This window comes from Lactuca virosa, chromosome 7, assembly GCF_052849685.1.
Source record: "Lactuca virosa cultivar CGN04683 chromosome 7, Lactuca_virosa_CGN04683_v6, whole genome shotgun sequence".
Taxonomy (NCBI): Eukaryota; Viridiplantae; Streptophyta; class Magnoliopsida; order Asterales; family Asteraceae; genus Lactuca; species Lactuca virosa.
The window spans coordinates 34,058,283-34,130,371 of record NC_136432.1 but is presented as its reverse complement, the minus strand read 5'-3'; the positions used below and the strand labels follow the sequence as shown (position 1 = coordinate 34,130,371).

General features: G+C 39.0%; 4 protein-coding genes across 4 annotated transcripts; 2 read left to right on the top strand and 2 right to left on the bottom strand.

Moving 5' to 3' along the window:
• Positions 1-31,388: 31,388 nt before the first annotated feature.
• HSA32 (Aldolase-type TIM barrel family protein) lies at positions 31,389-34,238 on the bottom strand. Its single transcript, XM_079062339.1, has 5 exons — positions 33,966-34,238; positions 32,893-33,084; positions 32,587-32,797; positions 31,900-32,123; positions 31,389-31,633 (listed from the first exon to the last, which is right to left on the bottom strand). Exons 1-5 carry the CDS (start codon positions 34,089-34,091, stop codon positions 31,523-31,525), a joined length of 864 nt encoding a protein of 287 aa, XP_078918465.1. The 5' UTR covers positions 34,092-34,238; the 3' UTR covers positions 31,389-31,522.
• Positions 34,239-49,778: 15,540 nt separating this feature from the next.
• Positions 49,779-50,822, top strand: LOC145126536 (uncharacterized). The gene is made up of 2 exons (XM_079061887.1): positions 49,779-50,343; positions 50,440-50,822. Exons 1-2 carry the CDS (start codon positions 49,779-49,781, stop codon positions 50,820-50,822), a joined length of 948 nt encoding a protein of 315 aa, XP_078918013.1.
• Positions 50,823-59,094: 8,272 nt separating this feature from the next.
• On the top strand, positions 59,095-60,511 carry LOC145124576 (protein DESIGUAL 2-like). Its single transcript, XM_079059980.1, has 3 exons — positions 59,095-59,255; positions 59,764-59,969; positions 60,049-60,511. The coding sequence occupies exons 1-3, from the start codon at positions 59,133-59,135 to the stop codon at positions 60,326-60,328; spliced, it is 609 nt and encodes a 202-aa protein (XP_078916106.1). The 5' UTR covers positions 59,095-59,132; the 3' UTR covers positions 60,329-60,511.
• Positions 60,512-62,033, bottom strand: LOC145124575 (GLABROUS1 enhancer-binding protein-like). Its single transcript, XM_079059979.1, has one exon. It carries the CDS (start codon positions 61,852-61,854, stop codon positions 60,739-60,741), a length of 1,116 nt encoding a protein of 371 aa, XP_078916105.1. The 5' UTR covers positions 61,855-62,033; the 3' UTR covers positions 60,512-60,738.
• Between the last annotated feature and the right edge of the window lie 10,056 nt (positions 62,034-72,089).

The following is a 72,089-nucleotide window of genomic DNA, read 5'->3' as shown; positions in this document are numbered from 1 at the left end:
TCGTGTTTTTCAGACGTCATATAGCAGGCTTTGGGGGAGGGAACCAAGTAGAGTCCCAGTCGGTATTTGAGTTCAGTTGGGAGGATAGACCGTGTTGGCGCTCATCGTTGAGATGTGTTCGGATCGATAGATGAGCGATAGGGCTATGGTCAATGATCATGACAGTGTGGAAAGCGTTGTAAGACTACGGGGGAGTCGTAGCATTCACTATCGGTCAGATAGTGTGGGAGGTGTTGTAAGACTTCGGGGGTTCCGTAGCGTTCGCGGATTCTTTCAGGTGATTTGGACTAGGGCAGAATAGTTCGCTGGGTTGTGGGGGAGCCACAGCTTAGTTAGGATCAGGACCGGAGGTGTTTGACCAATCAGTTATCTGGGAGCGAGCCCGGATGGTTATGGGAATCTAGGATGGAACCGCTAGAGACTGCTGAGCTGTGGGTTGGACTTCGTGATACAGGATCTTGTGGTCAAGTAGTGGATTTTTCTGTAGGGCTATGGCTGGGTAGCCCTGTTATTGGATCTCATAAGAACCTGGTGGTTGGACCGGGAACAATACTGGAAGTCTGAAGGAATCGGCTAAGGGTATTTATTAGGCGGACGAGTGAAGCATGACGGGAAGTCATGGGGCATTATGCAAATGACGATTTGAGGATCTCTGGATAGGAATGGAGTAACAATTCGGATTTGGATAGGAACCCTAATCAGAATTCGTGTCGGATTATGTTTCAGTGAGATGGGATGTGGGGCACCTATATGCCAAGGGCATCGAGGGCAGAATTCTAGAGTGGTGAACGGGTTGGTTTGATGGCAATTTAAGCCATTACGAAGTGTCTCGGGTGGCTCTATCTGTAATAAATTCACGACATGTCCGAATCAGGAAACGGTGGGTCAGAGGAGGCCGAGAATGATGTAAGACTACAGCTATTCTGGTAGTATACACCTTTTTGCGTTGGATCCAGTAGTGACATGCTGTCAGCCTATCACGATCGGATGAATCAATCGAATGGAAGGAGATATCGTAGTTATGGTTAGACGAGGTATCCTTCGGAGGTCACAGGGGACTGCTGAGTGTGGTTTGGCTCAGCAATAGGATAGGTGTTCGGGGTCCCGAACAGTTGGTAGATAGGTTGGGGCCAGGGACGTCCCCGGTTGTTCTTCTGGAAAACAGCCATGTGGCAGCAAGAGGGGTAGGAGCGACCTCAGGAATTTGCGGTCTGTGTGTGGAATTGCTTGTTATTCAGTAGTCGCAGTTGATTGGTGATTTCATTGTTATGAAGCCTCAGGGCATTGCAAGTGGGAAGTATTCTATTTAGACTGGTTTTCTGGTGGGACTAGTTCGTTGATAATTCAATGTGGGCAGTCTGTCAGGGAGACAGACCACCCTGAGGCTTCAACTATTAGATGAAGCAGATATGATCAGGTTGCAAGTAAGTCGTTCATTCTTGGATATCGTGTTGCTCAAGGCGTCTCCCTGGAAAGGGATTATTAGGTTTCGGAAGAGAGGCAAGATGGGGCCTCGGTATACAGGCCGTTCAGGATCTCGTCTCGGATGGGCAAGGTGGCGTATCGCTTGGGAGCCGGAAGAGGTGATGCGAAAGCATCACCCGGATGTGTTCAGGTCAGCAGACTTCGAGGACGAAGTCTAGTTCAAGTGGGGGAGACTTGTAACATCTGATTAAGATATTATTGGATTTGGTTGAATTTTAGGGTTGTGGTGCATGGACTCGGCGAGTGGGGAGTCCAACTCGTCGAGTGGAGGCATTTAATCGCGATCACGGATCGAGACTGACTCGGCGAGTCGGAGGGCCTGACTCGGCGAGTCAGTGCTGTAGGGAGAAAACCCTAATTTTGGGATTTTCCCCCTATATAAACATCATTAGCTGCCTCATAGCCTTCCTTTTACACCTTAGAAGTTGTTCACGACCGCAAACCTCTTGTGTGGGAAGAGAGAGCATTTGGGATCTTATCTTTGGGATTTTGGGGAGGATTTCAAGCTTGAAGAGGAAGTATCAAGGGAGGAGCACTAGATTGAGTATCTATTTCGTGTTGGGTACCTTATTGAGGTATTAATCTGTTACCTTAAAGCTTAAGTCCTTAGATTTCTTTTGGAAGATTATGGCCATCCTTGAGTAAATGGAACCAAGTTTGGATCTGGACCTATCACAAGGATATGGTTCCAGATCTGGAACTTCTTAGGTCCCAAATGTCATAAAGTTGTCTCCTTGGTGCACCCTAATTCTTATTCATGCATTAGAGACTTGTAAGAAGCTTGTTGATGTGGTTTTGGCATTATGAGACTTTGTATGAACGTAAAGTTGGCAACTTTACGTGGTATTATCACTAGGAGAATATGGATCTGAAGTTTGAAACCTTAAATCCCTCTGGAAAGGACCGAATACGTGGGAACTTGACGAGTCGCTCTTGTGACTCGGCAAGTTGGGAGGGTTTTCTCATTCGCGGCCAAGGGTTCACGGCCAAGGGATCACGGTCAAGGGTGTTCGGTTGGGAGTTTACGGTCGTGAACATCAAGGAACTCGACGAGTCTCTCTGGTGACTCGGCGAGTTGACGAGTTAAGAAAGGAACCCGTCGAGTGGCTAATTTTACTCGACAAGTCAAGGTCAATATGGACTGTTGATGTCACACCCCCAAACCAGAATGGCGGAAACATTCGGGGGTGGGTGACTTCACGTAGTATCATAACATTTGAATATTTGTAAAGAAAGTAAACACAACCATCATAAATATAATTTAAAAGTTTACATTGTTGAATGTGATATATGTCTCAAAAGAATATTACAAATATGATGATTGAATAAGTTTTGAAAACTGACGCCTTAACGTCCCTTCTCCAAAAGCTGATGTTTTACCTGTATTACTGATTCCCTGAGAAATACAAGTAGTTTTGAAAAAATGTCAACAATTAAGTTGGTGAGTTCATAAGCATTTTTGTACTAAAAATTGTATGTCTATTGGTAAGAATAACTAAGTGGGATTCCATAAAATCCAATATTTTCCATGTATGTGTGGTAGTTTGAAAAGTTTCAAAGTCTGGAATGCATAAGTATGTTTCATACTAAAAATGGTGTAAGTGAATTTATACATATATAATGTAATTGCTGAATGCATTTAATAGTCTCGTAAATCAAAAATATTTCGATACTCCATGTGAGTTTTATAACCATGCTATTAACCCAGACTGCCTGTAACAACGTTCTTCAGGCGTTACCGTGTTATGACGTTTGTCACCCGAGACCAGCCGGTCTAACTGTAGCTAACAGTTTAGGTGCGGGATTGTCAATCCCGTATAGATCAATACACAAGTATCACGCTATCCCTACAAGAGATTATGGTTTATAAGACAGGACTTAAAATGCGTACTTGAGAGTACGTTGAAGCCGATTGTCTCACAAAACTTGGCACCAATAGATTTACGAAATGAAAAGTCTACATTTCTTGTAAATGAAAGTATTTCCCTTTTTACAGTGTTTATGTAAAGATGTCATGAATAACTGTTAAACTATACCCATTATAGTTTTTCAAAAGTGTGTTCCATTTGATGATAAAAACTCGGTGTAATACCAACTTTGCATGTAAAGTGTAATGTTGGTAGTAATGTTGTTTAACATTTATGAACAAAGTGTAGGTAAAGTCTTTGAGACCATATGCAAAGATGCGTATTTTAAACATAAGTTTTTCTCGTGTTTCACTTGTATTTCCCCCCCCCCCCCTAAAACATGAAAAAGACGTGAAAATAAAGGGGTATGAACTCACCGGGAAAGTGTGGTGATTTGAAGAAAACGCCATTTTCTCGGGCAGCACTTCGGCCGGAAAGTGGTGAATTTTTCGGGAAGCTCGGAGCTTCGGACCTTCGTCGGGACTTGGATATGAAACCGGGGTGTCGGGGTAGTCTCGGGATAGTAGAAGTATGAAATTAGGGAGAGAAATTTGTGAATGAGCAAGTAAATCCTGGAAGCCTCGCATGCTATTTATAGGAGGGCTGCCAGGCATCGTACGCTGGGCGTACTCCGAAGTACGCGGGGCGTACCCTCGTACGCGGGGCGTACGTCAGCGATGACGTCATTGGCCGCCGGTCTTCGGATGGGACGGGAGTAGAGGCATAGGGGCGACGTGGTCGATCCGAGGCCCTTCATTCGCGTACACTGGGTGTACCCTCGTACGCGGGGCGTACTCCTTCGGATAAGCCTCGAAGTGTGTGCCCAAATCTTTGAAAATCTGTAACTTTTGCATACGAGCTCCATTTTTGACGTTCTTTATATTCACACGTATGTGAGATTATGATCTACAACTTTCGTTTAGACTCCGTCGGCTAATTTTGACTTCATTTTTAATTATATATTTTTTTCTTAGGCCGGGACAGGATAAATTCGTTAAAAATTCATAACTTCTTCAGTCGATGTCCGTTTTCGTCTGTCTTTTTACCGTTGTACTACTATTGTCGAGATCTTCAATTCTCGTTTAGGTTGCGTTGGCTAAAAATCACTCGATCTTTATTTCGAGTTTTTAGTTGTCTACTGCTGTTCTGAAACTTAGAAAAATCATAACTTCCACATATGAAGTCAGATTTGGACGTTATTTTTATGTACGCTCACGGTTTGTTATTATCTACGACTTTCGTTTAGATACTTAAGGCTAAAAAATATTCTATTGAAACTTCACTTTTTACGCTTAACAGTGTTTTACCGGTTTTGTCGTGAATATTTGATTAGTCATAACTTCTTCGTTATAACTCGGATTTGAGTGTTCTTTGTATTTTTGAAAACCTTGACACTATATCTAACATTTTATGCAACCCAATTAAGACTTTTGAACAATTCGTTTTTGACGCTATTCTTATTGATTACAAAAATATTACATTGACTCAGAATATCGGGTTATCACATCATCCCCCCGTTAGAGGGAATTTCGTCCCGAAATTTAATCTAAGATAGTGTTTATGGACCATGAAAAAGATGCGGGTACTTTTGTTTCATCTGATCCTCGCGCTCCCAGGTGTATTCAGGTCCTCGCTTGGCATTCCAATGGACCTTCACAATGGGTATGCGACTTTGTTTAGTTCTTTTAATTTCCCGATCCATGATTTCTACTGGCTCTTCTACGAAGTGGAGACTCTCGTTGATTTCAATTTCGTCCAGAGCGATGACGAGGGTCTCATCGGACAAGCACTTCTTTAGGTTTGACACTTGAAAGGTAGGGTGTACGTTATTGAGTTCCTGTGGTAATCGAAGTTTGTATGCTACTGGGCCAATCCTGGCAAGGATCTCGAAGGGTCCGATATACCTTGGGTTTAGTTTCCCACGTTTTCCAAAATGTATTAATCCCTTCCAGGGGAGACTTTCAATAGTACCCGGTCCCCAACCTGGAATTCCAAGGGTTTCCGTCTTTTGTCCGCATAACTCTTTTGTCTGTCTCTTGAAGCTTTTAATCGTTCTCGGATTTGGACAATCTTCTCAGTAGTTTCCCTTATGATTTCTGGGCCAGTGAGTGCGCTGTTAGGGACTTGCCCTCTTGCTAGTTGCGTATCACCCATCTCAGCCCAGCATAGGGGTGATCTGTACTTACGGCCATAGAGGGCTTCGAACGGAGCAACTTTGATGCTAGTGTGATAACTATTATTGTAGGAAAACTCAATGAGAGGTAAATGAGTATCCCAAGCTTTACCAAAGTCTATCACACAAGCTCTTAGCATGTCCTCTAACGTTTGAATGGTTCTTTCACTCTGCCCGTCTGTTTGTGGGTGGTAGGATGTACTCATGTCCAGCCTAGTTCCCATAGCTTTATGCAGTGACTGCCATAATCGTGACGTGAATCGGCTATCTCTATCGGAGATAATGGATATTGGTACTCCATGAAGGCGCACTATCTCTTTAATGTAGATCCTTGTCAGCTTCTCCAGTTTGTCTGTTTCTTTTATTGGTAGGAAGTGTGCGGATTTGGTTAATCTGTCAACGATTACCCAAATGGTGTCGAATCCACCTATAGTCTTAGGTAACTTGGTTATGAAATCCATGGTTATCTGCTCCCACTTCCACTCGGGTATCTCTGGCTATTGAAGTAGTCCCGTGGGATTTTGATATTCTACATTAACCTTGGCGCAAGTCAGGCACTTGCCCACAAAGGTAGCTATTTCGGCTTTCATGTTCGGCCACCAATACAACCTCTTGAGGTCTAAGTACATCTTGTCTGAGCCGGGATGTACGGAGTAGCGAATTTTATGAGCTTCGTTCATGACAACGTTCATGAATCCACCAAATTTTGGTGTCCAGATCCGGTTCATGAGACAACAAACTCCATCATCCCTGACTTCAAGATTTTTGTCCATTCCTCTCAATGCTTCACCTGCCACGTTCTCTGGCCTCAAGGCTTCTTCCTGTGCTTCTTTGATTTGTGCAGACATGTGTGAGTGGATGGTCATGGTTAATGCCTTTACTCGGCGGCCCGAGTACTCCTTTCAGCTCAAAGCGTCTGCAACCACGTTGGCTTTTCCGGGGTGATAACGAATCTCACATTCGTAATCATTTAGTAATCCACCCACTGTCTTTGTCGCATGTTGAGTTCTTTCTGATTGAGGATATGTTGGAGGCTTTTGTAATCGGTGAAGATGGTGCACTTGGTGTCGTAAAGGTAATGCCTCCAGATTTTTAGGGCGAACACTACTGCTCCCAATTCGAGGTCGTGCGTCGTGTAGTTAACCTCGTGCGTCTTCAGTTGTCTTGAGGCGTAGGCGATGACATTCCCTCGCTGCATTAGGACACATCCAAGTCCCTGCTTTGACGCATCACAGTAGACCACAAAGTCTTATGTTCCTTCTGGCAAGGATAATATCGGTGCGCTGCACAGAGCTCGCTTCAGTGTCTGGAACGCAGTGTCTTGTTTTTCTCCCCAATTGAAGGTTACACCCTTCTGATTCAGGGTGGTAAGTGGTTTAGCAATCTTCGAAAAGTTTTGTATGAACCTTCGGGAATACCCAGCAAGGCCCAAGAATTGCCGGATTTCCATTGGAGTCCTTGGAGTTGACCAGTTCTCGATTGCCTTGATTTTGGAAGGGTCCACATGAATCCCTTCCTTGCTGACCACGTGACCTAGGAAATCTACTCTCTGAATCCAGAATTCGCACTTTGAGAATTTTGCGTATAGCTTCTCTGTCCGTAAGGTTTCCAAGACCTGTCGGAGGTGTTGGCTATGTTCCTCTTTACTCCTTGAATAGATGAGTATATCGTCTATGAACACGATCACAAATTTATCCAGGAAGGGACGACATAGTTGGTTCATCAAGTCCATGAATACCGCAGGTGCATTTGTCAATCCGAAGGGCATTACTACAAACTCGTAGTGACCATAGCGAGTTCGGAATTCCGTCTTGGGAATGTCTCCTTCCAGAACTCACAGCTGATGATACCCAGATCTTCAATCGATCTTTGAGAAGTAGCTCGCTCCTTGTAGTTAGTCATGTTGGATTAGTGTCTAAGTCCATAACTATTTTGGTATGTACTTGACCCGATTATGAGCATGGTCCTTTTGGGTTGCCTTCACCATAGCAATATGTAGGATGAATTAAGGAGAGAAAGGTTTAATTATGATTTATTAATATATTATAAGAATAATATATTAAAGGAGAAATCATATAGTTTAATTAATATTAGTCAAGAATTAATTAAGAATTAATTTTGTGGCTAAAAGAGATTAATTAAACTTAGGGGACTGGATTTGTAATTATAAGATAATTACGATTGGGCTATGGATCACCTAATAATATATAGGTTGGACGAATTCTATGGGAAGCCCATTAGAAATCGTCCAAGGGATATGTTAAAGGAGTCCATGGGCTGCTTAGGGTCTAAGCAGCCAGATTAGGGTTTCCTAGTTGTAAACCCTAATAGCCTACATGTATATAAAGGACCCTTAAGCCCCAAAAACGTGGACAAGTAATCCTTTAGGGTTTCCAGCCGTTTTTGGTGCCTCCTCTCTCCTCCCTCTTCATCCAAGTTGCTTAGTGGTGTTTGTGACTCCATTAGAGGTGCAACACTTGAGGCACTAAGCTTTCTGAAGCCAATCAAAGCAAGGATTGATTGTTATTGCTATATAACAATCAAAGGTAATTACTAAACCCTTATGTCAGTTCTTATTTGATAGATCTAGGGTTTGTAAGTCTTGGATTCATTGCATGTACAATAGAGAAACCTAGATCCAAGCATTAGGGTTTGTATGAGCACATAAGATTGTTCTTATGCTTAAAACACATCAGTGGTATCAGAGCCTTGATTGGTTTCTGTTGTATGTGATGCAATTGTCGTTTTTCTGCTGAAAATCAATTTTTTTGCCTCTGCCCGACTCAACTCGGCGAGTCAGTATCTGGACTCGGCGAGTTGGCCCTACTCGACGAGTTTATGACCGACTCGGCCAGTCCGGGAGTCTGACAGAGTATATTTCGGGATTTACTTGCTGTTTTGTTGTAGGATTGATGCCAAAATCGTTTTTTGATAATAAAATCCAAATTTTATTGTATGTAAATGATTATCCTTACCAAAACAAAAGATAATTTCAAATTTTTTGAATAATAGTTTCTTTATATGATAAATATAGATTATTCAAATTATTTGGTAATTATCTTGTGACTAAAATTGGATTAGGTCAAATATAGATAATCACTAAATTAATTGTTTGATTTATATTGTTTGTTATTTGATCCCTAGTAAGTTTGAATAGTTTCAAATTACTCCCTTTAGGTTTTCTAGTTTAAATTTGAACTTAAAAGTTTTGTTTTTGAAATTTAAATAGTTAAACCCTAATGTTTTGAAAAGTTTCAGAACTTGCCCTCAAATTTTGGAATTTAAAATTTTGATTAAAAGTTTAATGTTGAAATATTTAAATTCTAAAATCTAATGTTTTGAAATGTTTCAAAACTTGCCCTCAAGTTTTGGAATTTAAAATTTTGATTAATAGTTTAATTATGTAATATTTAAATTCTAAAACTCTAGTATTTTGAAATTTTGAAATTACACCCTCATGGTTTTGTTAAGTTAATTAAAGTTTAATTAAAAGAGAAAGTTAATAAAACCACCTAGTATTTTAAAAGTGTAAAATACACCCTATACTATATATATGTAACATTAAAAGTCTAATATTATATATATGAGTAAAGAGTCAGTATTACCGTTAGTAGGCCTCATTCACGAAGCTAGTCTATAAGGGGTGTTTAAGGAAATTGCCTATAAAATGGCGATTGAATGGGTATCCACTCTTACCCACCGCACTCTTGACTAATGGAGGGTCGTTAGCCAAACGGGTAGGATAGGACGAAACCTTCCATTATAAGTATAATGAAGTACAAAGTAACTAAATGCTTTTACAAATTCTCAATCTTAGTTACTTTAAGGCAAAATGTGAATTTGTATGCTAATCCATGGAATTACACTTCGTACCCTTGTCAAACGTTAGTGGAGCGTGTGTCGCTAACCGGCACACTAATTTGGGATTGACATTGGTGGCGAAGGGTGGCTCGATGTTTATCATAGATCAATGGAGCGTGTGTGGCTAATCGGCACATTGATTAGGTGATAGTAGCAATTTGGTGCACCACGTGATTCGTATGGCTATTCACACCTTGTTTGTGATCCTCGGCATCCCAGTCACAAATAGAAGGGCATAATCGAGATTAAACATGCCATTGAAAAGTTCAATGAATCTCAAAAGATCTAGGAGTTTCAATTCATTTAAAACTTAAATTTCTTTTTCGTTTTTCATGGTGGGAATTGGTAAATCGTTATTTACCTACCTTCAAATATTCTGCAACTAGATTACGGCATCCCTCTTCTAGGTTGTAGAATGTTGTGTTGGATCCTAGCCTTGATGTTTCATTTGGGTGTTACATCAAGGATTCTTATCAACTAACTTGAATTTTCTCCCGTTTTGTAGATGTCTAAATCTTACAATGGTCTTCCCAAGTCCGTTGGAACAAGCTTTCCAAATGAAGATGACGTTCCACGATACGATCAAGGAAATGAGAGTCATGCTTCACTTCCTCCACCTCCTCCAATTATTCTCCCTAACCCACAAGTTCAAAGGCTTGAAAAGTTCAAGCTCACTCAAGCCCTTTTGGCAAGTAAACACGAAGATGGGAAACCTGTGTGTGCACACATCTTAGAGATGAAGTCACATATTGATAGGTTAAGGATGATGGGTGTCGATATCTCAGAAATGTTGGCTGTTGACTGTGTTCTTCAGTCACTTCCTGAATCATATAGTGAGTTCGTTAGAGAGTACTATATGATGGACCATGACGTGAACCTCATTGATTTGACCTATTTGCTTATAGCTGCTGAATCAGAAATGATTTGGCGTGCTGATTAAGCAAATTTGTCTGGCAAATCAAACTCCCAAACTTCAATGGACATTGAAAATGGTGACGTTGGAAATCCAGAAAAGGTAAATTCTGAGATAGTTCCTTGTGCCATTCCAAAAGAGTCCATCTGCTTCTACTGCTAAGAGAAGGGGCATTGGAGACGAAGCTGTCCTGTTTACCTGAGAGATCTAAGAGATGGGAGAGTCAAGACGTATAGCTCTACTTCAGGTAAAATCTATTAACTAACTCTATAAGTTCCTATTCTTTGATTTTTAATACATGATGTGATAAGATTACATTTTGATGTTTATGCAGGATCGAAGAAAAGAGAGGAAGCTTAAGGCAGAAGCGTGTTGAATCTGATCATGAAGAAATGGATTTCGATCGCATGGACTCGAGGATCAGATTTTTGAGCTGCTTCTCTAGAGTTAGGATAGATTGATAAGAAATATGTAATAGCATAGTTTTTCAGTTGAATTACATTGTAAGGACAAGTTTTTCCGCAATAAAATAAATTTTTATTTTGTCTTATTTATTTATCCTTGCAATGGTGTGTATGAAAAAAATTGATGTTTAATTGTTTCTATAATGGATTTGATTCTTAATTAGGTTATTTGTGGAAATGTCGAGAATTTGCCAAATAAGGGAAGATTCTCATCGCCCAAGTTTCAGTTGGACAGAAACTTGGAGTCATGGAACTTGGTTGTGTGATGAATGAGAAACTTTAAATTTGCAAATTAGACTAATTCTTTGACAAAGTGTTAAGAGAAGGACTAGGAGATCTAGTACACTAGGTTGTGCGTTGATCAAGTCCACCACAAGAGTGATAAAGATATTCGTCATGATTTACTAAAGTTTAGTAAATATGGTTATACTTATAAGATTAAGTATAATTTTGAGTTGATCGAAAGAGTTTCAATCAATAGCAGAACGAATAAGAAGAATCAAGTAGGCAGAAAGATAAAAGTTTATCCATTCCAAGAAGAAGGGAGAGTACCTTTTATTGTGTTTTATGATAAGTCTTAATGATTAAGAACCATATCTCAATTGATCCTCTAAGTGAGTCTTAGTGCATTTGTATGTCTAAGAAGAGGAATCGAGAATTGTGGAAATGGTTAAATCAAGAAGTCAATCATACTTCGTTCCAATATCAAGTCTTAGAGTCAAGATTGTGACTTGAGTGACAAGTCTTAAGTAGGTTTATAACACTCGTCAGATGTGGAATTTGGAAAAGTTTTCTTATTCTTGCACATTTGAAATTGGTAAGTTGTGATGTCTTGGATAAGACAAAGACCAACTAGAACCAAGTGATAGTCTTGATAAAAACTACACTAACTCTTGAATATTTGTTTTGTCAAGGAATGTCTCTTGACAATAGAATCTTATATGTCAAGGAGTCAGTGGGAGTCTTAATGGTCTTGAAAAGTTTTAAGAACAAATCAAGAGTTAAACCTAATTGATCATCACTAGTACACGACTTGAGGTCTAAAGCCTATTGTGGATGACATACTCTTTTTCTGTGCCATTCCAATTGAGTTAATTATGCATGTGAGTTCTATGAGTTCTCATTTGAATGCATAAAGACAAAGCACCTTGATCGATGGAAAGTACATTGATACGAAAGGGTGAGTTGCTTGGAAGACATGGTGGGCATTCATGTTACCATGAGGCAAGAAATCGAGATTGAGCACGTTCGGTCCATATGAGTTTGGATTTGTCGCAAACTTTGGTTTTGACAAATTCACATGGATAGGAACACATACATCATAAAATCTAAGTGTCATAAGGTTTTCCTCCTTCATGAAAATGATTGTGAGGAAATGCTTTCACTAAGAGAGATTTTAAGAAGATAGCAATTGTGAAAATTGTATTCTCAAATTCGATTATGATTACGGCATCCCTTTTCATAGTTCGAATTGTGAGATTTGGCAATTGATCTGAACATTTGGGACTTAGTAACTAAATTCTGAATTGCTTAGACACACATGTGAGCTATCTAAGGCAAAGGTGTATGAGCTTAAAAAGCTTAGATAAAGGCTTATCAAAGCATTAGGTATTAGAAATATGAACTTAAGGAATTCAATAAGCATTGTTTTCTAGAAGTTCAATTGTTTTCTGAATACATGTCAAAGCTAGTGGAAGCATAAGTGTTATGCTGGTAAGAAAATGATCAGCATGTTAGTGGGAGCATGATTATTATGGTAAGTATTACAAGTTAGCAATATTAACTATAGAAAACAAAGATTCATTTTGCAAAGTTGCAAGGGTTGAAAAGTTGTTTTGCTATAATTAAGGGAGAGAATATTATACTTCGTTTCAAAATTCTAAAGCTTAGATAGAGAAATGTTAATAAATTTAGTCAAGGATACATAGTGCATTCTCAAAATTCGATTATGATTACGGTATCCCTCTTCATAGTTTGAATTGTGGGAACAGGGCACATAAAATATTATGGTAGAAGGATGATGAAGTATCATGTCTTTATGTGAGACATTATGCATCGTGTCCAATACGCTTCGGGTATATGATCGATTGCATATGCTATAATATTTGATCATTCTAAAATTTTCCAAATGCCTAGGGCATTAAGAGGGAAAAGGGACTAGAACTGGTTTTGACTAAAATAATTAAACAACTATCAAAGGACGATCTGAGGTTCACTGAGGATTTGTCGCTTGTGAGTAGTTGGAAGTATAGTACTGGATGGACTATATTGACATTATTATGAATAGATAAGATTCTATTAAGAATGAGTTGTCATATGACAAATATGGAAATGTTTCCATAAATGGGAGTTGGAAATTAAGAATCTATGTAGATTAGAAACTTTTATGCAAAAGGATGTTCAAAGGAATGTACTTTGAGTGAGAGATATCACATCTATAAAATTGTTCTGTAACAATTTATGATAGAGAACTTAGTAATTTCATTAGCCAAGTCCTGGTGACTTTAGTGCTATATGACTTTATGAAAGGGTCGTTGCATAAAATGTTAGAATCTAACATATTCTAATAGTGGCAAGAACCTTGTATTCTTACACTAATGATAAGGATTAGGGATTGTGAAATGAGTTTCATTGGAAAAGTTTTTTCAATTGATCTATTTCACAAAATTTGGACCATAGGAAACCAAAGTGTGCATGCTTGGAGCATGGGACAATTGTGGTTATAATTCGAGTAATAAGTTGATTTTCTGAAACAGTAAGCAATGAATAATGAGTAATCAATATGGTGTTTAAATAAAAGTGTTTTTTTTATTTACGCTCAAAATGTTTTGGGACCATATAGGATTAATATTATTATTGCGTTTCACTTTGCATGTTTTGACTTCCAGAATAACTAGGTTATTCGGACCTCCACAGTCGGTCATACGTTGGAAGTAGGTATGAAGGAAGACTGTCATGAATCTGTCTGTAGATTGTCTAAAGTGTTTAGACATAGCACAAGTTTGCTGCAGAGTTCATGAGTGCTTTGATAAGATTAAAGTATTGGATTAAACCCACGCTCACTTGAATCACTTCATGGTTTTATCACGAGTGATTGGTGAGACGATAATATTGTATATTCTTGAAACCAAGATGTGTGAGTTGTTACTTGCTGATCAGTTGCACATTGATGATAAGTAAACGCACCAGTAACTTGGTGTTATAAAACTTATTGTTGTGTGTGATTCGATTAGTAGGTGCAAGCAAACATTTGAGTCAAAGTTTATCCATTCCTTTTACCCAAGGTAGGATAAAAGCGATATATGTGGGCCCCTCGATGATTTAGTGATGACAAAGGAAAGTGCTCGGCCGGGCCAGGACTGATTTGATTTGTTCAATTAGTCAGTCGTCATAAATTGGAAATCGGGAAACGACACATAGACTGAGAGAATGATTTCAATCCATGTCTCATGTCTATACGATATCTTGTAGAATGGAGGAATATATAATCCCTTATCTAAAGGACACGCGTATCTGATAAGATCAGAGTTGACAGCGGCTTTTGGAAGCTACGATTGCTGATCAGGTTCTGAAGTCATACGCAGAATAGTTATTAGACTTATCCAAGTGGGAGACTGTTGGATTAGTGTCTAAGTCCATAACTATTTTGGTATGTACTTGACCCGATTATGAGCATGGTCCTTTTGGGTTGCCTTCACCATAGCAATATGTAGGATGAATTAAGGAGAGAAAGGTTTAATTATGATTTATTAATATATTATAAGAATAATATATTAAAGGAGAAATCATATAGTTTAATTAATATTAGTCAAGAATTAATTAAGAATTAATTTTGTGGCTAAAAGAGATTAATTAAACTTAGGGGACTGGATTTGTAATTATAAGATAATTACGATTGGGCTATGGATCACCTAATAATATATAGGTTGGACGAATTCTATGGGAAGCCCATTAGAAATCGTCCAAGGGATATGTTAAAGGAGTCCATGGGCTGCTTAGGGTCTAAGCAGCCAGATTAGGGTTTCCTAGTTGTAAACCCTAATAGCCTACATGTATATAAAGGACCCTTAAGCCCCAAAAACGTGGACAAGTAATCCTTTAGGCTTTCCAGCCATTTTTGGTGCCTCCTCTCTCCTCCCTCTTCATCCAAGTTGCTTAGTGGTGTTTGTGACTCCATTAGAGGTGCAACACTTGAGGCACTAAGCTTTCTGAAGCCAATCAAAGCAAGGATTGATTGTTATTGCTATATAACAATCAAAGGTAATTACTAAACCCTTATTTCAGTTCTTATTTGATAGATCTAGGGTTTGTAAGTCTTGGATTTATTCATGTACAATAGAGAAACCTAGATCCAAGCATTAGGGTTTGTATGAGCACATAGGATTGTTCTTATGCTTAAAACCCATCAAGTCGAACAGATCGTCGATGCGTGGTAAGGGATATCGGTTCTTGATCGTGAGCTTGTTCAGTTCCCGGTAATCGATGCAAATGCGAAAAGATCTGTCCTTCTTCTTTACGAACAGAACCGATGCTCCCCAAGGTGAGAAGCTCGGCCTAATGAATCCTTTGCTGAGAAGTTTGTTCAGTTGGCTGGATAATTCCTGCATTTCTGCCGGTGCTAGACGGTACGGCGATTTTGCTACTGGGGTAGCTCCGGGAATCAAGTCGATTCTGAACTCGACTTGACGTTCTGGTGGGACTCCTGGAAGATCTTCAGGGAAAATGTCGAGGAAATTGCAGACTTCCGGAATGTGTTTAATGTCTTTCACTTCTCGTTTCTTGTCTACCACGTGGGCTAGGAAGGCATGATATTCTTTGCGCAGATATTTTTGGGCTTTGACGCAAGAGATGATTTGTAAATTGGTACCGGGTTTGTCACCATAAATAACAAGAGTTTCGCCACTTGGCAGATTTAGGCGAACAGCCCTTTCGTGACACATAATATCGGCATGGTGAAGGTTTAATCAGTCCATACCGATGATGACGTCAAAGCTTCTTATAGTGATCGGCATTAGATCGATTTGGAAAAAGTGTTCATTTAGATCTAGGGTACAGCCTACATACAAATCGTTTGTGCTTTCTGTTTTACCGTTTGCCATTTCTACTGTAAATATCTTATTGAGTGATTGGGGTTTTTGATTAAGAAAGTGTTTGAACTTATGGCTCACGAAACTTCTCTCCGCACCACAGTCAAAGAGTATGTATGCATAAATGTCGTTGAGGAGAAACGTACCCGTAACCACTGTGGGATCGGCCATTGCTTCGTTCTGCCCTATTGCCAGCACTCTTCCTACGCCGCCAACATTCTTTGCGTTAGGGCAATCCCTCTTGTAGTGCCCAGTTTCCCCACACCCATAACATGCCTGGCTCATTCCAGCACCAGGAACTTGGGTGATTAGCTGCGCCGGTGCCTTACAGAAACGGGCAGTGTGCCCTTTCCTGTCGCAGTTTTTACAGTGCATTTATCGGCAATTCCCGTGGTGATGGTAATTGATTTTTTTGCACTTTGGGAGGTTCCTAGCATATTGTTTTGCCGGCGTAGGGGTAACGGGAACAGCAGCGGGGACAGTAGTAGCATTGACTGCCACCATTTATTGTTTCTTTGAAGGTTATTGCGAAGGTTAACCTTTCCTCTTGTTCCAAAACTTCTTCTTGTTGTTGTTGTTGGCATTGTTGTTATTGTTGTTGCTTCCTTTGGTTGGTTCTGGGACGACGGTCATGACATCTTGGCAGACTCCATGATCAACGAGGGACCGTGCCAGTAGTTTAGCACTATCGAACGTCGTGAGTTTGGAAGCTAGCACACTTCCTCGAAGCTGGGGCGACAGCCCCCAGATATACCTTTCAACCTTTTTGCTTTCTGGGGCCATCATCCCTGGGCAAAGTATTGTCAAGTCACTGAACCTATTTGTATAGGTTGTGATGTCTGAGCCCACCATAGTAAGGCCCCAAAGCTCCTGTTCAAGCTTCTGAATCTTGCCCCTTGGGCAGTACTCTCGCAGTAGCATTTTCTTCAGGTTCTCCCAACCCATGGAGTTTGCCACCACCAGAGTTAGTGACTTGACGTGGCCATTCCACAATGTTAGGGCTTGTTCGGAGAAAGTACAGGCAGCAAACTTTACTTTGCTCTCTTCGGGGCATGAGCAGATCTCGAATACGGCTTCTGTTTTCTCTATCCATTGGGATAGGGCCATTACTCCCCCAGTTCCATTGAAGGGGATGGGTTTGCTGTTGGTGAAGTCATTGCAAGTACATTCCCCGGAACGACCCTGGCTTTGGCCATTAGTAGAGCTATTTATTCCTCCTCCTGATCCGTTGTTACTCATTTGTGCCATTACTGCGGTTACGGCAGTCGTTACAGCAGCATCCATTGTTGGAGGTGGTGGTGGAGGTGGTGTTGGTGCTCCGGTAGTAGTGAAGCGTCGAGGATTCCTTCTTGGCGGCATGATTCTGCCATAAGTTAAGAGACGAATTCTTGATAAGCCATTAGAAATGATTATGGAAAGTCTTAGTATTATATGTTTTGCGTCCCGAACATTACCGAATTTTTGTAAGTTAATAGAAACTTACAATAATAAGTGTATGATTTCCTTAGTATTTTAAGGACTTAATGGAATACTCAAGGAAATAATAAATGCGTGTCAATCTCATTGATATTAGTATTAGATACAACGATCAGGAAAATTTGACCTTACATAGGTCTAGGGTACATCAATGAAAATGGGAAAATTTGACAGCATTCCGACCCCCGAACTGTGTACTCACAATCCGTCGGGTTTACATTCATAAAGGAAAGAGTAGCACCAACACTTATTTGATAAGTATATACATAGCGTCAGAAGTACGCGCTCTACTCCGAGCGGGTGGTACGTTGCGGACCATGGTATGTGGTTGCGGAAGTCCGAGCTCGGGCTACTTGACGTTCAGCCTCAATGATGCGCCTCTCCATTGCGGCTTGGCTTCTATGGAACTCCCTCACTTCGGCTCTCGTAGCAGTAATATCCTTCTGAAGGGAAAAGGTGTGCTCTATAGTTCGCTCATGCTCTTCGTCCAGACGACGAAGGCGTACCGCAGTGACGGCAGTGGTGGCTCCAATGTCCACGAGTTGGCTGGCATTCACTCTTGCTTGATCGTCTTGGTTGGCGATGCGACGAACCATGACAGGGAGTGCCCTATCAGCCGCACCCCCGTTGTTGAGGTTATAAAAGTCTCGCTACATGTCGTAAGGTGGTCGTTGTCCTTGCTCCTTGCTTCATCGTTTCAGGTCCACAGCCCAGCGGGGCGCCGGGCCCTGAAAGTTCCGTCTGGGAATTGCTGCTTCTCGGGGACGATTGTAGACCTCCGGTTCCGAGTCAGTGCTCCCACCATCTCGTTCCTCTTCTGAATCTTCGTCTGGGTCTTCCTCGGGGTCCTCTTCGGAATCCTCTTTTGGCTCTTCCTCGGGAATCTCTTCGCGGTCTTATTCTGGGTCTTCCTCAATCCAACCTCCATTACCCTGGTTGGGGTAGTAGGGATCCCCGGGAATGTGAAATCCTGCCATTTCGTCTGATCGAGAATAGAGGCAAGAGAATTATATATAAAACTTGGGAGTAAGAAGGGAAATTTTTGATAAGGAAAATTTTATTTATTTGACGATTCCTATTTCTAACTAAATATCGAGGTTCGTATGATTATAACAGTTCTTTTAGTCTTACAAAATATTCATATAGTATTTCAAATTTGTAAGTTTGATTCTAGTATTTTATTTGGCAAGTTTTTGACTTGTTGCTCACTACAACCATTCCCCGACATATGTTGGTCATATCTCGGATAAATATAGATGATCAGGCTATATTCATACTCGATTTGATTACATATCCCGAAGCTTAATTGTAGTGCCCAACTTGTCTTAATACTTTTGTATAGTTTTGACTATGATACTAGACCGATGCATGCAAGCACTTATACTTTTATAATAAAAAAAATATCATTTTAATTTAAAAGTATAGTTTGTGAAAACGTTTTGTCAGAGGGTTTTAGTCCCTTTGCATTTATAGTTGTATATCTTATGTGGTTCGATATACTTAGTTCACTATAAACAATGCTCTGATACCAATCTGTCACACCCCCAAACAAGAATGGCGGAAACATTCGGGGGTGGGTGACTTCACGTAGTATCATAACAGTTGAATATTTGTAAAGAAAGTAAACACAATCATCATAAATATAATTTAAAATTTTACATTGTTGAATGTGATATATGTCTCAAAAGAATATTACAAATATGATGATTGAATAAGTTTTGAAAACTGACGCCTTAACGTCCCTTCCCCAAAAGCTGATGTTTTACCTGTACTACTGATTCCCTGAGAAATACAAGTAGTTTTGAAAAAATGTCAACAATTAAGTTGGTGAGTTCATAAGCGTTTTTGTACTAAAATTTGTATGTCTTTTGGTAAGAATAACTAAGTGGGATTCCAGAAAATCCAATATTTTCCATGTATGTGTGGTAGTTTGAAAAGTTCCAAAGTCCGGAATGCATAAGTATGTTTCATACTAAAAATGGTGTAAGTGAATTTATACATATATAATGTAATTGCTGAATGCATTTAATAATCTCGTAAATCAAAAATATTTCGATACTCCATGTGAGTTTTATAACCATGCTATTGACCCAGACTGCCTGTAACAACGTTCTTCAGGCGTTGCAGTGTTATGACGTTTGTCACCCTAGATCTGCCGGTCTAACTGTAGCTAACAGTTTAGGTGCGGGATTGTCAATCCCGTATAGATCTATACACAAGTATCACGCTCTCCCTACAAGAGATTATGGTTTGTAATACAGGACTTAAAATGCGTACTTGAGAGTACGTTGAAGCCGATTGTCTCACAAAACTTGGTACCAATAGATTTACGGAATGAAAAGTCTACATTTCTTGTAAATGAAAGTATTTCCCTTTTTACAGTGTTTATGTAAAGATGTCATGAATAACTTGTAAACTATAACCATTATAGTTTTTCAAAAGTGTGGTCCATTTGATGATAAAAACTCGGTGTAATACCAACTTTGCATGTAAAGTGTAATGTTGGTAGTAATGTTGTTTAACATTTATGAACAAAGTGTAGGTAAAGTATTTGAAACCATATGCAACGATGCGTATTTTAAACATAAGTTTTTCTCGTGTTTCACTTGTATTTCCCCCTTAAAACATGAAAAAGACGTGAAAATAAAGGGGTATGAACTCACCTGGACAGTGTGGTGATTTGAAGAAAACGCGATTTTCTCGGGCAGCACTTCGTCCGGAAAGTGGTGAATTTTTCGGGAAGATAGGAGCTTCGGACCTTCGTCGGGACTTGGATATGAAACCGGGGTGTGACAACCCGAAACTTTGTCCGTTCCCGTTACGCGAGTTTCGTTAATAAAATTTCGAATTCGTTAACTTTTCCGTCAAACTTTTGGTTTAGAAAATAATCTAGTTATATTCAATTAAATTATTTACGAGTTGGAACCAAAAAAAAATCGCGCAGAAACCCGAATATCTCGAAAAATCAAATATTTGCGGTCTAAATGAGATTACGACCGTAAACGTGTTTACGGCCGTAAACCCGTTTACGACCGTAAACCCGTTTACGGTCAGCATAAAGTGGACCCCCACAACGCCCTTATAAATACGACACCCCCATCTTCATTAGAACACTTCTGGCCAAAAACTCTCTCCTTCTCTCTCTAAGAATCTTAACCGTAAACACTCAAAAAGCCTTCAAGCTTCGGAAAACATCGAGAAACCACGTTTGGAGTCACTTGGGAACGCCTGGAAACGATTATCTCTTCGAAATCAGCAAGCGGAACCATTTTTCTTGAGTTTACGGTCCACCTTCAAGAACTGTAAACCCTGTTCTTGAGTTTACGGTCCGAACCTTCAGAAACCGTAAACTCTGTTCTTGAGTTTACGGTCCAAGCCTTCAAGAAACGTAAACTCTGTTCTTGAGTTTACGGCCGTGTGACATCCCCATTTTCACGGCCAGAAAAGACCGATTTTTTTGTTTATGCTTTATAAAAATCAGAGTACTTCTTTTAATAAAAATGTTGCGGAATTTGTTCCCAGAAAAACATGATAAATACGTTATCAAAGCATTTCCGAAGAAATGTATTTTTATTCATTTAAAACATTTGGGATGTCATCGTCAATACAGAAACATAAGCATAAATAGAACTTACATTCATTTACACTAGTGATCTACATCTCTTTTAAATCTCTCAGTGCAAAGTAGCTTCGTATCGACACCTGTGATACAAATAAGCTGGAGTGGGTCAGGTTGGGAAACCTGGTGAGTACATAGGGTTTTCAACCCACAATAATATAATAATTATATTTAAACATCAAACAATCAACCCGATTACCCATCCCCGTTATCTTCTTTAATATTCCTTAAAGAATTATCTTAAGGGTCATCTCCTATATCATATTTACCTCTCATCTTTCTACCTCACATTTCCTTATATGCTCGTTCCTAAGGCATGAATACGTAGTTACAACGTCGCCTGAACTCGTAATTCATAGTAAGGGTTAGAGTATCATCGCATGAATATACAGTCACCACATCACCTGGACTCGTAATTCATCACGTACAGGTTATAAGTCTGTTGGTGTTTCCACGGGTTGTCTAGAATATTCCGTGGTCGCCATCTATACTCTAGTAGATGACTACATCTCCAAATTGTCGGACAAGGTTATAGTATCTTTCATCCTACATCACCGATTCATCATCACCTATCCATCACCTAATTATCATCACCTTCCTATCATCACCTATCTCTCATCATTTTATTTCATCACACACCAACTATTTCATCTACCCATGTTTTATCCCAACGTATTTGTAGATATAAAATAAATATATATTTAAATCATTTAAAACATGTATAAAATCATTCATTCATCATAGACAGCAAGTATTCAGATAATATGCACACATAGCACGTAATTTATATAAAATACTTTATATCTATGTGTAAGATAAAAGGGACCATGCACTCACCTGTTAAAGTGATGATTCCAAACTCAAACAGCGCTTCGTTACTCTTAAAACCATTTCCTTCAACAAAACCTAGTATCAATACCACTAGGGTTTAGTCTAACGTTAACCGCGACTAAATAATAGTCTAGCTATTATTATTATTATTATTATTATTATTATATAAGCGTTAAACAACACTCTTATATAACTCATAATAATATCCCAAATAATTTTTTTAAGGTCCTAATAATGTTACTATAATTAATTAGAAGTTATATTAAAAATAGCGTAGGCGTAGCTCACTTACAGCGAGTTTTTATTAAAAATCGGGCTTCGCTGGAGCAGCGTTTCCGAGCCGAAAGCTTTTCTTCTCGGAGCCGTCAGGCGCTCCGGGGCTTTCCTCTCGTGCTAGGGAGGTTCCCTAGTCTTGGGAGGGGTTTAGGGAGGTTAGAGAGAGAAAGAAAGGTTTGAAGGTGTGAGGAAATTATGAAGAGTTCATCTCTTATTTATAGGAATTGTATAGTAAAGTAGTCTCCAAGCTTCGTCCGTAACTTTCGCATACGAGCTCCGTTTTTGTCTGTCTTTTTACCGTTGAGTTCCTATTAATGAGATCTTCAACTCTCATTTAGACCTCGTTAGCTAATTCTCATTCTATCTCGGATTTACAAAACTGTATCGAATTCGCCGCGCTCGAAAAGTAGAGACTAAGCTTCGTCCATAACTTCCGCATACGAGCTCCGTTTTTGTCTGTCTTTTTACCGTTGAGTTCCTATTAATGAGATCTTCAACTCTCATTTATATCGCGTAAGCCAAAAACCGCTCAAACTAAAATTCGAGTTTCGGGCTGTACACTGCTAAGCTGAAACTTCGAAAAATCATAACTTCCTCATACGAAGTCAGATTTGGGCGTTCTTCTTATGGACGTTCTCGGTTTAACGTTTTCTACGACTTTTGTTTAGATCACTAAGGCTAAAAGTCGCTCCATCGTAAATTCACTATTTACGCTTCCCGGTGCCGTGCCGGTTTTGCCGTAAAACTTCGACGGGCCATAACTTCTTCGTTATAACTTGGATTTCGGAGTTCTTTATATGTACGGAAACCTTGAGATATATTCTACAACTTGGTTAAGATTATTTATTATAAATAATATTTTGCCGAAAATTCTTTTTCAACACTCATTGCCTCTAAATTAACTAGCCCGGATCTACGGGCGTTACAGGCCGTAAACTCACCGAGCATTCAGAAACCGTAAACTACTCTTCGCCCGTAAACACCTTTTTAGTGGTGTTTTTGACTGAAAACTCACATTCTTCGATTCGATCAAGTCCCGGTAACATTCCTTAACCGATTTCAAGTGTACCTCTAACACGTTATCTAACGAAATCGCTAATTTAGATACATATACGTATTTATTTGATATTAGGATTCCGTTAAGTGTCGCGTGCAACAACTCGAGGATCTTCATTTCAGTCAACAATTTCACAACAAGAACGGTGAGTTCATACCCCTACATTTTTCCATATTTTCAATGTTTTCAGGGGGGGGGGGGGGGGGGGAATACAAGCTAAACATAAATGTTTTCAAAACTTATGCAAATCTCATACTTTAACCCTTTTGTGCTGTGTTGAGCATAAGGGACGTTTTCACAACAAATTACATAGTTTTCCGGACACGCTATTCACTATTCATGCAAACTATAATCGGTCTAGTTTGGGATCTTTATAAAAATATAACAAGTACAGAAACTTTCACTGTTAAACATATGCACTGAGACAGAAACCATTTATAGTTTACATCACCACTTTATCATGATATTCATAACTGTAATTATCATTATATACGGTATACATACGGATTTTCACTACGGTAGAACGCTACTACACTACATGTAAACTAGATTGTACGATACTGTGAGGCGCTACTTCACTACTGTACCCTTAGGTGTACAGGGATAAATCCTACCACTGTATAACCAGAGTCTCCTGGAGGGAGAGCGTGAGATTTGTGAATAGATCTATTCGGGACTGACAATCCCACATCTGGACTGCTAGCTACAGTTAGGCGGGCACGCCTGAGATGTACAAATGTCATTTAACTCGACGCCTGAAGAACGTTGGAAAGGTCTCTAGTCATATCAAGCATGGTTATACGACTCACAATATGTATAAATCACCTTTAGTTTACAACTTAACACTCTTCAACAGTTCTATTTTTACTAAATATAACTGATACATACTACGTATTCTGGCTAAAGCCAGAGTTTCTCAAACAGAACTGATTATGCAATGGGTTCACATATAAAATACTTACACTTCGTGATTAGTTTTAGCTAGTCACATGAGGTAGTATTTTTGCATATCACTGCAGTTTTCAGTAACGAACATTCATGGTTTTATACGAAATCGATAACGCTACCCTTTTTACTAAAGAAAATATCGGATTTTTTTGGAAACATACAGATATTCATGGTTTATTACAGAACTGATAACACTACATTTTCACTAAGGAAAATATCGGATTTCTTGAAACTATACAAACATTTTCCGAACTCATCAACGATTTTCACTACAAACTACTGCTTATGAACTCACCAGCGTTATGCTGATATTTTCAAACTGCTTGTATTCTCAGGAAATCAGTAGACAGGTACTTGCTGGATTTTGAGGAACTGAAGCATTAAGAGTTTTTTTTAAGTTTTAAGTTTTTACTATACAAAGCTATTGGATGTAATTCAAACAAGTTTCAGAATTGATGTAAACATTTTTACTTAAGTATTCACTGTAATGGTTGTGTTGCTATGATTGCTGTTATTCATTGGTTGTGATGCTATACATGACGTCCTGCACCCCGAAACGTTTCCGCCATCGGTTTCGGGGTGTGACACGGGGTGTCGGGGTAGTCTCGCACGCTATTTATAGGAGGGCTGCCAGGCTTCGTACGATGGGCGTACTCCGAAGTACGCGGGGCGTACGTTAGCGATGACGTCATTGGTCGCCGGTCTTCGGATGGGACGGGAGTAGAGGCATAGGGACGACGTGGTCGATACGAGGCCCTTCATTCGCGTACGCTGTGCGTAGCCTCGTACGCGGGGCGTACTCCTTCGGATAAGCCTCGAAGTGTGTGCCCAAATCTTTGAAAATCCGTAACTTTCGCATACGAGCTTTATTTTTGACGTTCTTTATATCCACGCGTAGGTGAGATTATGCTCTACAACTTTCGTTTAGACTCCGTCGGCTAATTTTGAATTTATTTTTAATTATATATATTTTTAATAAGCCGAGACAGGATAAATCCGTTAAAAATTCATAACTTCTTCATTCGATGTCCGTTTTCGTCTGTCTTTTTACCGTTGTACTACTATTGTTGAGATCTTCAATTCTCGTTTAGGTTGTGTTGGCTAAAAATCACTCGATCTTTATTTCGAGTTTTTAGCTGTCTACTGTTGTTCTGAAACTTAGAAAAATCATAACTTCCTCATATGAAGTCAGATTTGGACGTTCTTTTTATGTACGCTCACGGTTTGTTATTATCTAAGACTTTCATTTAGATACTTAAGGCTAAAAGTATTTTATTGAAACTTCACTTTTTACGCTTAACAGTGTTTTATCTGTTTTGTCGTGAATCTTTGATTAGTCATAACTTCTTCGTTATAACTCGGATTTGAGTGTTCTTTGTATTTTTGAAAACCTTGACACTATATCTAACATTTTATGCAACCCAATTGAGACTTTTGAACAATTATTTTTTGACGCTATTCTTATTGATTACAGAAATATTACATTGACTCAGAATATCGGGTTATCATAGTTGACCTTGACTACAGACATAGACTTTGACCAGGGTTGACCTGAGGGTATTTATGGGATTGTGTTAGCTAATCACCTGATGATTATGGGCAGTTGAGAAGGAGTAGTATGTGGGATATGTCTGATTTCAGCTTATCAGTTCAGCAGTCGAGAGGTGAGTCTTCTCACCATACCAATGGGTCTAAGGCACCAAGGTCGGCCCATGTTATGTTATGTGGTACACTAGTTGTAGTAAGAATATGTGGTATAATAGATAGCTTATGCTAATTGGTATGCTAGTGATTATATGCTATGTGATGTGATAGTTGTCTTTGTGATACTTACATGGAAGACCCCCGGGGGGTGGCAATTGGATGTAAGACCATGTGGGGTAGCCCATGGCTGTCCTAGGTAAAGACCATGTGGGGTAGCCCATGGCACTATGGTATAAAACCCTGGGGGGAGCCCACAGTATCCTTACATGTTTATGTTTGTATTATGTGTAGATATTTCTATGATATATGATATGTTATGTGACTATGTATGTTATTGCATGGAAGACCCGGGGGGGAGCCCATGGCAATTGGATGTAAGACCATGTGGGGTAGCCCATGACACGTTGGATGTAAGACCATGTGGGGTATCCCATGACATTCCTAGGTTTATGTATGCATGGCTTATGTGTTATATGTAGCTTCTATAACTATCAGGATATGTGGTATGTGGATTGTGTGTGTGGTATGCTCTGGGAAAACTCACTAAGCTTCGTGCTTACAGGTTTGTTTATGGTTTCAGGTATCATCGTTTTGGAAAGAAAGGGTTCGGATTGATCGCAGTGCACACACCTATGGTTTCCGCAATGAATGATTTTGGGATAAACTCTGATAAATGATTTACTTAACTATGATTTGGAATGTTAAGCTAAATGGTATTAATGTTTTAGCTATATTAATAATGAAATTTTTACCCATGATTTTTGGGTCGTTACATACTTGTAAGTTTTAGTGTATGCTTACTTTAGATTAAAAATGCCATGATAATTAATCTATGAAGTATATAGAAAACCTATCAGTGGTATCACAGCCTTGTTTATTAATATTTGCACTACATAAAATATTGAGTTTATATTTTTGTAGGTTCCCTTGATCTATGACGATTAACAATAAAAGGATTGAAAGAACACAAGATGTATCACACAGATTTTTCACTAAGAAAAGGTTCTCTCAAAGAGAACAAGCACAAAGCTCCCTAGGGTTCGATAATCAACTAGTGATACGAACCCTAGTATATAAAGAAAAGTAAATACGCGTGAATCCCAACAAGCCAGTGATATCACCTAATCTATGTTAGGGCCAAGATCCTCAACCCTATTCAGGATCCTAGATCTTCAAGAACTTTCAGGATCCCGAACATATCTCAGGATCCTGACCATTATCATTACTATTATTTCCTAAAATTTCTAACGAATATATTTCTAGTCTTTTTCTCAAATGTGCAGAATTAGTCAACATAAGATTCGCTCTCAATGAAGAAATGTTTTTATCAGGCAAAAGACTCGGGAATACCAAGTCAAACCAACCTGTTCATTTTTATTCGAGAGGATCCTAAAAATATCGGACTTATTGTTGCTTAGACTATACTATAAATACACATGTACTTCGCACACTACATACACATAGACTCACTGCAACACTTGTACTCGTTTACTTACTTTCATCTCTGTAATTCATATTTTAATCAATACAATTAAACAAGGAAAATGATCATTATCACCTCCCAAGGTTTTGTGCCAAATATTTTAGCAAGGATCAAGGGCTTTCCTTGTAAATCACTTGTGCAATCTTGTTCTAATTTCGATAATCACTTAACCAACAACACCACTGCCTATCATTCAATTTGGTTAATATTCACTCAGTTGATTTTTGACCAAAACAATTTGGCACCCGCCGTGGGGTCGTGGTGTTTATAATCCTCAAAAATCATGTCTACACAACCATCATTTTCTTCTTCTTTGTTCCCTCTATTCCTTCGAAAAATCTTCCACCTCCTCCAAGCGGACTCCTTGGTCAGAGGAAAACTCCCGATGTACCAAAGAAGAGCACTCCTCCGGATGCTCCAGGATCCCTGGGATCCTAGGATCCTCCTCCCTCGGTCTCTAATAACGAACTATTCGCCATGATGAATACATTGACACAACGGGTGGCTCAGCAACAGGAAGACAACAGAATGATGCTTAAGGAAGTGGAATGGATAACGACAGAGATCCGCAAACCTCAGGAGGCCATACCCTCAATATTACAACCAAGGATCCTGAATTTCGACAATGCAGGATCCCTGGGAAACGTTCGGAATCTACAGCTCCAACATCCGTTGCTACCCCAACAGAGAGAATAATCTCAAACATCCAAACTCCCTTAAGATCTTGATGAGACTTTCAATACTCCTAATAACATAAATATCGGTAACTTCTATAACAATAACAATATTAATATTAACTCCATGGATCTTGATGCATAAATAAGTCCAATTATGGCCAAAGAACTCTAACAACTAAGACATATGATCTCAAGCGTACCAAGGTTGGTCCAATCTATACCGGAAGCATCCCCCACCAGTCAAAGGATCTCAAGATTTATCCCCTCAATACTTGATAATGAAGTTCCTAAGCGCTTCCGAACTCCTAGCATGAAGCCTTATGATGGAACCATGGATCCTGAAGAACATATCGTGCAATATAGGGAGAGAATGGGGATCATTCCCATTCCACCACACTTAAAAGAAGCATGTTTATGTAAAGGCTTCAGATCGACTCTAACAGGATCAAACTTAAAATGGCTTCTTAATGTCCTTCCTTATTTTATTACCTCTTTTGCCCATCTAGTTAATCTTTTCAATAATCAGTTTTCTTACATCAGAATATTTGAAAGGATCACTTGTGATCTCTACCGGGTGGTCCGGGATCCGAAGGAATCCTTAATGGAATTTATAAGCAGGTTTGGTAGGGAAGATCTAAACATACCAATCATCAACATGGCCACTGTCGTCATGGCCTTTAAGATGGTTTTGTAGAATGATTATTCATTCTCCGAAGACCTCTCAGCTGCAAACCACGACGTGGCCAAGAGGCGACAACGACGTGGCGATGAAGATAATCACGATCTATGTAGATACCACGACGTGGTGGAGACTAGCCACGTCGTAGCGAATAGGCAGAACAACTAAAACGTCGTTTTTTAAAAGCAAAATCGGATTCAATTTCAATCAAGGAAAATTTATAGGCTTTTAAAACAATTTAAAACAGAAACCTACACATACAAACCCTAATATACTCAAAAGACAAAGTCTAAGTGCAATAGACTTGAGTTGACCACGCTCTGATACCACTGATGGGTTTCGAGCCTCATCAGATCAAACATAAGGCAGGGGAAACGATCAACAAATCTGATCTAAACTTGAAATCTGAAGGATCTAAACTCATTATTAATCTATGCAACTTATTAGAACTCTATAGATAGAAAACATACATTTGATTTATTAGTTGGTTTCTTCTTTTGTCGAGCCAATAAATTGGACTAGAGAACCCACAAGAGAGTTCCTCTTCTGTGATCCCACCCAAGACGCAAACAAGAAACGTATCCAACCAATCCTCGAACTTCTAGCTCAAACATAATCGAAATCTCGATTATGTTCTTAGATCATGATGTGGGGATCAAACGGCCACGACGTGGGAACGAAGATTTGGGATTCTTTAGGGTTTTGAGGATTTCAAATTTTGGTAGCTTAGATGTATATTTCTCAAGTGTCAAAACCGGATTTGGAGTCCTCTATTTATAAGGAGGTAATTTGAAACCCTAGAGATAAATACCAAATACAATAGTAATTATCTATAGTATTCAAATCATTATGGAATATTGCATAATCCATTTATTTACTATTAATAAATTAAACTATTAATTAATTAACAAAAGAAGTCTCTCATATAAATATCTTTTCAGATCTGCTTCATTTCTGTTCGTGCGTGTAACCTAAAAAAACATTGCTATTTATAGTAATATTACTGGGCTTTGTTATGGCTATGGACACTAATCTTCATCAGCATCATTAGAAACCTTACGCATATGAGAATTGATTCAGTTGAACAAGATTATTTGCTATTGTTTACCAATTCATTGCATAGTTAAAAAAGAGTTTGTCGATTATGAAAATGGGTATCGAGTTGGTTGAATAAGATTTTGACATTGTTTGATTTATGAAGTCAATAACAACAAACAATTTGAATCGACATTGATATTACAAGAATTTTATTTTTCCTAGACTTATTTTACGTTAATATTTTGTATTAAATAATGTAGTTTTATGACATTTGTCTATTTATTAACATGTTTTTACATTTTAAATATATGTCCGTCGAAAGCTTTAAAAAATAACGTTGAAAGCTTGAAACATTTAGAGACTAATTTGGTTTTAATTATAATTAAATTGGTTTAATTCAAAATTTAATTTGATATTAGAAAGTTTAGTAAAATCAAATTGTATTTTGGATTTCGGATAAAATTTTCAATATTAAATTGGTTTAATCCTATTAAAAAATCAGTTTTGGATATATATATATATATATATATATATATATATATATATATATATATATATATATATATATATGTGAGAATTTTATAGTTTTAGATGGACGTATATGCAGTTTAACACTCATAAAGACATAAAAGTTATATTTAAAGTTTTTACAAATATTAATAAAATTTTGGCGTTTTTATTTATCAGAAAGAAAGACGTCTGCAGACTTAAAAAGACGAGTCTATGTCTGCTTAAAGAAGAGGACATACAAATCTTTGTAGTTTTTCTACAAGAGAAAACGTATGTGAAATGTTATGATGCAATCAAAAAAGGTCGAAAGTTCTTGAAAATAGAAAAACCATCTAAGTTATATACGTCGGAGTTCTTTTCTCTCATAAATACTAATTCTATGAGTAAATCAATGACTACACATATAATTCACTTCTCTCATAAATACGAATTCTATGAGTAAATCATTGACTACACATATACTTCACACATAAAAATTTCAATTACTCAAATCAATCAAGTTTCTAAAAAATAGTTAGATGACACGTTAGTTCTTTTGAGTAGGAAAAAATCAAGTATCATGATCAAGTTTTAGAGAATTAATACCAAACTAATATTCCTTGATCATCGGTCAAACTCTCCACTATCACCACGTCCTATTGACAGGGCCCACAACATGTTAAATAGACAACGACTCGTGTTTGCTTTTCGACCAAGGCACTTTCAATAATACAGCCGACAGACACTTTCAGTACTCCGTTTTCATTTTCAGAATCTTGATTTAAAGCAGTTTCTGGTTCATGAAAAGTCTATTCACCATTCAAGACCCAAATCCAGACAAACCCAATTAATTGAGAGTATAAAAACAAATACTATAATTCAAATTTCATCAATGAAATGGTGTTTATGTCTTTATCATGGGCTTCAATCCCAAAATCAATGGCTAGGCCCAACTTATGGGTCCCACTAAGAACTTTCTAGAAATAATTTATTAATAAAAAAGATATATAAGAGAATACTGAATTTGTGGCAAAAAAATGAAAATATCGAATAAACGACTAAAACGGGTAAGTATTTAATACAAATCAAATCACATTAGAGCTTCAAATGTCTTATGTCCTTTTCAAATTTGATATATAAATTTTTAATATGTTAAAAAAAAAAAACTATATATCTCTTTTTAAATGACATAATTTCAACCGATTTATTTAAAAAAAAAAAAAAAAAAAAAAAAAACTTCCATTTTTAAAGAAAGATATGTTCGGTATCACACGCTACACACACAACATGCATAACAACAAATACAAGTTTCATAAGCATACACATTACATATATCACATATAGTAGACCATATTTCAACTTAGAAAAAACGAAGAATCAAGAACCGATTTGTGATTCTTTCCAAAGTTACGCCCTCGAATACACTCCAAATCCAGCACTTGAGAATGATCAACAAAAAGGTTAACCTGTCTCCCATCAATCCATATGGAAAGGAATAAAAAAAAACTGGTATTTACATGACATAACATGACACGACACGACACAAATTAGGACTGATATTTACATGACATAACAGAGTCTTGTAATGGGACAAAAAAATGTAACTTTATTGGAAAAACAATGTGGGACCATGCAAAAGACTGAAAATAGCCCTAGAAAGATTGTCCGGTCAGTCAAGTCATGTACCGTGTAACAAATACAAATGCATTATGAAGGGTGGGTAAGAACGTACATTTGGGCCGTATTGCTTAATGAACCATTCGGAGGTTTTGGGATTTGATGTTTCAAACATGGCCTTTTCGAGTCCTAGACGCCCAATCACCTTTGCTATGATGTCTGCTCTAACAGAATCGGGATATCTACAGACGTCTTCTGCATCGATTGTTATCATGTCTGCTCCTGCTTCCAAGCATCTCTCGGCTCTTCTGATCAAAAAATCCACATCCTCCACACGTTCTGTATAATTCATTATACAGACAGTTGGTATCACGCTTTTGTTACACTGGACAAGACAAAACATCATGACCTTGTACTGTAATTTTTGTCCTATTGACATCAGTCTAGTCTAGTCCTAGTCTGATCTGATGCATGCCAATTGCAGTACAAGGTCGGTCATATTGTGTCTTGTCGAAGCTGCAAAAACTACTTATTTTTTTTGCTGAAATCCTAAAGTTTAAATATAAAATGACGATTTTACCCTTGTAAATTTTTTTTACTCATTTTTTGGATTTGGTACAAAAAGGAATCTTTTTCCCCTTTTGATCCATGTTTCATTGTTTCATAATGCTTTTAGTCCCCGAATCAAACACAGTTATTGGAAGGACCCAAAAAGCATAAAAATTGACAATTTTGCCCTCACAATGCTTTTAGTCCTTCAAACGCTCATGTCGAAAAGGAAAGAAAGTGGAGTCTTAATTACCAGATGTTCGAGGTGTTGGAACAACATAAGCACCATAAGCTCTTGCACGGGTTGGAGGAATGTCAGCCTTATTGAACTTAACAGCAAACTGAGGCTTAGCTTTAAGCCCCTCACTCTTAATTAACCTTATGTATCTCAACAAAGTTTCTTCAGGAAGTTCAAGTGAACCCATATTTAGCTCAACTGTATCAAATCCCAGCTGCTTACATTCCTATGATGGTCATACAATACAACTTATTAGGGTAGAACTGGAAGTCAACAAATAAGTGAAATGTGATTTGACTTTTTGTGACACTAGTCAATTACCTCTATATACTCTTTGAAAGAAGATGAACCTTTTTGAAGCAGATATTCGGCCCAATCACCTGTACTAACATATATATCATGTTCATGGGCTAATTTTGTTGCTTCTTTAATGAAGGATTTTGGCATCAAACTTTCAGAGCCTCCTGTAAACTTCAAACCATCAACAAACTGCCCCACAGACTCCAACATATCCTGGCCCAATTAGAAAATCAGTAAACCATTATTACCAAAATGTGCAATCAAGAATTGAATTTCCACATGACCTAAATTGGTTTGCAGCTATATTGAATATCCTCAAGAATTTTGATTCTTGCTATGATGCACAGAGGATCAAGTTCTCTTATGTAAAAGCTATGTTTAGTTTAAGAAATTGCTGTAATTTGTAAGGTCATACTTTCCTGTGTTACAGATTTGATAAACCTATGTTAAAGGATATACCACTTGCTTCAAGGAACTCAACCTATTGAATATCAAAAATAATTTTGCTTCACACTACAAATTGCATAATATAAGCTGATGATGCACATAGGAATGAATTCTCCTGGGACCTGGATAGAGACTATATTTAATTGAAGGAACTGCATTTTAAGATCATGTTTTCCTGTGTACAAATTTATCAAACCCTGTTATAAAGGATATATCACTTGCTTCAAGGAACTAACCACAATCATTTTCACAACCGATTACATAATACATCTGATGATGCTCAGAGGACCAAAAGTGGAAGCTATAATTAGCTGAACCAGCAACTAATCACCAAATCAGAATTGAAATGCAATTAACCGATACGAGTACAAATTGCATAACATGAGCTTATTATCCACAGATTGGGAGAAAAAAAAATCCTATGTATGAGTTATAATTAGTTTAAGTATCAATTAATCACATAATCAACGTTAAAATGCAGATAATCGATCTTACTACAAATTGCATAATGCGATCTGATTATACAGAGGGGAATTATTCTGTCTAGGAGTTGAAATAAGCTGAAGGAACAATACTTCAGCAAAACAACATTAGAACGCAGTAAATTGATGAGAGAGAGAGAGAGAGAGAGAGAGAGAGAGAGAGACCTGAAGCAAGTTGTGAGAGAAGAGAGAGTTGTGATTTGGGCCACGAATCTCCGTTACACCGAATCTCCGAGGTTTTTCAGGGCGGTCTTGGTCCTCGACGAAGCTCTTCCACCTGTAAGTCGCCATAGTTGATTAGTTTATCAATGGCCGAGCTTCCGGAGCTGAATTTGTGTGAATTTTCCGGTGGAAGGATGGAGGAAATGGAAAAAAATAGAAGCATGTAGATAAGCTGGGAAGCGGATTCTAGAAAGTGTCGGAAGCTATGATCATGATATTGATCTTCCTCGTGTTTCTTTACGTGTCAATTGCCACGTCAAAAATACTTTTCACCATCAACCCTACGGGGAGTGGTACGCCTACCGTAGTCTCCTCATCTTATTTTTATTTTATTTTATTTTTTTATTTTTTATTGTTATTATTAATTTTTTTTGCCATTTCATCATTTACACATTCTATATTTCTATTCTCCATAAACTCTTAACAATTAAAAATGTCATTTTTTCCATTGAATAATTATTTAATGGGTCGTTGATTTTCATATCTATTCAACTTCAAAATAACATTCCATCTAGAGTTTAATTTATTAAAGACAAAACTTCAAAAATGTCCCTGTGGTTTTCGAAAATATCAAGTTTAGTCCCTAAATTCAAAAAACCTCACACATGGTCCTATGGTTTCAAAACTTTTAACATTTAGTCCTTTTCGCTAACTCCGTTAGCTTTTGGCCGTTAAGTGAAGGGCAATTCTGTCATTTCACTTCCACAGGGACCATTTATGAAGTTTTACCTTTTTTTTTTTTTAAAAAAGAAAAAATATATAATTATTTAATATTAAAGGGTCCCACCCCCCTCTCTCTCACGATTAATCATCCCCCTCGTTCGATTACCCTACTCGAATTTCTCCTTTAGTGTTTTTTGATCGATGACATTAGCCATAGGAAGGAACAGGGGAAGATGCAGGTTACTCCTGGAAGGCCACCAACAAAATTGGCTAGTGAAGAAGATGGTGGAAATCGATAACTTCCACTACATCTCACCGTACTCTAATCCCTCTTTCTCTTCTCTATTCGAGTCAAACAAACAAGGAATTCTCAATTGGGTCAAAATCGGCAATATGAGATTCCACGAACTAGGACACGAGTATTCTCGTATTTAGGGCAAATAATCCCACCGACTTCACATGCCCAAATCGGTTGTCCCTAAAATCAGCAAGGTGAGAACCATAGCTCAGATTTAGTATATCGATTGGTCTACTGATTATTGATGGTGTATATTTGGTGTTTTGTTTTGGTTAATGGTTTACTTCTCATGAAATTCTTGAACGAAGTGGAAGACATGTGTAATTCTTCAAGTTCATCATATAAGTTGTTTTATTTCGTCTTTGTTGCTGAATAGCTCGTGAGATTAAGATAAGAGAGAGGATATTCATCAAAGTGTCAAGCGAGTTTCATCTTGTGGTTTGGATGTGTATTGTTTTCGGTTACAATTTTGATTATAAGGTTCGGTTCCAAGCTTTGATTCCATGTATTATTTTGGTATGGTTTTGAGCTTTGATTTCAGGTTTGATAGCTTGATTTCATATATGGTTTTGACCAATGATTTCAGGTACGGTTATTATTTGGTGCAAGTGGTAATCGATGGTTTCCATTGGCAGAAGAACCGGAAGCAATCTTTGAAATTTGCTCCTGTCCTGAGGGTAGCAAAGTTAAATTTGATGCCTGTACTTTTTCTGATAGGGCTCTAACGTGGTGGAATGGCCACATTAAGTCACTTACTCTAGTTGTGGCTAACTCCATCAGCTGGGAGAGCCTAAAAGCCATGTTAATGCGGGAATACTGCCCGCGAGGGGAAATACAGAAACTGGAGCAAGAACTATGGGCTCTTACAATGGTTGGTTCTGATATATCAACCTATACCAATAGGTTCTGTGATCTGGCAATTCTTTGCCCGGATATGGTTCCTATCGAGAGCAAAAAGATTGAGAGATATATTTGGGGTATGTCGCCCCAAATTCAGTCAAGTGTTTTAGCTTCAAAGCCTATTACTTTTGACAGTGCCAAAGAACTGGCACAATCTCTCATCGACCACGGAGCCCGTCAAAACTCTGTGGTCTCTGCTCCAGAACAACCCAAGGAGAACAACAACAACAACAATAAGAGGGTTTGGAACAAGGGGAAGGGCAAATCTCCTCTGGAACCAACAAAGAAGCAACAAGTAGTGGCAGTCCATGCTACTACTGTACCTGCTACCATACTCGCTACCGTACCTGCTGCTGTCTCCAATAACTTTGCACCAACAAAGCCCTATGCTGGTACCCTCCCTAAATGCAACAAGTGCAATTTTCACCACAATGGAAATTGCCGAGACCTACAGTGCCGTAACTGCAACAGGAAAGGGCATACTGTCCGATTCTATAAAATGCCACCCCAACCACTTAACCAAGCACCTGCCGCTGGAGTAGGCCGAGCATGCTACCAATGCGGTGATGTGGGGCACTTCATGAAGGATTGCCCAAAAGCTAGAAATGCCGGTGGAGTTGGGAGAATACTAGCCCAGGGTCATGAAGAAGCAGTGGCAGACCCTGCTGTGGTCACGGGTACGTTCCTTCTCAATAATACTTATGCATGCATTCTATTTGATTGTGGTGCTGAGAGGAGCTTCGTGAGCCATAATTTTAAACACCTACTAAATCAAAACTCCCAACCACTCAATGAAACATTTACAGTAGAAATGGCTAACGGGAAATCTGAATCCACCAATGATATATACATAGGATGTAGCCTTACCTTGAATGACTTATCTTTTCCAATAGACCTTATGTCGGTCTCTATCAAAAGTTTTGACATCATAATAGGTATGGATTGGTTGTGCCCCAACCATGCCGACATCCTATGTTATGAAAGAGTTGTTCGTTTGAACTTACCAACTAACGAAACTCTTATTATCTATGGCGACAAACCCGGAGCAAACCTTCAGATCATTTCTTGCATCAAAGCACATAAATATCTTCGCAAGGAATACTGTGCTTTCTTAGCTCACGTGGTAGACAAAAAGCAAGAAGTGAAAGATATCGTGAGCATTCCAGAGGTCTGCAACTTTCCCGATATTTTTCCCGATGATCTTCCAGGAGTACCTCCCGAACGACAAGTCGAATTCCGAATCGACTTAATCCCTGGAGCTACCCCCGTAGCCAAATCCCCATATCGTCTTGCACCTTCTCAAATGCAAGAATTATCCAGCCAGCTTAACGAACTTCTTAACAAAGGTTTCATAAGACCAAGCTTCTCACCTTGGGAGCACCGGTGTTGTTCGTGAAGAAGAAGGATGGATCATTCCGCATGTGCATAGACTACCGCGAGCTGAATAAACTTACCATCAAGAACCGATACCCTCTACCTCGCATTGACGATCTGTTCGACCAACTTCAAGGTGCGAGCTACTTCTCGAAGATAGACTTAAGATCCGGGTATCACCAATTACGGATTTTGGAGGAAGACGTTCCCAAGACCGCATTTAGAACTCGTTATGGTCATTACGAGTTTATTGTGATGCCATTCGGGTTGACGAATGCACCTGCTGTGTTCATGGATCTAATGAACAGAGTGTGTCGTCCATTCCTGGACAAATTCGTCATAGTCTTCATCGACGACATCCTTGTCTATTCAAGAAGCAAAGAAGAACATGGCCAACATCTTCGTCAAATATTACAAACCCTTAGGACCGAAAAACTTTATGCGAAGTTTTCAAAGTGCGAGTTTTGGATTAGGAAGGTTGAACTCCTAGGTCACGTGGTCAGTTCAGAAGGAATACACGTGGACCCTTCCAAAATCAAAGCAATTAAAAACTGGCCAGCACCCACAACTCCTACAGAAATCCGACAATTCTTAGGTCTTGCTGGCTACTATCGCAGGTTTATCCAAAATTTCTCCCGAATCGCTAAACCACTTACCACCCTAACGCAAAAATGTGTAACTTTCAGTTGGGAGGAGAAGCAAGAAGCAGCATTTCAAACGCTCAAACTAGCCTTATGCAGTGCACCGATCTTGTCCCTACCCGAAGGGACAGAAGACATTGTAGTGTACTGCGATGCTTCAAATCAAGGGCTTGGGTGTGTACTTATGCAAAGAGGAAAGGTTATTTCCTATGCCTCACGACAACTTAAGACGCATGAAGTCAACTATACAACACACGACCTTGAACTAGGAGCGGTGGTGTTTGCTCTGAAGATTTGGAGACATTACCTATATGGCACGAAATGCACAATATTCACGGACCATAAAAGTCTCCAGCATATCTTCAATCAGAAAGAGCTGAACATGAGACAACGACGATGGGTGGAGCTACTGAATGACTACGAATGTGAAATTCTTTATCACCCTGGTAAAGCAAACGTAGTAGCTGATGCCCTTAGCAGAAAAGAATATTCGGGACGCCGAGTAAAGTCGTTGACCATGACAATCCATTCACATCTGTCCACACAAATCAAAGAAGTTCAACTAGAAGCCTTGAAACCCGAAAACGTGGCAGGTGAAACCCTGAGAGGAATGGATAAAAACTTCGAAGTCAGGGATAATGGAGTTTATTATTTCATGAACCGGATCTGGACACCAAAGTTCGGTGGTTACAGAGACGTGGTTATGAATGAAGCACACAAAACCCGATACTCCATTCATCCAGGTTCAGACAAGATGTATCTGGACCTTAAGAAACTATATTGGTGGACTAACATGAAGGCCGAAATCGCTACCTTTGTGGCCAAGTGTCTTACTTGTGCCAAAGTTAAGGTAGAATACCATAAACCTTCAGGTTTATTACAACAACCTGAAATCCCTGAATGGAAGTGGGAGCGGATTACAATGGATTTCATAACCAAAATACCCAAGACTTCGGGTGGTTATGATACTATTTGGGTAATCGTCGACAGATTAACCAAATCCGCACACTTCTTACCAATAAAAGAAACCGACAAGATGAAGAAACTAACCCGAACTTACCTCAGGGATATTGTTAGACTGCATGGTGTACCAATATCTATTATTTCGGACCGAGATAGTAGATTCACCTCTCGTTTCTGGCAGTCTTTACAAAACTCTTTGGGAACTAGGCTGGACATGAGTACAACCTACCATCCTCAAACCGACGGACAAAGTGAGAGGACGATTCAAACACTAGAAGACATGTTGCGAGCTTGCGTGATAGACTTTGGAAAAGCATGGGATATTCACTTACCCCTTGTTGAATTCTCTTATAACAATAGTTCTCACACTAGCATTAAAGCTGCTCCATTCGAAGCCCTCTATGGCCGCAAGTGCAGATCCCCTCTGTGTTGGGCTGAAGTGGGTGACACGCAGCTAGCTAGAGGTCAAACTCCTGACAGTGCTCTCACTGGTCCGGAAATCATTCGAGAAACCACCGAGAAAATCATACAAATTCGGGAGCGACTTAAAGCTTCCAGAGATAGACAGAAAAGCTACGCTGACAAACGAAGAAAACCCTTGGAATTCCAGGTTGGTGACCGTGTCTTGTTAAAGGTCTCACCCTGGAAGGGCATGATACGCTTTGGAAAGCGTGACAAATTGAGTCCAAGGTACATAGGACCCTTCGAAATTCTTGCTAGAATTGGTCCTGTAGCTTACAAACTTCGACTACCCTAAGAACTAAATAACATTCATCCTACCTTCCACGTTTCAAACTTGAAAAAGTGTTTATCTGATGAGACTCTTGTGATCCCACTCGAGGAAATCGAGTTAAACGAGAGCCTCAACTTTGTGGAAGAACCCGTACAGATTCTAGACAGGGAAGTTAAGAAAACCAAACAAAGCTGTATCCCGATAGTGAAGGTTCGCTGGAATGCAAAACGGGGACCTGAATTCACTTGGGAGCGGGAGGATCAAATGAAACAGAAGTATCCACATCTTTTTCCCTAGTCTACCTGAAATACTAATTTCGGGACGAAATTCTCTCTAACGGGGGGATAATGTAACAAATCGTAATTTCAAACCTATGTAATAGTTTAGGTCAATGTGTAGTTCTTTTTTATAATAATAAAGAGAAATTTTAGCATAATGTGCATATTTACATAATTGACCCTCAAAAATAAATTATTTAGCAATCTCGATTGGGATGAACCAAGTGATAGAGATTGTAACAAGGTTTCCAAAAACATAAAGAACACTAAAATCCGAGTTATAACGAAGAAGTTATGACTAATCGAAAATCCGCGACAAAACCGACAAAACACTGTTCAGTGTAAAAACTGAATTTTCGATAAAAGGCTTTTTAGCCTTAACAATCTAAATGAAAGTTGTAGTTTATGTTAAACCGAGAACTTTCATAAAAAGAACGGAAAAATCTGACTTCGTATAAGGAAGTTATGATTTTTCTAAGTTTCAGTATAGCAGTGTACAGCTAAAAACTCGAAAGAAAGATCGACCGATTTTTAGCCGACACAACCTAAACGATAATTGAAGGTCTCGTCGGTAGTAGTACAACGGTAAAAAGACAGACGAAAACGGACGTCGGATGAAGAAGTTATGAATTTTTAACGGATTCCCGTCCCGGTCTGTTTAAAATAATAATATTAAAAATAAAGTCAAAACTAGTCGACGAAGTCTAAACGAAAGTCGTAGAGTATGATTTTACCTACGCGTGCATATAAAGAACGCCAAAAACGAAGCTCGTATGCGAAAGTTATGATTTTCGCAAGTTTTGGCACAAAAATAAAGAAAAATAGCAAAACCGGGCAATTTCGCAAGTGACACGTGGCAGCCGCTGAGTGGACCGAAGCCATGCGTGGCACCTCCTGATTGGACCGCAGCCGAGGTCCACTTAGCAGCCAACAGCTTCGCATGAAGACACCCCGGAGACACCCCGGAGACACCCCGGACAGCACCTCGGACACCTCCTTCGCATACGTGTCTCCTTCCCATTGGACCGAGGGTTGGTCCAATCCGAGCCTAGCACCTTGCGAGCCTTCAGTCCGAAGTAAGCCACCTGTCCGACGCGTGTAAGCTTCGCATAGCTCCGGGTCCGAACCTTCGGACTATATATATGCATGCGAGGGCTTCCGAAATTTTACACTTTTTCACCCCAATTTTCATTCTCTTTCACATTCTCCACTCCCATAAGCTCATATACAACCCCTAAAGCCCCGGTATCAAGTCTCGAACCCTAAGCAAGCCTCGAAGCCCCGAGATTCCCGAGAAGTAACCTCTCTCCTGTCGAAACTCTGCCCAATTTGAGCCGGTTTCTCGACAAATAAACTCCTTTTCGTGAAACGAAACTCTGTCCGGTTCACCATCTATCAAGTGAATTCATACCCCCGTATTTTCATAATTTCTACTGTTTTAAGGGTGGGAATACAAGCATAACACAAGAACTTTGTGTTATAAAATCATGATTCAAATCATGATAAAATAACATTAAATTATCTAAAAATACTCAAAACATCAAACTCTTTTATAATCTTATATTTTCCCCAAAATTCATATTTGTATATATATATATATATATATATATATATATATATATATATATATATATATATATATATATATATATATAAGATTTAAAAGGCTTAGGACTGATAACTCATTTTGGGTCCTTTTCCTTGTTTGGATGTGGGCTTAAAGTACCGGTTACTTGTCCGAGTGTCGTTTAAATTTTACTTATATATAAAATTGTATATGTATATAAATATAATAGTTATTTCATCAGTTTAACTACCTTTGTAACATGTTGAGCAAGGGATTACATGCAAACATGGTTAAATACACAATCAGAGAGTACATATAAATTATAATAGGTATAATTTATACATAGAACAATAATTCATGATACAAGTATACTAGAATACACAAGAAACTAGGGTTTTGATACAGAACAAATCAAGGTTTACACTTATCAAATACATGTTTGGAAATACTAATTCAAGGACATACTGTCAATCATTATTTCAGAATGATTGGGTTTTGATTCAAAGAATATACTGTCAATCATTATTTCAGAATGATTGAGTTTTCAAACTAATATACATGTAACGTTTATATGCTTTTTATGAGACACTAGATTCAGGTTGTTTAATTCATTTTAGACAACATAGAAAAGTCCTGACATTATAACCAAAATCTCCAGCCGGGGATCGAAACAAGTGTGTGTAGATCTATATCGGGATTGACAACCCCGCACTCAGGCTGCTAGCTACAGTTAGATGAGTGGCAATTGTTATCACCAGTTTAAAAGCCCACAAAGCGTTTGTTTCAGGCCATCAATCATAGTATGGTTATAATAACTCATTAAAAAGATATTAACAATACGTTAGTGTATAAATAACTAAACGAAAGTACACCTTCAAAGTACTAGTTCACAGAATACAAAATACAAAGATTCAATACAGTTTTCAACAACAACTGGTGGAGCCAGGCACACTCTCAGTTACAAGTTTTCATAAGTAATACAAATACAAAACATTAATACACAGAGAACGGTTTTATGGGAATAAAACTACTTTTCATATACAAACAGAAAATATAGGATTTTCTGGAACAGTTTACATACACAAGATACAGAGATACTCTTTCAAACATAAACATTTATGCACTCACTCAACTTTATGTTGATACTCTCTTTTCAAATTACTTGTATTCTCAGGGAAATAATACACAGGTACTCCCCGAGCTTTTGAGAAGATGGAGCTTTGTTGAGTCATATCTTCTTTTGTATAACTATATTTTGGTTCAATATACAATGATTGAACACATGTAAATATTTATACTTTTTAAATACAATGGTTGTTTGTACTTTGATTACTATGATGCATGTGTTGTGATACTTACCTTAAGTCCTCCGCCCCCGAACGTTTCCGCCGTTCTGGTTTGGGGGTGCGACAAAAGTCTTCATGCTTTCTTGGTGATACACTTTTTAGAGTTTTTTTCAAATTCACATCATCACTTTCTCCACTTTTCCATTAACGCTTCATGTTGTTATACAACTCATTAAATAAGATGACTTATTTGTTTGTTTTCCCCTATTTGGAATACACTTGGTCTTTTGAATGATACTTTACCTGCTTCATCCTTTGTGGAACCTTTTTGTAACTTGCCTCAAAGAATGATCTTGTTTTTAGTCTTTTATTGTCTTCATGTTTCAATGCTTTGGCCGCCGCCTTCTCTCTCTCTTTTTTTTGGTTCTTTGGTGAGTTGGGTTTCTCAAACGATTTCAGGTTTGGAATAGGAATCGTGTGCTTGAATTTCTTGAACGAATTCAGGTTGAGACAAAGAATCAAAGGTCTTGGGGTAAACGGTAGCATACCACCATAATGATAAACAGGGACGAATAAATAAGTTGATCATAAGGTCTTGGGGTGTTTCTAGTGGATGTATTTTGGTTGGTTGGGTTGTTGGAAGAAGACTTCTTAAGAGTTTTGAGAGAAATATATAGAAAGATAAATGAAAAGGATTTATGTGTTGTAAATTAAGGCTTATAAGGCTATATTTGTAGGTAAAAAGAAAAAAAATGAATTTTAAAAATTTTGACCGTTCAAACATTGAGAAAAAAAGAAAGAAGAATAAAGAAGAGAGAGAGAGGGTGCGACAGATTTTAGACGTATGCGGCTAAACCACGAAGGAGACCGTAGGGTGGGGGAAATGTTCCTTTGGTCCAACGTGGCAAACCGCGATGGAGACCGTACCCACACCGCCTGGTCCTATTAAAAAAATGTAATTTAGTAATCTCAACATTGAGTTTTGTTATGTCATATTGTCGTAGTCTTGCCAAACACAATAGAAACAAGTTGTTCATTCCACTCTCATACCATCTAGTCCGGTCCAGTTCAGTTCCATGCACCAAACACTATCTTACGATAGATGTAGTCCATCTCCCTCGACCCTTCCAACCCTTTTGTTACATAAGCATCATATCATCTTTTTTTTTTCTCCTCTCATTTACATCCCTCTCAACTACAACATAAATAGGGAAAATACCTCAAATAGACAAAAAAAAGGGGGTAAATTTAAAAATTTAGTCATAAAAAACGTTTTTTCCAGATATAGACACGCATTCCGCAGAGGACCCTCCGCGGAACCATGAATTCTCCGCGAAGCGGGGGTAATTTGGTAATTTCCACCCAATTTTTTTTGAGAAAAAGAAAGGGTTCCTCTTTTGGTCCCCACTGGTCCCCGTTCCTCGTCCCCCCTTCGCATCGACTCCTCCAAACGTTGATCGAAGAATTAAAATCCGGCGAGGACTTCTACTCCGGCGACGGCTTCAACTCCGGCGACGACTTCAACTCCGGCGAAATCAAGTGGCAAAGGTGTTTCCTTCACCGATGGACCCCGGATTCCCCGATGTAATGGCCGATGGATACGGTTCCCGGGTATTTCTCACATTCTCATCTAATTGTTAATGTCGAATACGATTCAAATTAGAGGAAAACCCATTTGATTACATTGAATATGTATACAGATTTAGGATTTTTAGGTTAACAGAATATGATTCAAAATGCGGATGATCCATTCCGCGGAGGGGGACGTCAGTCCGCGGAGGCTTCTCCGCGGAGTGATGTGTTTCCTCCGCGGAGTGATGTGTTTCCAACATTGCAGACTCCGCGTAAGCTAGATGTCACTCCGCAGAGAGGCCTCCGCGGAATGACCTCTAGCCTCCGCGGAGTGATGGTTTTTGCACAATTTTTATTTTTCTACTTTTAAGTATGTTGCTATTTCTTTCATAATGGAATAATATTATTTATTTTTTTTCAATTAGTAATTTTTTAAATGAAATAATAATTTTTTTTATTTTGTTGTGTAGCACGAAGATCTTAATCAAAAAGCGGATTTAACTTTGAAAGGCGTGGTGGGGACTATCATTAAAGACTATTTTCCGCGCCTAACACAATCACAACGAGTATTATTCGAAGCTTCCCCCTTTGGAATATTCTTAGGAATGCATATCCCACATGGTGATCCCTTACTTGTGCATAAGATGATGTTGCACGAAGTAAGGTGTCAACAAATATTTGAGATGTGGAGGTTTCTGTTTGATGTAGAGGGGGATCCAGTTGGGTTTTGGTGAAACTGAATATATTTTGATTTGTGGTTTAAAAGTTAGTCCTTATGTGGTTTTACTCCATGACGAAAAGGGTCCGTCAAATTCAAATCTCCGTGCTCGGTTGTTTCCAGAGATTTCTGATGCACGTCTGCGGCTGAAAATTTTAGAAGACTTAATTATGTCCCCAAATTATTTGGCACTACAAGATGAAGATGTTGTGATGCTTATCCAGCTTGTTTTTATGTTGAAGGGTCTACACGGACGGGACGTTAAAACGGGCATTCATGCAGCAGTATACAAGCTTGCTGATAATATAGATGATTGGAACAGGTATTACATTTAAAACAAGCATTCCCGCAGTAGTATGCAATTCACTAATTATAATAAATAAATTGAAAATTGCAGGTTTGCATGGGGTACGTATTTCTGGAAATATACTTCGCGTATGATGCGTGGAATGTTTAAGAAAATAGAAGAGTTTAGAGAATTGAAAGAGGCCAATCCCGAATTGAAGAAAGTACACAAGTATACCGTTCCCGGTTTTATGCTTCCGTTTAAGGTTAGTCTCTAATGCATTTTAATAGTTATCATTGTTTAGTTTTTTATACTATAAAAATTTGAACTTCGTTTTGTATTATATAATAAGTTTGTATCATGACTTTTATAGTATAATAGAACATTACTTACATTTTTTTCATAGATATGGATTTTGGAGACGTTCCCAGAGGTAACCAAGTTTTATATACGCACGCCGACAGAATTGCCACGGATGAGGGCGTGGAGAAGTAAAACACCGTTGAATTGGGTTCAATGTTATCGAATAATGAACGTGTCTGTGGTATGGTTTTTATATTAACAATCATCAATATTTACAAATTCCAAAATATTTTCATGTTAAACTAACAATCTGATTTTTGCAGCCTAACAACGAACCTATTAATGTCGAGGCAAACCCGGAGGAGCTGATGTTATCGTTTTATGTTCGTTATGTCAATTGGACTCTTAACCCTGTAGAGTCTCCCCCACGACAACATAGTCCCGTCCGAAATAGTCCACCTCCTGTTTCCTCGCCTGCTCGAAGAAGGATGTACAAGTCCGAAATACAAACATCTTCGACTGAATCTGCCACAAATGCTTCTTCCTCGCAACATCTTGAAACAGAAACAAGTTATATGTCACACGACACATCAAGATTGGAAAAGAAGAAGAATATTAGCACAAAGGCATTAGTGAAGCGTCTACTAGGCGTTGTGGCTGACTTAAGTTCTAAAATAGACCGTGTATTACGGAAAAAAGATGAACCCGACACAAATTTTGAACCAGACAGAAGGTTTCGAGAGGAGGAAGAGATGATAAATGAAGAGGAGGAAGATACACATTTTGACTATGATAATATAGGTAGTCATGGTTTGGAGGGGGAATTTGAGTCTACATCTACGCATGTTGAGCCGTCATTGGACGTGGCTGAACATCACACAAAAGAAATGACTCCTATTGTTAGGCCGCAACGAAAGAGGGGTGTTCCATGGTATCAGCGGACTCCGTTCACAGTGGTACAAAACTCATATTTTAAATTTGGTATATTTTTTAAATATTAACGTATTGATAATTATTTAACATGATAATTTTTTAGATGCAATCCACACCAAAATTGAAGAAAATCACCAAAGCAAAGAAAAAAAAAGTGGTGAAGAGTCCTGAAAAAGCAAATGAAGACATTGTGAATGAAGAGAGTAATGATGTTTCAAATCATCTGCTGCTCGACAGTGTTGAAGCTGCCAGTACGTTGACTTTTTGGAAAGAATGGAATAGTATCTCTTCCAACCTGAACACTAAACATAGGCTGCATATGCTGACACTGGATGTGGAGTTTTGGTCGAGGTTACTTGCAGTTACTGACGCTGGGTGGTTAATTTCTTCGGTAACATTCGTTAAATATAAATTTTAACTACATATTTAGACGATAATTTATATAAAAAACTCTAAAATTTTTATCTTAAAATGTACAGCATATTGCGATATGGAGTGCCTTGCTCATGGAAAGACGGCCGGCGAACGCAAGGTGGACGATATTCCCTCAAGAACTTAATTTGCAAAACGGAAAAACATATTTTCTTAGGAATATTGCAAATGGTATCGGAGGCCATCCTAAATGGAAGGATGTGGATATGGTTAGTTAAGTTTATTAATTATTTATTTTATATAGGAAACGAATTAATGACTATTACATTTGTTTTTGTTTGCAGGTTCTATTCCCCATAAACGTTCCTCATGCCCATTGGTTTTTGGAAGTGCTACATTTAGATATTTTGGAAAGTACACATTTATGATTCAGCACGATGTATGAATTACTTCACAACGTACTTGACTGGTGGAGAATTCAAAAGTTTTGGGGATAGTATAATCGAAGAGCTAGATGCGATTGACTACTGGAAGGATTTCCCCGATGGACACAAATAGAACGCAGTTGTGGAGTTTATTGATATTGTAGACGCGCCACAACAAGAATGTATTGCTAATAGAGGGGATTGTGGAGTATTCGTAAGCATGTATATGGAAATGATTGCTTCGGGGGTACCGGTGAAGAGTGATAAGCCATGTAGAGATGCGGGATTTCTTTACAGAAATAGGATGACAAATATTATTTGGGATACTAAATAACTTGATGTTTGGAAGTTTGTATACATTATTATGAAATACTTGTTTTTAGTAGTTTTGTTTAATACAAACAACTTTTGTATCATATATTTTTTTAAACATAATTCACCAACATATATTACGATACATTAAAAACAAAACAAACATTTGAAATAACATAATAACATTACAGAAAACATTGCAAATAAAAGATGAACGACTAACAAACATTACATAGAACATTATGAATAAAAGAGTCGTCTACATGAAAAAGGGTTTATTTCTAACCAGATTCCAAACGTCCGTATACTCGAACTCAGTTTCATCAAACTGGCACAGGTAAAATCCGTTCACGTATTCAAGAAGTTCTTCATCATCAGCATCAGAGCATCGCATTTTCTCATAATCGTAGCATCGATTGTACCATGTGACTTTAGTCTTTAAATCCATCCATTTACTAACAATATCGGGTTTTAGTCGTTTTTGTCCTTGTCCCACGTTATAGTTGAACAAAGCTACTAAGCGGGACAATTCATCACCAAGAAGGCAATTAAGGGCAGCTATTACCGGCAGACCCTCGTAAACGACAATCCAGCATCGTGTTAGGACCAACACCTCTGTTGTCGTCCATGGAGATGTACCATTAGTTGGAGCAGCCGCATTAGACAGATTAGCTGCATTTGAAGACGTTGGTACATTGGATGCCATTTTGTGTAATGATCCCTTACCTCTAATTCGGACATATAGATACTTGCTTTACTATATATAAAAAGATAGGTAACGCGGACTGACAAATAGCTATGCGAACTGACAAGTCAGTAACGCGGACTGACAAGTGAGTAACGCGGACTGACAAATAGCTATGCGGACTGACAAGTCAGTAACACGGAATGACAAATAGCTATGCGGACTGACAAGTGAGTAACGCGGACTGACAAATAGCTATGCGGACTGACAAGTCAGTAATGCGGACTGACAAATAGCTATGCGGACTGACAAGTGAGTAACGCGGACTGACAAATAGCTATGCGGACTGACAAGTCAGTAACGCGGACTGACAAATAGCTATGCGGACTGACAAGTGAGTAACGCGGACTGACAAATAGCTATGCAGACTGTTATGTCTATATAAAACTACAAAATATTATGTATCACTTCATCTAATCTGTTTTAGTTCATGTAGTTTGTATGTTTTACAATGGGTTCAAACCCATAGACCGCTAACGATTATTTGCTTCTAACTCGTGCATATATTAATGTCTACGAGAACACCAATTTGGAGGATAGAATGTTTTGGGTCCTATTAACGAATAGCTTCAACACTGACACTGAAACCACCATAGAAAACCATCGTAGCACGCTTGATATAGCTGCAAAATGGTATGAATTGAAAACAAAAGTTGTGTTATTCAACGATCTTTATAATAAGATTGAAGACGATCGTGTGAATGATACTAAGGAAGACATCTTGGAGGCGGCTAAAGAAGAATACAAATCCATTAGCAACGGACAGAGTTTCGAGTATGAAGCCCCTTGGAATCTTTTGAAAAATGTCCCGTTTTTTTTAACTAGTACTGCGTTTTGTATTGTTCTTGTATTGCTTTAATTATATGTAATATGGTATTTATCCTTTTTTTATGAAAAATAATTCCCATGTTTAAAAACCATACATTCAAACAGGTTACGCGGACTGACAAATAAGTTACGCGTACTGACAAGTCATTTACGCGGACTGACAAGTAAGTTCTGCGGAATAATGTATACTAATTCCTTATAAATTGGACAAGCATTTCCATTTTTACAAGGCGTCCAAAGTTGTGAAAATGAGTTCAGTCAATCAGGTATTAAGAAAAAGTTTCTCCAGCCTACCGACTTTTTTCCATAATCTGCAAAGAACCAATCCTAACACCTACACGTACATTACGAAAGATCAGTACAATTGTTTCCAAATTTGTTTCGTGGCATTGGGATGAGTGGTATGTAATCCCTTATAGTACATAAATATTTAGTTATTTCAAGTTGTTACATGCCTAATCCAACACATGTTGACTTACAGATTCGTACGTTTCTCACGTCTATGATACCAATCATATTCGTTGGTCAAGTACCTCTAATTGGGGCGTATGTAAGATCCATGTACATTGCGGTTGCTTTAGATGGAAATCATGAACCCCTTCTCATAGCGTTTGCTTTGGGAACCATATACTGTGACAATTCATGGTTATGGTTCATGAGGAGGCTTAAAGAATGTTTGGGTGACAATATAGAAGTTGGTTTCATAACCCATATGTCAGATTCTATAGACTTTGCAGTTGAAAGAGTCTACCCTGATTCATATCATGGCTATTGTTGTAAAAATATAGCCGAGAAAATACGCGCTTCCATCGGAAGCAATACAGTCGTAGAGCAGTTGTTCTGGAAGACTTGTAAAGCGTATAATTTATCTCATTTTTATGCATGTTTGAACAACTTCAAAAAGGAGGTTAATGGGAATGATCTTGATTGGCTTGACAATATTCCCATTGCAAAATGGGTACGGGCTTGTTTTCCAAGAGTACGTTTCAATGTTAAATTCATTGAAATTCCCGTTGTTGTCAATTGGTTTAAAACAAACACGCATGAGTTTCCAATAACAACAATCATTGAAATGGCCCATGACTCGATGCAAGCAGTGTATCTTCAACGTGCTGCGTTTGGAGGTAATTATAAGTTATGACACTCAAATGGTGAATTGATATGTTATTATACATTATGACATCATAATTTTTGTTTTTTTGATTCATTTCATTTCACAGGGGATTTTCATGGTCTTCTAACCCCTTATGCACTTAAGGTGATACATAAAAGATTTATCCACTCAGATGGTTGTAGGATTACGCATATTGTTGGCGACAGATACGAAGTGACTAAATATTCAACAACCGAAACTGTCCAATTAGACCGTGGTATTTGTAGTTGCGGTAAATGGCAAAAATGCGGTATACCTTGTGAGCATGCTATAGCTTCACTACAAAGACTCGAAATTGCAGAAATCCAACAAATGGTAAATTTAAAGTTAACTACAACGGTGTATCGAAATGCTTATCAAACTGAGACGGTCAATCCTATTCCAACCCTTAGGCATTGGGAAATACCAGTTGAAAGTGTTGTGGTCTTACCTCCACGACAATTCAATTGAACTGTATTGTATGGATCACAACGAATATTAATTTGTATTCAGTTCTATGTTAACCGTAGTTGTAATGGTCTGTTGGCGTTTTTCACTTTTTAATAAAAAATGTTTACCTTTAAATAAATAATTGTATTCCCATAACTGTAATGTATGGATGACAACGACTAGACAAACAGCTCTGCGGACTGACAAAAAGCTCTGTGGACTGACAAACATTATTGTGGACTGACAAAAAGCTCTGCGGACTGACAACAGCTCTCTGCGGAGTGGAAGGGACTATATATAGTCATGGATGGTCGTTGGATTTATGGTATAGAGTTATAATTTTTTTTTAAAATTTAAAATGAGTTCATCTTCAACTTTGTATATTTGCTCGTGCAACGAAGTTGATTGTTTCTATTGTGATCCGATCGACCCTTTTCTTGCCCCATCACCAATTTTAAGAGAGCCGTATATGTCGGAGGATACTTTGCAACAACTACAATGGGCTGAAGAACAACAAAAAAAAAAGATAAAGACTCATCTCGAGCTCTCACTGAACGTCGTGACGTCATTGCGGCGGAGTGCAAAGAGGTTGAGGAAAGGATGACGATTACTAAAAAAAAATCAAAGATCATGAGGATTGGATAAAAAAACTAAGAAGAATATCAAACTGTCTGAAAAATGGCTTGCTGACAAAGATGCAGAAATGATAGAACTTGGTATCCAAAAGGACCGTATGGAAGATAAAATAAGAATTAGGGACGACTACATAACAATGGAGAAAGAAAAGTATATTTTGCAATTCCCTTAAGTTAATTACTGTTGTTGTACGTTTAATATATGTTTCTGGTTTGTTGAATGTATTATCTTCGAGTAGTAGTTATTATTGTACTAGTAATTATGCACTAATATAATCATAATATTACCCATCATCTTTAAAATAAACACACCATTTCAAAGTACACAAATTAATGTTCTCTAAAACAAAACATAATTAATTATAAATACAACATCAATCATTCAAATCAAACGTTGAACAATAGTCTTCTCTCTGCGTCCCACTCGTCCAACGCGTCTCTTGTGTCCCGTGCGTATCTAGCGTCTCCTGAGTCCCTTTTGTCCCTTTCCCTTTCCCTTTTGTGTTATTACCTAATGCTGCACTACTTTTTGTAGCCTTTTTTTATTTCTTTGGGACCAATGCCAGACAAGTCGCTGCATTATGTGTTGTACTATCACATCTACTACACCTTCTTACTATAGGTTCCTCACCTTGTGACGGGATACGATTTCTGTTTCTCGGTCTACCAGCTTGACGTGTATCCATTATCGGGGGTTTAACAACCATCATCTCAGCAGGAATCTCCCAATCACACGGTTCTGGAAGGGGGTAAACCGGCTCCTCATACGTACTTCGGTACATTTCCATTTTGTAAGCATCTATAGCCAGATGTCCGAAGTTAGTTTTTTTCAAGTGCTTCAAGACCATTATGACATGACCACAAGGAAACCCAGTTCCTTCCCAATATTTGCATGTACAAGTCTCTTGCTTCAGATCAACAATGCCACCATGTTTGAAATCATGAACTTGATATATTGCATCTGAAACACCAGAAACGGACCATCCTGCCGTACGTTCCTCATTTTTACTAACTACTTTTCCAGCCCACTTGGTTAGCACTGTTGAACGTTTCCCTGTAAAGAAGATATATATAATTAACTTATTATTCGACCTAATTAAAGTCCAAATTAAATCCATACCTCCTTCGATGCGACGCTTGTTACACCATTTCTGTGAAAGACGACAGAAGAACTCAAGAAGGGGTATTATAGGCATCTTCCTTGCATCTACAGATAAAGCATTCATGGACTCTGCACTGTTCGAGGTCATGTAATCGTACCGTTTCGACAGCGAATATGCTCTAGTCCACTTAGCACGGGGAATTTCATTTAGATACTCTGCTACTTGCGGCCTAGTAGAACTAAATCTATACCACAATTCTTCAAAAACATTTCTTTTGTAAGCTTTCACAAGCCTCCAAAACAACACTTTTGTTTTATCATTTTTCTCAAACCTGTGTACTATGTTTCCTAGTAGATGAAAAGCACACACGCCATGATGAGCATGTGGGAAAACATTTTCAATACTAACCCGAATTGCATCGGCCCTATCAGTGACAAAAGTCAATTCTTGACAATCACCAACACATTCATACAACTTTTCAAGAAACCATGTCCAAGTAAGACCACTCTCTTTTTTGCATATTCTGTGCGCAAGGGACAGTATCTGGTTGTTCCCATCCATAGCTACTGCATGCAATATGGTTCCCTTAAAATCACCCTTCAAATGAGCACCATCCATAATTATAACTTTACGACAAAAACGTTTGAACGCTCGTATCTGCAATATATTAAAATGGAACACATAAACACTTTATAGTTTGTTTTAAAAAAATTATATTAAATAACAACAAGTTTTTTGTATTTACCGTGCTCCCAATGGCATAAAAACAACACTCGAAACAATCTTCAGAATCTGTTTGAACATAGGCCACTGTACCGGGATTATGCCTCTTCAAATTGTGAAAATAAATAGGAAGTTTGGAAAAACATTCTTCTGAGGATCCCAACAACAGTTCCATAGCATATTGTTTTGCACGCCAAGCTTGTTTGTAATCTACATTGATTTCCAGCAAAGCATTCAAATCCCTTGATATTTCATTAGGCCTCCAAACCTTGGAACGAGTTTTTCCCATAATCTCATGCAATATAGTACCCATCACTTTTTTATTAGCATGCTTATGATTAGGGTGTATCTGTAATGACGAACATGTGTGCACGTTGTTGAAAGTCCTGATTTCAAATTCATCAGTGGGATCAAGGCGTTTTGCATATAAACGCCAAGAACAGTTCTCAATTTCACAATATACCTCATAACGATTTTTGTTAGAATGTTTGGTCTTAAACTGAAACTTTTCTCTGATTGCTTTAAGACTCAAAGAAAATATTAGTTGTTGTTTGTTATCATATGTTTGACGAAGAAACATATCATCATTTGGACCTAAACTGTGAAATGGTCCGGGTTCAACAATAGTACCCATCACTTTTTTAATAGCATGCTTATGATTAGGGTGTATCTGTAATGACGAACATGTGTGCACGTTGTTGAAAGTCCTGATTTTAAATTCATCAGTGGGATCAAGGCGTTTTGCATATAAACGCCAAGAACAGTTCTCAATTTCACAATATACCTCATAACGATTTTTGTTAGAATATTTGGTCTTAAACTGAAACTTTTCTCTGGTTGCTTTAAGACTCAAAGCAAATATTAGTTCTTGTTTGTTATCATATGTTTGACGAACAAACATATCATCATTTGGACCTAAACTGTGAAATGGTCCGGGTTCAACAATAGGATCAGGACAATCAGGTATGGGAGGCATACCGTAAAATATGTCTGAAGCTTTTTTCCCGTGTGTGAACTCATCTTCTGACCATCCTTCATTTGACTCTTCACCGTCTGACAAAGTTTTGTCAGTCAGTCTTCCAAACTCATATAAATTTTTTTCTTCCACCTTATTCACTGTCATAGTTTCTTCTTCTGGACACTTTTCAACATTATCAGATACAACGTTTTCAACATTGTATGGTACAACTTTCTGAACCGCTTCTGTCTGTTCGACCAATCCCTGAAACACCTCTAAATACAAATGCACAATCTTCTTCGTTTCAGAAATTACATTTCTGAGTTGATGAACATCTGCTTCGTCTAAAATATTCATAACATACCCATGAACCGGGTGTTGAAATGACAATGATATATTACTATTGAACACATTAGCCTTACTTTTGACCAAATCAAACAATATTCGACGATCAAAATTTGGCGGAAGCAGTAGACCTAAGTTGTTAAACTTTGGTCTAACGTAGGTGTTAATCCCATTTGAAGTCTGCCAAAAACCCCCAGTACATAAAATAACAAGACTCATATTTTTTTTTTGGAAAATCAAATGAAAAGAACTGATCTATCGACCAAATGGAGCTAAAAATATGAAAAATAACACTTTGTATCAAAAAACCCTTTCAAATGGTCGTTCCAACCACCCACTCCGCGGAGACATTACTCTCTCCGCGGAGGTCCTCGTAAGCATCTCCGCGGAGGTACTTATGACTCTAAACAACTCACTCCGCGGAGCTCTTATTGTGTCCGCAGAGGGCTTACGCGGAGGACTAATTTAAAGGCTAAAAAACCATACTTTCGAGTGGTCCGCGGAGATGACGTCATTCCGCAGAGGTCCGCGGAGGGTCATCCGCGGAACGTATGTCTATAGCTGGAAAAATCAAATTTTATGACTAAATTTAGAAATTCACCCTCATTTTTTGTCTATTAGTGGTGTTTTCCCACATAAATAATCCAACTTTCTCAACCCACACCCAATATACAAGAACCTAAGCATATGTTACAAGCTAAGGGTGCACATGAAAGATAAAAGAGCGACATGAGCAGTGGCGGATGCCTATAAGGGCTGGGGGAGGCCATGACCCCCAGCTTTTTGCTCCACTAAATATTACAATTTAATTTTGATATGCTTTGACTAAATAGTAGTATTATAAATATTTTGTATTAGTGTCTGTTGATGAGCTTCCAAATCAGGGAGGAGATACAATTCTAATTTTTCATTTAAATATACATTGTAATCCCTTCTATAATTTAGATCATGCACGACGATGTGTGATAAAATTAATATATATATATATATATATATATATATATATATATATATATATATATATATCTTTTTATCGTACACTAGTCTCATACATATGATGTTGAAACAAAATTGAAGGTAAAAACTTTTTTCTTAAAATAAGGATGTTCATATAATATATTTTTAATATAAATCTAATGTCTTTGATAATCATTATGAGAAATTAATAAAAACATTTGTTTTCTTCGATGAGTTTGTTTTTATAAGGTATAATTTTTTATAAAGGCTTGTTCGTAAAGAAAAAAAAATTATTTGTTTTTTTATATGTTGTCTGTACAAAACTAGTTCAAAAATATATTGAAACATCCACCTTAATATACTAATAAATCTACTATGAATTTGTAGTGAGCCAAAAAATTAAGATCAATTAGACTTTTGAATTGTTCGGTGTAAAAGACTATAAAAACCTTAAATGACTTTTATTGATATTATTAAAAATTTTGAATATGGTTTTGGCCCCTCACTTCTATTGATCATGTTCCGCCCCTGACATGAGGGGTGGTTCAGAGAGGTGGTGAACCCTCCAAACCCTCATCTAGTATTTATTTATTTATTTATTTGATTTCATAAAAATGTTCCTTGTTGCCTCTCCCCCTCAAAGCTTCCTTTTTTTGCAGCTTTCACAAAAGATTTTTTTTATATAAATTGACTCTCATTTTGCTTTCTTTTACAAATTTGGAAGAATTATTTTTTTATAATTTTTCCCCATCTTTTCTTTATTATGATTTTGTCCCAACTTTAAATGTATTTTAAAATTTTGATTCAAAAGTTAATTACTTTTTTTTTCAAAAAAGATGATTTCTTAAACATACAAACTTTTCCTAAAAAAATTTATAACTTTTTCTTTGTGTTATTTTTTTAGACAAAACTTCAAAAATGGTCCCTGTGGTTTTCGAAAATATCAAGTTTAGTCCCTAATTTCAGAAAACCTCACAGATGGTCCCTGTGGTTTCAAAACTTTTAACAAATTGTCATTTTCTCTAACTCCGTTAACATTTACTATTAAGTGAAGGGCATTTCTGTCATTTCACCACCACAGGGACCATTTATGAAGTTTTGCCTTATTTTGTAAAAAAAAAGGGCCCCACCCTCTCTCTCTCTCTCTCTCTCTCTTCCCTTCCCTTCCCGTTTTTCTTCACCACCGGCCAAGAAGAGGCTGCCGACCATCGGAGTTTTCCCATACCACCCTTCGAGCTCACCACCATCGCGTAGCACCCTCCCTTGGTCATTGTTGTCTTCCATCCGTTCCCACAGTCCCGTTGTTGGGTTAAATACCGAGGAAGAAACGAACTCGTCGGAAAAACGGGATCGTCGGTCTCGGCAACAGATCTTCCACACCAAACCTTTTCTACTTCCTGTGTGTTTTTTTCCCTTCTCGAATTGATGAAGACGATGACCACAACCCCTATTAGTTGTAACCTGTGAATACAACCTTGTAAATATGATTGGAGGAAGTCCAGATGATTCCATTCAGGTGAATACTCAATTCACGATATCTATTTCCCGTTTCTTCTGTATGAAAAAATTGAAATTGTCAAAATGCCCTAATGTTCTAGGTAGAATAGATTACTATCATGTAACTCAATTTTGTATTGTTCCTTGCTTGTTGCCATTGCTGGTGTTGTCTAGCCCTAGTTGTAACTGGCTAACAGCTTCAAGTTGCTTAATTCATCGTCTTTACAATACAAATTTGTAGATGGTTCTGCATCTGGTTCTAAAACTGGCGGTGGTTGGGAACGAGTGGGTGAACAGTGGTGTATCGTGGACAAAACTTCGATCTTGTTAATGAAAGTGGACATCAGGTAATTAAGTTTTGTCATATAGATTGAAAATTGGGTGAACAATGGTGTATCGTGGTGCTTCAATCATGAAATTCCCCCTGACTGAAGATTACTTCAAGAGAATCGATGTAATTGAATTCACCATAAAACAAGATGACGGAACTTTATCCTAGAACTTACACAACTCAGACATTGTTCTTGCTGGTGTTTGACGAACAGGGAAGATTCCATTGTCGGTATCACAGATTCGACGGAGGAGGGTGGAGGAGGCTGGAAAAGGTGAGGCAACTCCGATGGTCGGCAGCCTCTTCTTGGCCGGTGGTGAAGAAAAACAGGAAGGGAAGAGAGAGAGAGAGAGAGAGAGAGAGAGAGAGAGGGGGGGTGAGGCCCTTTAATATTAAATAATTATATTTTTTTCTTTTTTTTTACAAAATAAGGCAAAACTTCATAAATGGTCCATGTGGTGGTGAAATAACAGAAATGCCCTTCACTTAACGGTCAAATGTTAACGGAGTTAGCGAAAATGACCATTTGTTAAAAGTTTTGAAACCACAGGGACCATTTGTGAGGTTTTTTGAAATTAGGGACTAAACTTGATATTTTTGAAAACCACAGGGACCATTTTTGAAGTTTTGTCTTTTTTTTAAGTTGGACAATTTCTTTTAAAACTTTGTTTTTTAGGAATTTTACAATTTTTACCATTGTTCTTTAAACTTTTTTGTTTTAAAAGCTCACACCCTACTTCTCTACATAATTTTTTGCATATGAAATTTTTCGCACAAACGCGCCGAAGGGTATTACCCCTCATAAACATTTTAGTAACCGCCTCCAAGGTTATTAGGGGAAAATATTTTTTATTTTTATCTCATTTTTTACCATTATGATTAACCAATACTAACCATTAACCATAATCATTAACCAAAATCAATATTAACTAATATCCAATTACTACCAAAATGCATTAACCAATTATAATGATTATGGTTCGGTTTTAGCTAAAAATCGATCCAAACGGCCTCATACACACCCCTAATGATTATGTTATGTTGTTTTCAATTCATTTCTTAATTATGTGATACATAAATGTTGGAATTTTAATAAAACCTTTTATAGCTTTATAAGAAACCGAAAAAAGATAATAATAGTCATTAAACAAATTACAAATCAGTATAATCGGCTAAAAATATAACAAACCATTATGGTCGAACACTCGAACCTCTTTATCCCACCAATGCTTTTATGTTACTCTTTTAATTCTATAAAGAAATAATTTATCTTACATTAAACAATGAATTATAGATTAAAATGATTTTTTTTTTCTTTTTTATAAAAATAACAAGATCTAAATAAGTTGTAAGAAATTGAATACACTTTGTGCATTCGACTTTCAACTCGAGTTTTAATTTTAACAAAATTTCTAAGTTTTCCCACTTTACAATTTGATAAAATATAGCCTGCATAATGCTATTTTTTTGTTGCCATATTTACTAAATATTAAGGGTTAACTTGCATACATTTTAATATTGGCTCGATTAGTTAAAGCGTTTTGTGCCATCATTTGACCAAGATGCTACATTTAGCATGAGTGAAAAGATACCCTTCTTTTCTTGTTAACCATGGAAGGAATCCAAGCTAATCTTACAACATATCCATATGCACTTCAACCTCGTTCACTCATTCACTTTATTCTCCCTTTCCTTCATCTTCTAAGTTCTAAGCCATGCCCATAAAACCCCACAAACTGTTTTGTCTATCTTTCACCTTTTCTAGATCAAAAACAACAAAAAATGGCAATAAACGGTCAATATAATGTGGGTCAATACGTTGTACCATTCGTCTGTTTGTTGATCATAGTCATGGATCTCACCGCAGGGATTCTCGGTATTCAAGCTGAGATAGCCCAAAACAAGGTACGTTCTTTGAGCTGTGAATTGAACTGAAACTGATGTCAATGAGACACAAAATTGCAATTTTTGTCACACCCAAAAAGTTAGGACAAAGATTCAATCTATATCTCTCGTTCATGCAAAATACGTAAAATCTCTCCTAATTATCATTAAAAAAAAACTAGAAAACTTGTCTTGTCCCATATTACAAAACACAACCTAAAAAATAGGAAGTTATGAAAGCTCCGTCCTAGAAAAAAAAATCATGTGAGACGTAAATCAATTGCACAACGGTCCGATAGGTGGCTGACATAAAAGTACATGACCCACAATGAGCCCAATTCACATTGGAAATTACAAATTTCACATTGTTTCTCTGAAACTCGAACCATTGTGCATCACATTGTTTCTCTGAAACTCGAACCATTGTGCATGTCTACCACCTCAAAACCAACTATGCATCGCCCTATGGCAAAAACTTATGATTATGGGCTCACATGTTGTATTTTAAATATGTTGTGTGTTCTTGTAGGTGCAAAATCTAAGAGTATGGATCCTCGAATGTCGAGATCCAAGTTATCAAGCATTCAAACTAGGGTTTGCAGCCGCGGTGCTTTTGGCATTTGCTCACGCCATTGCAAACTTATTTGGTGGGTGCCACATCGTATTGTCCAAACCAGAGCTAGACCGAGCCACCTCCAACAAACAATTCGCCATGGCTTCACTCATCCTATCATGGTACACTTTTTTCACACTCATTTCTCACTTACCATTTTGCATTAAAAACTTGTGCATTACGAATCAACCTTTGTACCAGGATTACATTAATCATTGGATTCGGGATGCTAATTGCTGGAGTCATGGCTAACTCAAGTTCAAGAAAATCATGTGGAGTTTCAAACCATCGTTATTTGTCAATTGGAGGCATTGCGTGCATCATTCATGGATTGTTTGCTGTTTCTTATTACATTTCTGCCACTGCTGTTGAAAAAGAAGAAAAGAAGTTGAACCCACATGGACCCACCATGATGAACCACCCCCCTGGACCAATGATGATCCCGCCTGGACCGGTTCATGCACCCTCAGCACCTGTTTGAATCTTGGATATTTTTTAGTGCTACATGTAAGAAATAGCAATGTAATTCTATTTATTTGTGTTTTATTGCATCTTACTTTCGGATTTTTCTGTTACACCATTGTAGTTTCAAACTTTTTAAAAGATTTGAAACTAACTATTGAATTAAAAAACATAGACATATACAGGCATCACAATCACAATATTATATACAGAATTATTAAGCTCTATTATAGAAACAAAGTTAAAAATTGCTACAATACAAGCTCAATTGATTTGTTCATCTTAAGGATACATATTACAACAAGTTAACTTTACCAAACTAGCATCCTAAAGATACCAAAACAAACATATTACACACATAACAAAGCCTAACTTTTTTTTTTTTTTGCAGAACTCCTAAACAAATACAACACATAATAACAATGTACTTTAATTATCACCAGAATTCACCATAGCATTCAACACGATCTCCCCTTGCTCTTTCAAAAGCTCCACCTTCTTCAAGAAATGCTTAAGTTCTTGAACCTTAAGATTCTTCCATTTTTCTTCCATTTCTAACTTTTTAGGAGCTGAAAGCAACTCTAACCCCTTGTTCATAATCGCCTCATCTGTAAACATGAACCCCATTGAACCATGGTCCGACCTCAGGGGCTGCACCACTTCCGGTTCAACCTCTTTAGGGGTCACCTCAGGTTCAGGTTCAGGTTCAACCCCTCCATTCACATTACTCTTACGATTCTTGTTTGGTTTGGGTGTCACGTTGACTTTCTTGATGGTGGAACTCATGACTACATTCTTATTACTATCATTACCCCATAAGTTTTTTGATAATTCATACATTTTCTTCTCATGGGGATTCGAAAAAGATCGAACTTTTTTACTTTGGTTCTCAGCTCTGGCTACGTTGTTTTCGTACTTCTTCCTCAGTCTTCTAACTTTGGCAATCACTTGTTTGTTGTTGACATCGACATGAAGTGATTTCTTCACGAAGTCATGAAAATCGTTGACATCTGCAACGGGATCTTTACCCTTTTCATTAACGTAATTGATCATACCTTCGATTAGCTCAATTTCGTTGTCTTCACTCCAGAGTCTTTGAAAAAGTTGTTTCTTTTCACCACCATTACCCGCATCCGGTGCCGCCACCGCGACCACCGTCTTCTTCTTTACCCTCTTCAAATCCTGAGGTTCACCCTCCGCCGCAGGCCGTTTTCCGGTGGATGATTTAAGAGGAGGTGGTGAATAGCGAGTGGTAGGAATCTTGGATCTGGGTTTTTTCGATTGGTCATCTTCCATGGGCTTCGAGGCTATGGGTTTGATACTCGGGTCGGGTATTGTTGACTTCTCAGAAGACTTATCGGTGTCGGATTCAGACTCTGAGCCCGATTCGTCAGAAGATGAATTGTGGGTGAGTTGCGTTTTCTTGGAAGAAGGTGGAGGTGTTGACGTCTTGTCGGGCTCCGATTCTGATTCCGACCCTTCAGACGAAACTTCTTCTTCTTCACCGGAGGATGAATTCGCTGGTTCACTCTCCGATCCGGCCATTGTTGGTAAGAAAGAGCTGAGCTTGTTGCGATAAATCTAGGGTTTCTTAGTGGAGAAATGAGAGAGGTAGGGTCTGGTGATGTATTGCAGCTAAACAAGAATTCAGTCGTACGCGAAACACGATGCTTATCGAGACTCCTTGGCGTTTGGCTCGTGTTTCGGAATCGGTCATAAGGATGTAATTGGCGGATTTGGAAACAATTTCGAAACAATTTAATCTTTAACATTCTTAGGTGTGGGCAACTGGATGTAACATCAAATTGGTGCCACCTCATTCATAACACCACCATAACACCAATGGGGAAATGGTTTTCCACATATTATATCATGTTAAGAGGTAGACAGAGAAAATTAAGAAAATTATTTGATTGGTTGATGAAGGAGATAGCCAATCATCTTTTTTGTTTTATCTTGTCCTCGTTACCACAAGATCCAACATAACGAGCTTCAACGAGTTGGGGGGGCGGTGTTCCCCGCGTCGTGACGTCGTTTTTGTGTGCCAACTCAGCCAATTCGTTTCTCATTGTGACCCACACCGTATACTCTTAAACATCAGCTTTTTGGATGCCACCTCATTTTTTTTCATTTAACACCTAAGGTTAGCATTTGGTAAGGGGTGGTAACACTCCTAACACTTCATCTTTTTTTTTCTTTTTCTAATTTAATTAAATTACTTTATTTTAATACACAAACATTTTTTATGCATGAATATTAAACAAATTTTATTTTTTTAAACCAAAAACATTTAATATAATATGAATTATATTTTTTAAAACGTACTTCATAACCATATCCTATTTATACTAAACTAATTAGAATCCTAAACTAACTCAAAACCTTAAATTAGGAAAGTTTTCCCAAAATACCCCTGGGACCAAATTCAACTACATCTAACATTACATGTTCCATGACCATTTAAGCTGCAACCTTCCAAAAAATGGTAATACTCGGTAGACTGATGGCACCCTTTCTGCAAGCAATGATTTCTGTCATGAAAAAGGAGATTAAGAAACCATTTAGCAAGATAAAAATCAACATGCTTAACCATATACAACTATGAGAATCCTAACCTTCTTTTATGTAATATTCTGATTCTAAACACAAAAGTTCAGTTAAATGTAATAGACACGTTATAAAAAAAAAGAGCAGAAACACCTGATGAAAGCCGACCTTTTAGAGCAAAAATATACATTGATAAACTGAGGCTAGTTTGGGATTACAAATAGAGCAAAAGCATAGTATCAAAGTCAGATTATAGTTGTAGTTCTTTGTTTAGACATTTCATCAAACAGTTGGGGCACAAACAAAAAGTTCGACTATAAATTCTCAAAAAAAATATATTAAAAATGAGATACAATCATATCAAAAAGAGTTCCTATCTCAAAATCGAACAACAAACAAGGAACACACTGACCTAATTTCACAGAAGTGTAGTAATAATCTGTAAAATTGGCATTGGCATGCTAAATGTATGTGTTCTAGAAAGGTATTTCTTTACCTGTATGTTTATTCCCATTCTGGAGAAGGAGACTTGTTTGAGAATAAAAATCACGGCAAGCCACAGATCATCATGGAAAGAAATAAAATAAAAATCAGGGGAAGTTAAAGTAAATCAAAATTAGAACCCTAGAATGGAGAAAACGATGATACCTTTGAAAATCTTATGCGAATATGCAAAAGATTTGACAGGAACAAGAATCAACCACTTAAAACCTTTCTCTTTCTTCTCGTTACTCCACTGGCGAGGCTAGGTTGGCGCGCCCCTTGGCGCATGGCAGGGGGCGGTGTTTGGCGAAGGTGGCGACCGGTGGCGAGTCTCCTAGCGATTCCCACTCCCTTTAGCCTAAGTAAGGTCGTAAACAAAATTAACGTTCCACTAACCGTTTGTGAACCATTAAGCGAGAAGTCTCTTTATATTCGTTTATTTAATAAATGAACGAACATGTACACAAATTCTTGTTCGTTTAGTTAAATAAACGAATATGAACAATGCTCTCATTCATTCATTTATGTTCGTGAACGTTTGTGTTCGTTTGTTTAAGTTAATTTATGTTCATATATGTTTAATTTTTTTTATTACATTACTATATTATATGTTTGTTTATGTTCATATATGAACAATTGTGTTTGTTTATCTTTGTTCGTTTATGTTCGTTTTGTTATGTTCATTTAACATGTTCACAAACATAAATGAGGAACATGAACAAGAAAACTTGTTCGTTGATCCGTTCGTATTTGTTTGTTTGTTCGACTAACTTAAACGAACGAATATTAACAAGTTATTGTTCGTGTTCATTCAACTCGTTTACAACTAAATAGTGACAATAGTCGACGCGACACAATAAAAATACACGATAAGAAACAAAATTAGGATAAAATCGAATTTTTAGTTTGTGTTGTGTCATGTTCGTGTTTAAAATTCGACACACTAATAACATGATAATAGCACGAAATATTGTGTTTGTGATGTGTCTGTGTCATGTTTGTCTTCATGTTCAAAAGTTGTGTAGCGCCAAATTCCAGGTATATATACTTCTTTTGTGAATACGACTTTCAAGTTCAAAGATGTAACGTCCCAAAAATACTGATGATGATATATGGTCCACTAGCATGGCCTAGATAGCTCCGGCGTGCCAGCCTCGCCTGACGCTCCCTTGCCAGCCTTGCTGGGGACTCTCCCGCCGGTCCGGCCTGGCTCTCCCTTGCCAGCCCTGTTGGGGACTCTCCTGCCGGCCTAGCCTGGCGCTCCCTGGCTTGGCGCTCCCTTGCCAGCCTTTCCTGGTGCGCGCCCGCCAACCTTGCCTGGTGCGCGCTCGCCAGCCCCTCCCGGCGCCTCCGGGCGGCCTCACCCAGCTCCTTGCTAGCTGGGCCTGAATTGGGCTGGCCCAAGGCCTGACCTAATTGTCCCCTATATAATGAATAATATCTCCTCCATGGAGAGGGACCTTCCCTATGGCTCAGCCGCCACTATACTCCGGCCGGGTGGCTCAGCCGCCACCCGCCGCCGTCAGCCACCATACACCACCACCAGCACCAAGATGGTTCTCTCCAGCTATGGAGGACCATCTCAGATCTTCTAGTTGATCTAACTTGATCGTCGGAGTCCGCTCCCGGGGCACAATCCCTGGGGCGGCTCTAACGCATCTCTCTGATTGTGATGTCCAGATCTCCGCCGCAGCAGAAGACCAGAAGACGTTGGAGGTCGATGTCGCATCATTTGGCGTCATCCCGGATTCGAGCAAGTAGCAAAAGCCTCAGGTGGTTTCAAGCTCGTTTTTCTCTCAGATCTGTTCAGATCTGTTATGCTTCAGCTCATGTTTGCTCAGATCTGTTCATTTCTAGCACCATTTAGTTCAGATCCGTTTGGCTTTTGCCATGATCTGTTCAAATCGATTTGGTTTTTGACAAGATCTTTTCAGATCTGTCTAACCATCGTTCAGATCTTTTGATTTGCTTGTTTTTTCGTTCAGATCTTTTGATCTGTTTGAGTTTTCTCTCTTAGATCTTCAGATCTGCCTTGTTTTTGCTCAGATGTCTAGATATGTTTTGTTTTAGTTCATCTGAGCAACTCTCAAGTCTTAAAGGACTTTATCAGATCTCATTTTCATGGATTATTTAGAAAGCTGGGGAGAAAAGATATTTCTATGAGTTTTTCCCCATTTTGTTCATATTTTCGAGTTTTACCCAGCAAATGGAAGAACAAACAATATTTTGCAAGTTTTTACTTCTTTTGCTTGCTCATTTTCGAGAAAATCGGTCTCTGTTTCCTGATTTCTCATGTACAACTTCATTCAAGTAGTTTATTTGATGCTTCCTCTAGAAGCTTAGAGATGGAAAACAAAAGATTTTCAGATCTGTTGAGCAAGTTGAAGAGTAAAGAAGGTTTAGTGAGGATAAAACTTAGTTAGATCCATTTCGTGTTTAGTTCAGATCTATGGATCTATATGATTTTCTTCACTCAAATACTCCCCAAATCTGCAAAAACTTTCTTAGATCTGTTTTTTGTTTATATCTTGGGGGTTTGTTTCAGAAGAAAAGAAGTTTTATGAACAACATCCCACCTCAGATCCGTTTTTTCACTTTTAATATGGGATTTGTTCAGCAAGTAGTGAGAAAAGATGTTTTTAAGAGTTTTTATTTCATCTTCAGTTCACATATTACCAAAAATCGTTTTTAGCTATGATTTTTTTTTGTATGCAATCCCATCTCTGCAATAATTGGTTATACACCTAGTTGTGTTGACGTCTCAGAACCTTAAAAAAAAGGGATGGAGAAAAGAGATTTTTATGAGTTTTTACCTCAGCTTAGTTCATATATTTTTAAAAAAACCTCATGTAGATTATGATTTTCTGTACATTCAAGTTGCTTAAAAAGCTTGGAGAAGAAAAAAAAAAGAGAGGGTGGGTTTTCACGAGTTCCTGCCCTATCTTCAATATATTTTGGTGTTTTGAGTAGAAATTTTTTTTTTATAAAATCTTGTCTCATCTGACACACATACATAACCAGAAAATCTCTACATATGAGTTTTTCTGCATACAATTTCATTACCTGAAACATTTGTTTGTACACACAGCTATGTTACTCGTACATCTCACAAAATAACCAATAAAAAAAATGGTTCCAAGGTCATATTTCTACATTTTACCTCAGACATTTACCATACAAATTTACAATTCACTGCTCAAAGTGGTAATATATATATATATATATATATATATATATATATATATATATATATATATATATATATATATATATATATAACAAGAATGGGCTGTTACTCTCAAATCAAAAAAAAAAGAGAGAGAAAAAGATATGTACGTGAGATGTGTTTGGTCAAAAAGATATATGCACTTGTCTAATCAAAAAGAGGGGTGAGGGTGCACAGTGCACTAGAGACAGACAATGATGTCAACAAAAACCAAAAACTTGTGTGGGGCCTACGTGGTCCAATCCTCAATGAACAGGAAAGACAGAAGAGTCGGTGCCCGCACGGTCAACACACCTTCTCAGGCAGTCAAAGACCCCGACCCTCCATATTCTCTATTCACCGCCAAAGCACCCGTTAGCCTCTAGGGACAGCGACCCCAATGTTGATCGTTGTCAGTGTCACCCGCAATTGCCCTAGCCGGCAGACCTTCAACAAGTGATGCAGTTAACCGACACCGCCATCAAGCTCACTGAAGTTTCAGCGCTGACCCATCGTTGCTGGCAAACCATTCCAAATCGCTGGTCCTCTCCAATGTCGGCGCCCCAACAGATCAACGTTGTCGGCGAAGTTAAGCTCTGATTTTCCTTGTACAACAGATTCCTGCCTACTGCTCCACCACCATCGCCAATCGATCAGCCTACCAGCGCAACCCAACACCGCCGCTTCTTCACCACTCGTCAACCTGCAACGACAGTCCCAACGCTAGCAGCCGACGAGTTCACCACTCTGGCCCCTTCTTGCTGGCGATTTCACAGCTCCTTAGCAGCCGGCGAACATATCTCTTCCCCAATCTCCCTCTGCACCTGGCGACTTTTGGCGAAGGATCCCCAATCGTGGTCGAATACGCCGTTCCCTATTTGGTATCCTCACAGCAGATAGTGAAAAGAGGATGGAGACGCGGATGCTGAACTGGCGTATTTTCTCAATCAATAAAGAAAAAGGGTGGGCCCCACAAATGCCATTTGGGCTCCCACACACGTCTAGCAAATTCACATTAGGCTGATTATTTCCTAAGTGGGCTCATAACTCGAACATGGGCATTATTTCTCAGTTGGGCCGATTAATAGCTAAATGGGCTGATATTTGGGACTCATATATCTATTTTTGGGCTTCTACACACGTTCAACAACGAAAATATACATATATAAAAAAGAAATTGGGTTTGTCATACGCGATTTGGGCTTCCTTCCTAAAATTGGGCTTCGTATAAGTTAATCTTGGACTTATAACATAAGTGGTCTGCAACATTTTAATTTGGGTTTTCTTCCAAATTAATTTCACGATTATGTCACAATTTTGTGGAACCAAAATCAGCCATTCGCACGACGCAAGCACCGCTTAACATAGTACGCTTTGGAATACGCATGGCAGACCGAACCGCTCGGCACTTTCAAAATATATGATAAAAAATATTAAAAAGGGGAAAAGGAATTGGGCTAGTCACTTTCAAATGGCTTCTTGAATTTATTTTAGCAATGTGGGCTTCTCTACATCAATTTTTCATCTTATTGGGCCCATTCTTGCAAGATAAAAATCAACAGCTAATGATCACGTATTGCAAGTCGGTCCAACAAAGTCAAAATCCAAAAGATACATTGCGGTCCGACTCGAAATTCTCAAAAAAAAAAAAACAAAAGGAGGAGGGAGAATAGTAGTACGCTACTACTACTACTCGTGAAACATTTCGAAATAGCCCTCAACAATCGTGCTGCTCGGCTATCAGCAATGCTCAACTCTTAGCGATCGCGCAGCCCAATCATCGGCAGTTACGTTGTCTGACTCCCAACATTCGTGCCGCTCGGCTCTCGCCAGCCGTGCTACCTAGTTCTTGTTAGTACTTGGGTCACCTAACTCTTTCCAGCAACTATGTATCTCAGCTTTCAACGGCTATACATCCATACCTTCGCCTCCTCTAAGAAAAAAAAAAGGGGGGGGGGGGGGAGGGTTGGCATGACACCATGCAAAAGTGATTTCTATTCCGAAGGGGCAGAGTTAAAGTACATGAAGAGCTGATGTTATGCATGATAGTGCACTCACGAGGTGACATTAATATTCCGGGTCGAAAGATCAGCCTCGTGGTTCAACCCTCGGTAGTCTCGCTGCCCAGCTCTCAGATGTCGTGCTACCCATCTATCACTAGCAGCTCGATGCTCAGTTCTCAGCGGCCCTGATGATCAGCTCTCGACGGCGGTCTCACTACGCACCACTTGACGGCAGCTACACTATCCAGCTTTAAGTAGCATCGCCGCATAACCCTCTGCAGACATCCAAGATAACATGGCACCAACTATCACTACAACTAATGATGCAGCAAAGCATCAGGCGCCATTACACTTCAACCCGGAATGATCACCCGGGCCACACACACATACATAGATTGCGGGCTGCTACGCCCAGTCATGCGAGGTTCAGTACCCTCGCCTCGAGTCGCCTGGCTTCTCAGTCCGACTCCATTATAGCGGCAAGCTCCGCATGCGAGGTTCAATACCCTCGCCTCGAGTCGCCTGGCTTCTCAGCCCGACTCCATTATAGCGGCATGCTCCGCATGCGAGGTTCAGTACCCTTGCCTTGAGTCGCCTGGCTTCTCAGCTTGACTCCATTATAGCGGCACGCTCCGCATGCGAGGTTCAATACCCTTGCCTTGAGTCGCCTGACTTCTCATCCCGACTCCAGTATAGCGGCACGCTCTGCATGCGAGGTTCAGTACCCTCGCCTCGAGTCGCCTGGCTTCCCAGCCCGACTCCATTATAGCGGCATGCTCCGCATGCGAGGTTCAGTACCCTTGCCTTGAGTCGCCTGGCTTCTCAGCCCGACTCCATTATAGCGGCACGCTCCGCATGCGAGGTTCAATACCCTTGCCTTGACTCGCCTGACTTCTCAACCTGAATCCATTATAGCGGCACGCTCTGCATGCGAGGTTCAGTACCCTCGCCTCGAGTCGCCTGGCTTCCCAGCCCGACTCCACTATAGCGGTAAGCTCTGCATGCGAGGTTCAACATCCTTGCCTTGAGTCGCCTGACTTCTCAGCCCGACTCCATTATTGCGGCACGCTCCGCATGCAAGGTTCATCACCCTTGCCTTGAGTCGCCTGACTTCTCAGCTCGACTCCATTAACGGCATGCTCCGCTAACGAGGCTCAAAGGCTCGCAACCTTTGACTATATGAATCCACGCGATGCTTTCCCGCGAGATGTACTTACGATCGCTGGCAGCCAAGCCCGATCCATTCCACGCGATGCCCTCCCGTGTGATGTATCTACGATCACTGGCAGCCAAGCCTGATCCATTCCGTGCGATGCTCTCCCGCGTAACATCTCCATGATCGTCGGCTGCTAAGCCCAAGCTATTCTCCTAAGTTGCGCAACATAAGTCGCGCATCGTCGCGCACCATAAGTCGCGCATCACAAGCTTATTCCACGACTAACACCATGATCTCGGTGCTTCCTCTCTCACAATCATCATGGTTCTCTTGTGCTCGGATGATCGATGAAGTGTTATCCACACTACAAACCTGCTATAGTGAGGTTACTCTCCAGCAAGAAGGTCATCCCGACAGCGGCCCTGTTACCTACTACCTTTCAGCATCTCTGTTTCCTGGCTCTCGGAAACAGTCTTGCTATGCAACCTTACCTGTAGCCTCATTGTGTATCCCACAACATCTCTGTTTCCTGGCTCTCAGAAACGGTCTTGCTATGCAACCTTACCCCTAGCCTCGTCGCGTATCCTACAGCATCTCTGTTTCCTGGCTCTTGGAAACGGTCTTGCTATGTAACCCAAGTAGTAGCCTCGCTGCTTACCCCTCAGCATCACTGTTGCCTGGCCCTCGGAAACGGTCTTGTTGCGCAACCTATACCTATGGTCTCACCGCTTATCCCTTAGCACCTCTGCTGCCTGGCTCTCGGTAACAGTCTCACTGCATATTTCCTACCTATAGCCTCACTGCCTGTTCCTCAAGAATTCTGTTGTCTGGCTATCGACAATAGTCTCACTACGTGACCCTCGCTAGCAACCTAATCGCCCAGCTCTCAGGATCTCTGCCACTTATATTATGGTCAGCAACCTTACGGTTTATTGGTTTGACAACATAGTCTGATGCGGCTACCTACGCTACCCACATCAGACTGGGGGGAATCCAGCTAGGTGTAGCCCAAGCAAGAAATACCTCCAAGACGGTTATTAATGCAAACTATGTAGATGGTAATCGGTGACATTCCATCTGTGCATGACTAACACAACAATCGTGTCGAATAACAGTCTCAAAGACTGAATGGCGAGGTTACGCTTCTTAGCTACCCCGGTCCGACATTTTATCGACATCAGTGTCGCGCAATACTCTTTAGCAGCCCCGTTGCGCATAACATTGCCAGCAACAGTTATGCCGCATCTCACCGACGGATCACGCTCCTCTCAGTGAATGAGCACCAAGCCAGCTCAAGCTGCATAAGCAATGTTTGGCTCATCACACAACCCCACGACTCTCGTGGGCGAGGTTCGGTCATTCTCTCTATTATTTAATGTATTGGTGCTTTATCTAGTCCGATCCGATTGTCAGCAACCCAATCGCATCAGACTAGGGGGACTTGACGACGCACAGTTTATATGACTAGTTCCAGTCTGATGTCATTGGCCGCGTACCAATAACACCAGACTGGGGGGACTTGATGATATATGGTCCACTAGCATGGCCTAGATAGCTCCGGCGCGCCAGCCTCGCCTGACGCTCCCTTGCCAGCCTTGCTGGGGACTCCCTTGCCAGCCTTGCTGGGGACTCTCCCGCCGGCCTGGCCTGGCTCTCCCTTGCCAGCCCTGCTGGGGACTCTCCTGCCGGCCTAGCCTGGCGCTCCCTGGCTTGGCGCTCCCTTGCCATCCTTTCCTGGGGCGCGCCCGCCAACCTTGTCTGGTGCGCGCCCGCCAGCCCCGCCCGGCGCCTCCGGGCGACCTCACCCAGCTCCTTGCTAGCTGGGCCTGAATTGGGCTGGCCCAAGGCTTGACCTAATTGTCCCCTATATAATGAATAGTATCTCCTCCATGGAGAGGGACCTTCCCTATGGATCAGCCGCCACTATACTCCGGCCGGGTGGCTCAGCCGCCACCCGCCGCCGTCAGCCACCATACACCACCACCAGCACCAAGATGGTTCTCTCCAGCTATGGAGGACCATCTCAGATCTTCTAGTTGATCTAACTTGATCGTCAGAGTCCGTTCCCGGGGCACAATCCCTGGGGCGGCTCTAACGCATCTCTCTGATTGTGATGTCCAGATCTCCGCCGCAGCAGAAGACCAGAAGACGCTGGAGGTCGATGTCGCATCAACTGACAAAAAATTTCATTTTAAATAAAACATCAAAACCATACATCCTTTGTTTGGGAACCGATCACAGTACAAATATATCAAAATCATCAGAGTAAATAGTCATCGATGCGGAAATCATAGGGGATGTTGTGCAGTCAGGCCGGACCCTTCCTTTTAGAACTGGAAGTACCTGAAAATGTTAAACCACAAAACCGTAAGCACGAAGCTTAGTG

Excerpts from the sequence above, each read along its gene's own strand:
- HSA32 (XM_079062339.1), bottom strand. The coding sequence starts at position 34,091 with ATGGCGACTTACAGGTGGAAGAGCTTCGTCGAGGACCAAGACCGCCCT. Across the intron at positions 33,085-33,965 it reads TCTCTCACAACTTGCTTCAG|GATATGTTGGAGTCTGTGGG; the intron begins GTCTCTCTCTCT and ends TAATTGGGCCAG. Across the intron at positions 32,124-32,586 it reads TCCAACACCTCGAACATCTG|AACGTGTGGAGGATGTGGAT; the intron begins GTAATTAAGACT and ends TGAATTATACAG.
- LOC145124575 (XM_079059979.1), bottom strand. The coding sequence starts at position 61,854 with ATGGCCGGATCGGAGAGTGAACCAGCGAATTCATCCTCCGGTGAAGAA.
- LOC145124576 (XM_079059980.1), top strand. The coding sequence starts at position 59,133 with ATGGCAATAAACGGTCAATATAATGTGGGTCAATACGTTGTACCATTC. Across the intron at positions 59,256-59,763 it reads CTGAGATAGCCCAAAACAAG|GTGCAAAATCTAAGAGTATG; the intron begins GTACGTTCTTTG and ends GTGTTCTTGTAG. Across the intron at positions 59,970-60,048 it reads GCTTCACTCATCCTATCATG|GATTACATTAATCATTGGAT; the intron begins GTACACTTTTTT and ends CCTTTGTACCAG.
- LOC145126536 (XM_079061887.1), top strand. The coding sequence starts at position 49,779 with ATGTACATTGCGGTTGCTTTAGATGGAAATCATGAACCCCTTCTCATA. Across the intron at positions 50,344-50,439 it reads TCAACGTGCTGCGTTTGGAG|GGGATTTTCATGGTCTTCTA; the intron begins GTAATTATAAGT and ends TTCATTTCACAG.